We start from the raw sequence: 72,089 nt of genomic DNA, 5'->3' as shown, positions 1-72,089 counted from the left end.
TTGTCACTAGTTAATAACTGCCACTGTTTATTGTAATGAGACTACTTATAATGCCTATGATTACTAATGCTGTGACTAATTAACTGATTTTAATAATGACTTTGTAATGATCTGAATACTACTGAAGGAGAAACACTGTTTATTGTAATGAGACTACTTATAATGCCTGTGATTATTAATGCTATGACTGTAATTAACTGATTTTTAATAATGACTTCGTAATAATCTGAATAATACTGAATGATGATTCTATTCAATACTTGCTGGCCACTGAGTGCCAATAATTAATGTCACTTGAAGAATTGTTATTAATTATGCCATTAATTAGCCCTTTTTTTTCCCATGTTGAGTTTTCATGTTTTGGTTAATGGCCAATGAGTGCCAATAATTTGTATCACTCAATGTATTATGTTAATGCTAGGCCAATAATTGACTCTCCTTTTCAACTAAGACTTCTGATGAACATTATTCTGTCATACTAAATATACTTTGTAACTGGCCAAGGACCGCCACTGTTTATTGTAATACGATTACCCATGATGCCAGCTAGTGATTCTTAATAGATTGGAATGACACATAATTAATTAACTATGGTACTGTTTAATAATGCTTTGTAATTAGGAGAAGACTAATAATTCTTACTATTGGAATGACAAATGATTAATTAACGACAAATGATTAATTAACTGTAATTAGACAAATGATTAATTAACGACAAATGATTAATTAACTGTAATTAGGAAAAGGCTAATGATTATTATTGGAATGACAAATGATTAATTAACTGTAATTAGGAGAAGGTTAATGATTCTTAATTACACTCTGTAACTGAAAAGAATGCGATTATTTAATAATGCTTTGTAACCAGGAAAAGAAGGCTACTGATTCTATGTAAAACAATTAATGAACATTTTTCTGTAATACTACATACTTGGTACAGAAATGTTCAATAACTGGGCTATGAATGCCACAAACTAATTAAGTCTCTAATTGTCAATATTATGTGACTTGATGTCCTTCACCTCATAAGCTGACTACCCTGAATTATTGCAATGTCCATTTGTCCTGTTTATCCTAGTGATCATGGAGCACTATATTTGGTTTTGCACTAATTCTACGTTGGTGTGCCTTGTAAGAGCGTGGTGTTGACACGACATGCTGTCCACTACCGTGAGCGATGAAGACGTTATTATGGTCCCACTGTTTGGTGTACCTAATGTACTGCCAAAATGAAAACATGAAACATTACTACGACAGTTCAGTGTCTTGGCTACACTGATAAATTCTGATGGGAAAAGAGCTTCAAATTGTGTCACTTGGTGTTGTACTTCTGTGGAAAGATATGGACTTTCAGAACAGCTGTGTGCAATCTAAAGTGCTACAACCATGATGCAATCCTTCCCTTTCCTATCCTAATTCTTGTCACATAATGAAAATCATTTTTTGGTAACATCATTTATGTTCATAGGTTATACATTTTTCGATTTGTTGAATTCCAGTGCGAGTACACTTGTGGCACTGGTCGACATGATTTTTTTTTGCCATTATGTTTATTTGTTGTGAAAATGCTAAAGACATTTCTCCAGTGCGTGTGCACTTTGGACATGATTTTTTGTCATTATGTTTATTTATTGCGAAAATGCTAAAGACATTTTTTTGATTTGTTCTGAAGTACAGTATATGTACACTCTTATCTTTTATATTGTATATACATTTTTATTTTTATGATATGTTCTGAACTACAGTGCATGTGCACTTCTGTTAGGTGTTAATATGTTTTCTACTGAACTTCAGTGCCTGTACACTTATCTCATTTTTCAATATGTTTTCTACTATTCTGTATATTCAATACTTTAATGCGAATGCACTTATGCCATTTGTTACTAATTGTACATACATTTCATCATTTACTGATATGTTCTCAACTCCAGTGCATGTGCACTCATGTCACTTGTCAACATAATATTTTTTGCCAGTCTGTTTATTTGTTCTAAATATGCCAATGGATTTTTTCAGTGCCTGTGCACTTTGTTATCTGTCAAATAATTTGTATATACATTTTTCTGATTTGTTACTATGTTTTGTACTCACATTTTGTCTTTGTCTGATATATCTTGTACTTAGTGCGTGTGCACAACATTTACTTTATGTACTACATCTAATTATTCTGTAAATTGTAGAAGTTTATTAGTTAATTAAAAATTTTGCCGCGATTGGCAAGTCCAAATGACTCACCATCGCTGCCAAATTTTTGCCCCCCCAGTGGAGGGTTATGAAACACGTATGTAACATAGCAGCGATGGCGAGGCATTGTAGCATCTGTGACCAGAGAGTATGCGCTTGACCGCGCGAGTGTTGCGAGCAGTTCGCTAGTTGTCGCTATGCAGAGCAGTACTCTGTCAGTAGTGGTCGCGAGCAGTAGCTCTGTTCAGTGGCGTGCAGTACGCTAATAGTCGTCATGCAGAGCGGTCGGTCAGTAGTAGCAGCCCAGTGCGGTTGTGTGATGTAGGCGGTCGGCAACACTGGTCAAGATGGTGAATAAGGTATACTGTTAATTAATATAATCATTAGATAATGAAAAATTTTATTTATTGTAATTATTCTCCAACAAGTCCCCCAATAATAATTTTTATTTCAAAAGCATTTTTTCAAAAATTTAATTTTTTATTGAACTTAAGATCTCGTTGCACTTCCCATTTCATTCCACTTCTTTTGAAGAAAAATTTCACTAGAATCACAAAAAAAGAGAATATTATTATTTGCAATGCAGTTCCTCCAAGCGGTGCGCAACAACAAGAGCAGAAATGTGACATCTATTTATTCTGAGGTAAGACTTTAACTCTGATTGTTTTACACAGGGCCAAAGACCGATATTTCGGTTTAATTGAATTTTCTTGTCACTGAACGGACTTTAAATTTTGTGAAGAATTTATATTTGAGTCAGATTGCTAATTTTTGTTTAATTGTCGTTGTCAATACATTCCATTGTGGGAAAGTTACACTTAGCGCAATTTCCATTAGCATTCATAATTAAATATTGTCATGTTTCTTTCTTTCAAATTTTTGTGGGGAGGTTACACTCGGCTCCCATTTCTATATAATATTGACATTTCATTTCTTTTAAATTTCGGTGGGGAGGTTACACTTGGCGACACCCAGTCCAGGATCGTATTTCGTTGAGAGTCTTTTGAACAACAGTCAGATATCTGCTCTTATTTGCTTAGATGTAATTAGGATTTGGCGCTACGCTTTTACTAATCTTGTGACTTTCTTTCTACAGGTCAACGGCAATTTGTTGCTCTGTTGTATTTGTGTGTTGTTTTGCATTGTGCTTATTTGTTTTGTGAATAATTGTGACTACTGTTAAAATGCCGCGAAAGACTGTGAATAGTGTATCGCGAGGTATTACGAACGAAATTACCGGCTCAAACAACTTTACCGATAGGACATATGACACGCAGTGTAATGATGACAATCCTGCGTTCACTAACAATCAGTGCATTCCAACCACTAGTGATGACTTTTACCCTGATAGTGAACAAACGAACTCAATTGTCTCGTCTGTTAATTTGACGACAATTGATGACGCAGAACGCTCTATTGTAATGAGCGCTGCCGAGCTTAACACACCCGATTTGGAAAATTCAAGTAACGTACAGACAAATTTGTCTAGTGAAAATGAACAGTGTACTGAAAGTAGGACAGATTTATTTAATTCTGAAATAATGTGTGACAGTGTATATCCGACTGACAAACCTTTTTCTAAATCTCAGAATAACCAAATGGTTACAGTAAGCGAGAAAGTTCCAGATCCACCACTAAACAGCACAGAGAATATAAACGCTAATTTTGACTTGGTACGAATTATGACAAGTTTGATACAACAGCAAAGTGAGAAAATGGACAACAGTTTCAAACAACTTAATGAAAAACTTGATAAACAGCACAAACAACTTAGCGAAATGATTGATAAAAGTTTCAAACTCACAAACGAAAAACAAGACGACCTTAAAGAACAGAACAAACAAGCTAGCGAACAGATTACAGGTGTTACCATGCAATGCCAGGACATTAAAGAACAATTACGTGTGAATACTAAGACTTGTGCTAATAACAGTAATGAAAAAGTTGGCACTGTTGCACAAGAATTAAGTAGCACACGTGTAAGCACAACAGAATTACACAAAGATGACATTAATGCAGTCACTGAACGATGTTCAGCAAACGAAACACAGAAACACGAAATTAATGCAGTCACTGAACAACGCCCTAAAAACGCAGTACATATACGCGACGAGTTTAATTTAGAGCCACTGGAAGTTTCACACACTCTGAATACGGAAATTGTTAATAAAAGTGAACGACACAACAACCAAATTGACGGAAGTATTAAAGTAACAGAATTAACAATTATTCCAGTCACCAATACGTCACAGAACCCGCCACGTTGCGAGCATTTGTCAGACTTACGCAGTGTGTATAATGTGAACAATTTACAGAGACTACGCGAATTAAAATCTGAAAAGCTACGCAACTTAAAATCCGAAATGACACAGGCGTACAGATTCACACCCAAACCTGAACGTGTTATCAAACTGAGTGACGAGAACGTAGATTTCGAGCAATTTGCATTTGTAAGAAAATCTAAAGAACTTAATAATGACAGCGTACAGGTACACGCTTTGCACTGTATACGACAATTTATCTTTGTACATTTACCGCTATTACCTGTAATGCAGAAACTAGCTTTGAACCAGAGGCGACAATTTGTTATTGTATTTTCATCAGCATTGCCTGTAATGAGGAAACTTGAATTAGCACGGATACAACAATTTGCCTTTGAAATTTTACCGCTATTGCCTGCAACGCAAAAGCTAAAATTTATTTGCAGTGCGTAATAGACCTCAGGGGATTCATTACGCTTTAATGAATATGTGCCGTAGCGAGCATAGGGCCCCGAGCTGTAGTAGTGCTGTTTCATCTTTAGTTTTCTGCACTGCTGCCTTCTCTTCTACTATCTTTTATATCTATCAAAACTGCTCTTTAACTATTGCTCTACCTAGGATTAAGAAAAATAACTAAAGAAAACCCGATGTGACAAATTTTTACCGAATGTGACAATTTTCATTAGGCACTCCAGAATCACGAGAACTTAAATAACAGATAAAAGTCGTAATCATCAGTATGTGTAAAATTATCAGCAATAGGAACCATATTTTTGTAACAATAGATGTTTTTCACCACAACAGCATGAAAGTCAACCGCTTAGCATACCTAACCAACAATGCAGTCTACAAGGTCAACTAAACTTTAATGTTTCGCCGCGTGCACGTATAGTCCCAGCTCCAACAAATAGTAACGCATGGCAGCAAAGAAATAACTACGTACAGACAACACACTATTTCAACTCGCATAGCAATGCGCCGTATAGAAATTACTATCATGACAGACGTAAAAAAATGATGAGCACAATTTTCAGCGTACATTTAATAACAGTCGATCTTATGAGCAGCAACAACATCAGCAACAACAAATAATCATGAATGAAACAGACAATAGGTGTCATCTATAGCGTAACACGTCAGTAAGAAATAACAGAACAGTTCGTATAGTGGATATGCCACAACATTCTCCCGTAAATAATAACACGTACGATAAATTTTAACCAGATACAGCACAGATTGCATATTACAGTTACGCAAACATTACTTTTGACACGCAGAATTTTGTTCACGAGAATGTTATTTGAAACATGCTTTGTTGAATGCTCCACTGTTATCGCACCCAGATCTTACCAGAAATTTTTCCATTGCCACCGACAGTTCCAGCACCGCTTTGGGCGTACACATTTTCCAGGAAATTGAAGAAGATGGCTCTACAGTAATTAAAAACATCGCATTTGCAAGCCGCATTTTGTCACCTGCTGAGCGAAATTACTCCGTTACAGAATTGGAAACATTATGTGTTGTATGGGCTTTCACGAGATTTAGGCACTTTCTTTATGGCAGACATACCACCGTTTACACAGACCACAGAGCGATACAATTTTTACTTTCGGCTAAATTTACTTACGATAGATTAAGTAGATGGAAACTGTATTTACAGGAGTTTAATTTTACAATAGTTCACATTCCCGGCACGCAAAATGTTATAGCAGACGCACTATCGCGTTCTCTCAGCAACAATCAGCAAGACGTAGCAACCAACTTCTGCAAAACAAATTTCAGTGTCATGTACATTCAGCAAGTTGCATTTGAAAACTTTATTTCATCGTCATTACAGGACATAGCACAAGAACAAAATAAAGATAACGTGTGGAAAGAAATTAAACACCTTTGGCAAGATAGGAATAATGTTACGATTAGAAACCATTACACTGTGCGCAATGACATTCTGTTTCGCCGCTCTCATCCTGACAGCAACAATTGGTTATTATGCATACCTGACGAACTGGTTAACAAACTAATCTGGTACACTCATTTAAGCTACGCACATTACGGAGCACGAAAATGTTTTCTTATACTGAGACAAAACTGTTATTTTACTAACATGGAGAAACGTATACGACGAGTTTTAGCGTCTTGTAAAATTTGCCAGAAAGCTAAATCAGACACCACTTCACATATTCCTCCATTATATCCCATTATACCTGTTAAATTAAGACATATGGCCGCAGTAGACATTTTTGGTCCGATTCCGAGAAGTAACAGAGGTTTTTGCTACATCTTTGTCGCTGTTGAGCTCACTTCAAAATTTGTTACTTTCACTCCATTACGCAAAGCTACTGCTAAAACTGTTTCGAAAGCATTTGTAAAACATTTTCTATCTCATGTAGGGCATGTAATGAAAGTAATTTCTGACAATGGATCTCAATTTCGTAGTAGCGTATGGACACGCATGTTACGAGCCAGAAACATTTCTCCGATCTATATATCCAAGTACCACGCTTCTTCGAACCCTTGTGAAAGATTAATGAAAGAAATTGGTAAACTGTGCCGAATATACTGCCACAAAAGACATATTGATTGGGACACACACATATTCTCATTCCAAGATGTAATTAATTCCATTCCAAATGAATCCACTATGCTATCTCCGTCTGTTATACTGAAAAATGCTGAACCACCTAACAAAATTAAAGAATTAATAACATTTCCTACATCTCGTCGATTACGACACCACGAAATAATTGACATTGCGCTGAACAACATCAAACGTGCCGCAGAGCGCCGGAGAAGACAGCAAAAACAGGTTTGTACACGCCGTGACTTTCACGTTGGACAGAAGATACTAGTACGTACACACTATTTATCCAGTAAATTAAAAGGTAAGTGCAGTAAATTTGAACTTCTATACGCAGGTCCATATCGGATTCGCAGCATCCCTCACCCCAATGTTGTACACGTCGAAACTTTGAGAACCAGAAAATCGAAAGGCAATCACCATATCTCAAACATTAAACCGTTTATTGAATGAAGACACTTTATGATTCAACACACTATGATGCCATTTACTAATGCAATTATATTCACCTGACTAATTACTGATGATTATCGTATTTTTTTCTTGGCAAGTGCCCGGCAAGGTAAGGTTAGCAGGTCGCTCTTCTTGTCGTTACACATCAGACCGTGCATATTTTTTCAGACACACTTACGTATTTTATGACTAATTATGCAATGTTAGCTAATGACATGTTAATTTCATTACATTTTTTTTTCATTAAAGTCTTTAAGTCTCGCCTCGATTAACTACACTACATACAAGTTGAACACAACGAACGTCACATTTTGTTTTTTTATGTATGATTGTATTCCAGTTTTGTTTATATGCACTGTGAAATGGTTAAGATATACCACACACCAGTCGACTTTGACATTTTTTGCCTTATGACATCTCAACATCGTGACTGTTTTACATTTTTTTGCTGCTGCATTGTGATATTCTCTGTACATTTTTGCATCTGAACACTGTCAATGTCTTTAACACGTTACGTTTTCTGTCATGTTATGCTGTATGGTTAATTGTGTCACCATAAACCAGTCATTATTTAATGGGTATATGATTTAAATGTAAGACATTAATCTTTGTTCATCAATTTCAGAAAGAAATGATGCGTGTAAGAAATAAATTCAACAGAAATGGGAATTTCACCTACGAAATAAACGATAGAAGGTACAATAACTTTATGAGGAAGAGTAAATGGATCAGGATTAACAGGCATTAACAAGAACATACAATACTCATCATAGAATAGCAGTCTTAACTAATTTTTTCTTTCAGAATACAAGGTGATTGATGCAGGCTGTCAGAGAGAACTACACATCTTAGTTTTAGTGATGAAATATGCTAGAGATAAGGAATAGTTGTATAATGAGTAATGAAATGATTTTTTTCAGATGATAATGAATACTGATGAATAATGATGAAGGATATGGTATTATGAATAATGAAGTTTTTCTTTACAGGTGATGATAATAGTGAAGTTATGATGATATGGATAATGAAGTTGTCTTTACAGATGAGGATAATGTTGAAGTTATGTATTTATGCTACGTAGTTATTTAAGTATTTGTTGCAGTTTGCTTTGACAGCAGGTGTTACATTGCATAGTAGGATGACGGAAAGTTTTGGGAAGGACAGCTATGGAACACATTTTTATACACATTTCACTACCTGTTAATTCGAAGTTCACTACTTTTCAGCATAGTGTGCGTTTCTTCTTTCAGGTCAATAATCCATTTTGTATATTTTTCCAGGAGAAGCTTTTCATGATACTTACTAAACCTGTTACTTATTATACCTGTTCTAGTACTTGCGTTTTTTATTTTTTACCCATTTGTGTTTATCATTTATGAATGTGATCACATATACTGCCTTGTTGCATAACCTTGCTACAGCTGACTCATGACGAATGACATTACCTATCCTCATTTGCAGCAATAGGTCAAAAGCAAATTGTGCTATGCCTCAGCAATTAATTATCGATCTCAACGCAATGCATTGCTAACAAAAAAAATGTATTACCAGTCCCAAATAGTGATACCAGTTTGAGAAAATTCTGAATAATACTGATTAGCTCTGAATAGTATGTCGCTTGAGTAATGACTTCTTAATGATACAAAAAAAAAGTATATATTTAAAATAATGCTTTGTCACTAGTTAATAACTGCCACTGTTTATTGTAATGAGACTACTTATAATGCCTATGATTACTAATGCTGTGACTAATTAACTGATTTTAATAATGACTTTGTAATGATCTGAATACTACTGAAGGAGAAACACTGTTTATTGTAATGAGACTACTTATAATGCCTGTGATTATTAATGCTATGACTGTAATTAACTGATTTTTAATAATGACTTCGTAATAATCTGAATAATACTGAATGATGATTCTATTCAATACTTGCTGGCCACTGAGTGCCAATAATTAATGTCACTTGAAGAATTGTTATTAATTATGCCATTAATTAGCCCTTTTTTTTCCCATGTTGAGTTTTCATGTTTTGGTTAATGGCCAATGAGTGCCAATAATTTGTATCACTCAATGTATTATGTTAATGCTAGGCCAATAATTGACTCTCCTTTTCAACTAAGACTTCTGATGAACATTATTCTGTCATACTAAATATACTTTGTAACTGGCCAAGGACCGCCACTGTTTATTGTAATACGATTACCCATGATGCCAGCTAGTGATTCTTAATAGATTGGAATGACACATAATTAATTAACTATGGTACTGTTTAATAATGCTTTGTAATTAGGAGAAGACTAATAATTCTTACTATTGGAATGACAAATGATTAATTAACGACAAATGATTAATTAACTGTAATTAGACAAATGATTAATTAACGACAAATGATTAATTAACTGTAATTAGGAAAAGGCTAATGATTATTATTGGAATGACAAATGATTAATTAACTGTAATTAGGAGAAGGTTAATGATTCTTAATTACACTCTGTAACTGAAAAGAATGCGATTATTTAATAATGCTTTGTAACCAGGAAAAGAAGGCTACTGATTCTATGTAAAACAATTAATGAACATTTTTCTGTAATACTACATACTTGGTACAGAAATGTTCAATAACTGGGCTATGAATGCCACAAACTAATTAAGTCTCTAATTGTCAATATTATGTGACTTGATGTCCTTCACCTCATAAGCTGACTACCCTGAATTATTGCAATGTCCATTTGTCCTGTTTATCCTAGTGATCATGGAGCACTATATTTGGTTTTGCACTAATTCTACGTTGGTGTGCCTTGTAAGAGCGTGGTGTTGACACGACATGCTGTCCACTACCGTGAGCGATGAAGACGTTATTATGGTCCCACTGTTTGGTGTACCTAATGTACTGCCAAAATGAAAACATGAAACATTACTACGACAGTTCAGTGTCTTGGCTACACTGATAAATTCTGATGGGAAAAGAGCTTCAAATTGTGTCACTTGGTGTTGTACTTCTGTGGAAAGATATGGACTTTCAGAACAGCTGTGTGCAATCTAAAGTGCTACAACCATGATGCAATCCTTCCCTTTCCTATCCTAATTCTTGTCACATAATGAAAATCATTTTTTGGTAACATCATTTATGTTCATAGGTTATACATTTTTCGATTTGTTGAATTCCAGTGCGAGTACACTTGTGGCACTGGTCGACATGATTTTTTTTTGCCATTATGTTTATTTGTTGTGAAAATGCTAAAGACATTTCTCCAGTGCGTGTGCACTTTGGACATGATTTTTTGTCATTATGTTTATTTATTGCGAAAATGCTAAAGACATTTTTTTGATTTGTTCTGAAGTACAGTATATGTACACTCTTATCTTTTATATTGTATATACATTTTTATTTTTATGATATGTTCTGAACTACAGTGCATGTGCACTTCTGTTAGGTGTTAATATGTTTTCTACTGAACTTCAGTGCCTGTACACTTATCTCATTTTTCAATATGTTTTCTACTATTCTGTATATTCAATACTTTAATGCGAATGCACTTATGCCATTTGTTACTAATTGTACATACATTTCATCATTTACTGATATGTTCTCAACTCCAGTGCATGTGCACTCATGTCACTTGTCAACATAATATTTTTTGCCAGTCTGTTTATTTGTTCTAAATATGCCAATGGATTTTTTCAGTGCCTGTGCACTTTGTTATCTGTCAAATAATTTGTATATACATTTTTCTGATTTGTTACTATGTTTTGTACTCACATTTTGTCTTTGTCTGATATATCTTGTACTTAGTGCGTGTGCACAACATTTACTTTATGTACTACATCTAATTATTCTGTAAATTGTAGAAGTTTATTAGTTAATTAAAAATTTTGCCGCGATTGGCAAGTCCAAATGACTCACCATCGCTGCCAAATTTTTGCCCCCCCAGTGGAGGGTTATGAAACACGTATGTAACATAGCAGCGATGGCGAGGCATTGTAGCATCTGTGACCAGAGAGTATGCGCTTGACCGCGCGAGTGTTGCGAGCAGTTCGCTAGTTGTCGCTATGCAGAGCAGTACTCTGTCAGTAGTGGTCGCGAGCAGTAGCTCTGTTCAGTGGCGTGCAGTACGCTAATAGTCGTCATGCAGAGCGGTCGGTCAGTAGTAGCAGCCCAGTGCGGTTGTGTGATGTAGGCGGTCGGCAACACTGGTCAAGATGGTGAATAAGGTATACTGTTAATTAATATAATCATTAGATAATGAAAAATTTTATTTATTGTAATTATTCTCCAACAAGTCCCCCAATAATAATTTTTATTTCAAAAGCATTTTTTCAAAAATTTAATTTTTTATTGAACTAAAGATCTCGTTGCACTTCCCATTTCATTCCACTTCTTTTGAAGAAAAATTTCACTAGAATCACAAAAAAAGAGAATATTATTATTTTCAATGCAGTTCCTCCAAGCGGTGCGCAACAACAAGAGCAGAAATGTGACATCTATTTATTCTGAGGTAAGACTTTAACTCTGATTGTTTTACACAGGGCCAAAGACCGATATTTCGGTTTAATTGAATTTTCTTGTCACTGAACGGACTTTAAATTTTGTGAAGAATTTATATTTGAGTCAGATTGCTAATTTTTGTTTAATTGTCGTTGTCAATACATTCCATTGTGGGAAAGTTACACTTAGCGCAATTTCCATTAGCATTCATAATTAAATATTGTCATGTTTCTTTCTTTCAAATTTTTGTGGGGAGGTTACACTCGGCTCCCATTTCTATATAATATTGACATTTCATTTCTTTTAAATTTCGGTGGGGAGGTTACAATAGTAGTCTCCGATACATGGCTGGCTAAGACTTTTAACGCATTAGATAGACGCGCTGGTAAACCACCTAAAGCCGTCGGCACACGGACCGTGCTGTCGAACGTTAGCGTTGAGCATGCCAAGTTCAACGTGCTGCTGAACGCGCAGGAACGATGCGCCTTGTGCCTACGATACGTGGACCCCAACGTGGTAATACGTGACCGCAACGCCGCAGTCCAGCGGCAGTTGGGTGTTACTAGTTCGTAAATCACACTGTTTACTCAACAGGCTGTGTAAAATTCCCACGTTAGCTCTATTAAAACACACATTTCCTCCATTGTTCATATCCTTGTCACGTTGTTCTAAATGTAATATACACAAATAGAAACTTCAATATCGATGTACATGTTTTAAGACAAAAAGGAAAGTACCACGTCCAATCAATAAGGACACAGGCTTATAAAAGTTCCATTACAAACAGTGGGACACGAATTTGCAATAGTTCTCCACATAAGATAAACACTATTTTATTTTCCTCACGTTTTAGTGAAACCCTAAAGTCATTCTTACTTGATCACTGTTCCTACGCAGTAGTAGAAACTTTACAACATGTAAATCACGAAACTCAAAAGAAAAAGGAACAAAAATATCTTTATACAAGTAGCACAGTAGCAGTAGATTAAGCGAAACGAACAAACTCACTCCTCATAAAAAAGGTCAACTTATATTTACATAACATCAAATATTGTAGTATATACTTACATTAAACTAACAATAAAGCATCACAACCTATTATATACGCGAATATTATGAAAAAAATATTTAGACTTGGCGGAATGCGAACAATTACCAGGTCACGTGCTTGGTCTTGAATCATCAACGCTGCTCACTGCGCTAAAGTGACAACAGTTTGTTTTAGTGTCCTCGTATAACATGTTGTCGCTTGCTAAAAGCTTTAATCGTAGCTATGTCATTAACGGTAATTTCATTATAACAAATTGTACCGAGAACAATGTGTTTTTGTGGACCCTGAGTGCGTCGCTACCTTCAAATTGTATACTCTCATAATACGGAAGTTACAATAATTGTTTTGCCACGAATGCGATGTCTCTCATTATTTTATTGCAACGAATCACGCAGTAAACGACAGGTTTTCGAATGATTCGCAATTTGCTGGTGCTCATAAACGACATATATACGTGTAGGCTTGAACTGAATGCCAATATGGCGCCTCACAGCTCAATGCTGAAGGGAGATGGCGTGCATGCGACGTAGGTGACGTTGTGCCATCTGAATGGTCAGCGCTCAGACGCACGCTCAGGATATCTGACATGCTAGATACTGCTCTGCACGCTCGGAAAGATTCCCGAACGTGCTGTTCCACCGAGGCCTACGAGAAAGACAGGCAGCGGCGCGTACGTCACGAAGGTAGTCCTGCGCTCGCTCGCTTTGCTCAAATCAGCAGACAGACTACGTTTCTACACATGTTAACTCGTAACTAGGCGTGTCCGTTGTAACCTCCCCACAAAATTGTATAAATAATAATAATGAATATGATTCTAATTTTTGTGTAACCTCTGAACAAAATTGGTTCCCATTTATAACCTCCCTACAGAAATTCATTCACATTTAACCTCCACACAAAATTTGTTTCCCATTTAATGTATCCACAAAATTCTTTTCTCATTTAATGTAAGCTCGAAACAGAAGAATTCCTAAACCTCGTAATAAAAATAAATTCAGTAACCTGGTAAATTTTGGACGACATCAGTGCTGCGTCATGGCCCTGTAAGATCATTCTGAATAAAAAAGGAAAAATTCTTATCTCAATAAAATTGTCGAATTTTTCCGGCACAGCTCTGTGCAATGCTGGCCGATAGATTGGTCATTTATGAAAGGAAGCAACTGATTTTTCTTTTGCAACAATCGGAATGATCATGGATTGGAGAAATTACTAAATTCTTTAAATTGAAATGAATGCTTGCAAAAGAATTACTTTATATGACAAAGATTATTATTAGGACATTTTTAAAACATTTACATGGGAGTTCAGATAACATTACTAGATATGAGCGAGGCATACCTTATACAATAATACTCAGGCTCCGGCATCGCTGCACCGCGACCGGCCCAGCCAACACGATACACTATACCAGACCAGGGCAGACTCCAGACTAGTGCAGACTAGCAACAACTTACTGCTACAGCTACACAGTTCCTACTCAGTCAACACTGCTCTCTGGTCAGCGATTCTCTTATACCTTGCACATTGCAGGCAGCGCATGAGCAATACATCGAAATTACATCTGCTCGGACCTCTTACACCGTACAAACGAAAATTAAATCTTCTACTGGAATCCGCTATTATGGAATCTTACTGTTATTAGTCCTATAACGATGGGAAGTCCATGGGCCTACTTATAATTTGTTACGGCTGTACTGGCGTACAATAAAATAAAATCATGCTAAAATGATTATCAGTTGCATAAGGTACCACTTCCAGCATGTAATGAGTACTGTTAAGCAGAAGAGACTGAATGCTATAAACCATCCGTTATACCAATTATGTCGAGTAGTGATCTTAAATTAAATTTTGCTGTTGTACTGTTAATCAGTAAGACTTCATAATAGCAGATTGCAGTGGAAGATGCAGTTCTCGTTAGTACTTACACGCCCAGCTGCGAGTTAACAAGTTTAGAAATGCATTTTGTCTGCTGAGCTGAGCGAGCGAGCGAGGTCAGGACTACCTCCGTGACGTACGCGCCGCAGCCTGTCTTTCTCGTGGGCCTCGTATTCCACGCTGACATCAGAAACTCGGCACGTTCAACGCTCAACGTTCGGATGCACGGTCCGTGTGCCGACGGCTTAAGAGAGTGTGGGAAAAGTTGGGGACAGCTTTAGTTACTCTTAAAAGAAGCAAAAACTTATTTATGAGATACTTGTAGCATAAACTGTTTCATAGGGGTACAATTTATTCGTACCCCGGTTTATTTGCTGGGGACATATGAGAATGATAGTTTGCTTTCGGAATGCGTATCCCAATTTCAGTTCGAGTCCAGCACTGAGTCGTACCTGGACCCACACGGACTCCCCTGGGTGGGATTTATTTGCTTTCTCTCGGTCCCCCTGAATGTACCGCGGCCAGATGGTGGACGCTGCGGCTGGCCCGCCGTGTGGACGCGAGCCTTGTCGCCGCCGCCGCCGCCGCCGCCGCCGCCGCTCGTTGCCTTGAACGCCGGCCGGCTGCGGCCCTCGCTGGCCCGGCAGGTCGGCGCCAGCTGTTTCACGTGTGGCGCCGCGGAGGCGACTGGCGCCAGGCCGGATCGCCTTTCGCCGCATCCTCAGCCGAGCCTCCCACATCACACATTTAAGCAGCCGAGCTAACCGCTGACCGATCAGGGTCTCACACCCTCACCGACTTACAAGGCTGAACTAACGGCGGTTTTGGAAGTCATTAAACATCAAGCAAATACAATGATCAGCCAGAACATATGACCACCTATCTACAGGGTGGCGCACGAAATGTGTTATCAATTGTTTCTTTCACAATTTATGATGCACATTAGATATCCCGCTGGGATCTCTACAGCAGTACCAGCAGAGCTTGGGAAAACAAATGAGTTACGAAATGACGTGTAATTCACGATACTGCCGCTAGGAGACTAGTAAGCAGCAACGATCGGCAACTGTGTTACTTTTTCATGAAACGAAAAGCCTTGTTGTGACTCAGAGGCGTTTTCGACAACAGTTTAACACACGATGGGTCCCTTGCAAGAAGATCATCCACAGGTTGTATGATAAATTTGTACAGGAAGGAACAGTATTGGAAGAGAAGCGACCTCGGCCTAAGCCTGTTTGTTCGCCGGAGAATATTGAAGCGGTACGAGTTGCTGTACAGACAAGCCCCGGATAATAGTGTAGAAAGGCAGCAGTGCAACTGGGAATATCCACGCGCTCCGTTCAACGCATACTTAAAAGTGACCTCCATATGTACCCGCACAAGATGACATGTCCACAGAAGCTCACTGAAGAACACAAGCAGCAGAGACTACTGTTTGCGCAGTGGGCGGAGGATAGGCAAGATACTCTCAACAACGTTTGGTTTCCAGACGAGGCGCATTTTCATTTAGACGGTGTGGTTAACAAACAAAATGTACGCTTCTGGGCCACTGAAAACCCACAAGTGCTTCATGAACGACAACATTATGTTCCGAGGATTACAGCGTGGGCAGAAATTTCCAGTCACGGACTTAATGGATCCTTTTTCTTTGAAGAAACTGTGAACAGCGAGCGTTATTTGAGCATGCTTCGCAATAGCTTCATTCCACAGCTTCTTGCTACTGCCTTGCCCTTCAACACGCAATGGTTCATACAAGATGGAGCAAGGCCACAAATGCAAACACTGTGTCGGAGTTTTTACACGAGCATTTCGACATGCAGATCATTTCACTCAGGTTTGCAGGTCGCTTCAATGACGGACAAAATTGGCTCTCCAATAGTCCAGACCTCAATCCATATGACTTTTTTCTTTGAAGGTACCTAAAGGAAAAAATTTTCCCGAAACGTCTATGTGATTTAATAGAGCTCAGAAGACTTATTCTTCAAGCTTGCAGTGAAATTACGGAAGACATGTATCGTAGCGTAATCACTAACTTCAGTGTTCGTTTGGAGGAAGTTAGGAAACGAAATGGTGGACATACTGAGCACATGCCGAATTAGAACAAGTCTTCATTGACGGCTCTTCATTGTAGTATATGTTCCTTTCATATTGTATTGACAATAAAGTTTATATTCAAAAACAAAATGGTAACACATTTCGTGCGCCACCCTGCAATAGCCGGTATGTCCATCTGTGGCACGGATAACAGCGGTGACGCGTCCTGGCATGGAAGCAATGAGGCCCTGGTAGGTCTCTCGAGGGAGTTGGCACCATATCTGCATATACAAGTCACCTAACTTCTGTAAATTCTGGGGAGGGGGGTGATGAGCTCTGACGCCACTTTGTCACTTCCCAGATGTTTTCGATCGGGTTCAGATGTGGCGAGGCCAGCTCATCTGTTGGAACTCGGCACTGTCTTCCTTGAATCACTCCATCACTCTCCTGGCCTTGGGACATGGCGCGTTACCTTGATGAAAAATGCCACTGCCGTCGGGAAGGGATCTACGGAACTCCTTGGCCGTCATGGTGTCTTGCACGAGCTCCACTGGACCCATGGATTTCCACGTGAATGTTTCCCAAAAGACAATGGAGACGCCGCACCTCGTCTCCGTCATGCAGTACAGGTATCAAGGTGCTGCTCCCCTGGAAGAAGACGGATTCGCACCCTCCCATTGGCATGATGGAGGAGGTATCAAACCATGCAACGCTCTCCCACTGTGCCACGGTCCAGCACTGATGGTCGCGTATCCATTTTAGTCAGTATATTATGAAAACTGGGTGACGTGAAATACAGTTTCTGATTGAAATGTCCAGAAAAATAAAATACTATTATACTCAGAAGAAAAATATCTGAAATTACCAACAATGTAAATTAATTTGCTTGCTTAGCACACTACCTGATAATTTTGACTACGAACTGTTTCCTCACTGAATGTACGTGAGATCCGTCGCGAAATAAAAGTAACTTATCTCACACTCGACATGCTGTTTTGTGACTGGTCTACTGACGTTCTTGAAAACAAATAGAACTCAGGAGACGCAGCAGCTAAAGAATAAACTAACCACTAAAATGTTTGTTTTTTGCTTGTCAGAAACAATCTCTGGCTTCGTGTAGCGTGAGGTGCAATGCACACACGACATGTTAAAAACTTTATTAAGAATGATGAAGGATATTTCAGTTCAAAGAAAGACGTTCTTGAAAAATTAAGACCTGCCTGTTTTCGGAAAGGATTGTATAACATAAGAAGACCCTAACAATTACGAAATTTTCTCAATACAGAAATTACAGACGTTGCAACCAATTGCATTATTTGTAACATAATGAAAACAAAGAACTCAAATTAATACTAATCATTAATGTTATTAGTTTTCTGAGGGACAAAGATTTCCTTTAATTAATAGTTCTGACAAACGAACGTTTCATTTTTGTGCATGCGTTGGTTACCTTGACAATTTCCTCCAAAAAATCTTCGCTGTCAAGAGAATTAATAAGATACATTTAGAAACAGGCTTTCATTTCCGTAATAAAGTAGTCCGGATAATATCTCCCAGATTCACAAATATCAAACCGCCTTCTCAAAGTGCTCGTTACTGTGCCTAAATAAGAATGCCCCATCGCTAGACAACAGAGAGGCGAGTAAGCGAACCACAGATAAACTTAAACACAGAGTCAAGGATATTATTCAGTTCTCATGCGGCGCGCTCATTTCTCTTCGTCCCAGTACAGTGAACGTGAATTATTTACAACGGCAGGAAAAATACGAAAACTTTACAATAGTTCCAACACATCTCACACCACCTAACTTATTACTGCATTGTCAATCACTAACCCAAGCAGCACTATTGTCGGGGAATTTGGAACTGAGCGGAAACCTAATAACATGTGGTGTCCGATAAGGTTCCATCTTAGTGCCCTTACGTTTTCTTGTGTATATTAACGACATTTACTAGTAATATTACCAGTTCGTTTTGTGAGCAGATGATACAAATATTGCAATAAATAGCGCATCAAGCATAGTTTTAGAAAGCTCAGTCGATTAAATTTTCATAGACATTAGTAAATGGTTCACAGCCAATTTTTATCACTAAACTCTCAAAAGACATACCCTACGTGCAGTTCAAAATGTATAAGAGGTTCTCTTCCAGTACATCTCTAAAATATAAGGACATATAGATAGAAGAGGTTGACAGTAACAAATCTTGACATTACAACTTAAAATTCAATTGGGAGGAGCATCCAACAGAACTGCTGAAGCGCCTTAAATGTAATCGTCTAACAACAGTGACATATTCTGCGTTGACCGTAAACTAATGTTGTGGTCGTATATTGTTTATAGAATGGCGCGCCCTAATGCCAAAATGAATTTTATTTGCATCCACCTTTCCTTGCTTTGATTCGTTTTTCCTACCGATATACAAAGTCAGTCTACGCTGTCTAAAAACACAATACCCCATAAACCGCTTTAAAGTGGGTGTCAGAGTGTATTTTATATTTTACTATCTCTTGCTTTATTTAGAGGAATGCAAGTAGGTGAATGAAAGGTAACATCATATCCGAGTAGACCCTACTTTAGATCGCTTTTCTGTCATGATAATAATAATTCACTTACATTTATTATAAAGTGGAAAAACTTTTACATCTAAAGAGAATAACTGGTTGTTTCCCTGATCCAGCTTTCTCCAGTTTCTGTCTTACTGCACACTATTATGGTTTTCAAAATAACGTAAATTTTGTTGTTGTATCTATAATACTATATTACAGCCTTTTTATATCAATTATGAAATTTAGTAATTTTTATATAAGTTCTGGATGTGTTATGCTCTTCACTATGGTCTTAAATCACACACATAGAATGACTAAATAAATAAATATAAATTTTCTATCTCTCCATAAAGATGAGGACAGAGGAAAGAATCCTTATATTGTTCACTGCGATATGCCAGTTTCGTTTCTCTTAGTGGATTCTGTGGAAGCGATATGGGAGGTGTTAAAAATACTTGTTGATTTCCTCCTTGAATTTTTTTTCGAAACAAACATTCCCAAAATATTGGTCGCCTTACTTAACATTTCAGATGTACGGTATTTTCAGTATTTCTGTCGAACAAGCCTACAATGGTCACACATTAAGGAAATATCTGATTATGTTCACATTCCTCAATCCTACTGTGACTTCCTTACATCAACGTGGACGAATATTGGCACCCTTCCATGAAAAATGCTGCCCAAGGCCATGTCCAACGATGGTAGAATTCCTTCTTTAATGACCCAGATGTCGACAGAGCAAACTGCAGCTGACATTCAGCTTAAAACAAACCGATAAACCAGAAAAAAGTGATAATTCTTGCTGTCGTTCCTTGCATCTGCTCTATTTCCGCTGCTGGTATCTCTAACATGGTTTCACAAACGTGAGCAGTATTCCGATACGACGTGCATAACTATTTTATAACCGAAATATCCAGTCGGCAACTACTTTATTTATGAATTTAATGACGTACTGTGCTCATTCCACTTAATATCCTGCACACTGTTCCTCACAGCTATCCGCTTTACATAAAAGACGCTAAATGAGATTATTAATCGTTTTAACAAATCATGTTGTAACTATACTGCACTTACAATTACGTGACGGAACAAATCTTTTTTTTTTGTTTTGTTTTACATTAGTAACTAGCGGTTTGTCACTGAATCTAACTGGAGGTAATCGAGATCTGAATGAATATTGTAAGAAATTTTATCATATAAAATTTGCTCATGTACAATCGTGACTAAAAAAAATTTCGACGACAAGGAGCTACGATATTCCTCAACGAGCTGTTTGAAGGCCGCCGTGGCTCTCAAGAACGTCCGCTCGATTTAACATAAGTAGATTTCTGTTTGTGAGAAAAATATAAGCCTGTTTATGGCACCGATCCACCAACCCCAGATGACTTCAAACAGCGCTTCGAGGAATTCTCTCGCTCCGTGACACCAACTACTTCACATCTCGGTACAAGTTGTGTAGAACACGCGTGCAGTTGTGCATTCAGGAAAATGGGCATTCGTTTGAACAACTCATTTAAATGAACATTTCGCCTCAGAACACTCACCTGAACGCAGCTGAATGTGTATAGCATGTTGCATTCACTCTTAAAACTTTGAAAGTTTCTAGCACCCATTCTAAAATTGATAGAAATTTTATTTAAACTGATTTGTACACAGTTGGTTTAAATACATATGAGAGAAAAGTAATATCACAATTTAAAAAAAATTATAATGCTACGAATTAACTAAATAAACTATTTAAAGAAAATCACTCCAGGTGGTGTTGAAAAGTTTATTGAGCAAGCTATTGGTTTCAGCCTGTACATTAATCTGACTATTGTCAAGTGGTTCTGAAAACTGCCCTAAATATGAGAGATACATGAATATTGTATATAATAGAAGATAAAAACAAAGCTTGCACTTGTACAGTCTAGGTATAGACAGTGTATAAAACGTACATTGTACTGCAGAGGAGCAACCTCAAAGGATAACAAAAGTACAAGTAACGTAGATTTAAAAGTTATGTGCTGAATAACACTTGAGAAAAACGGGGGTACGAAACTGTACAATTCTGTACATTAAAATTATGACATGCTTAAGAGGATTTATGTCCTAACAAATTCTAAGCCTCCAAATTACGAGGGTCATTCAATAATTAGAGAGGTCAATTGGTCTGGAGAAAAAAAGCGCTTATTTTTATGAAACAATACTTTTCTACTTTTCAACATAATCCCCTTGAACATTTATGCACTTGTTCCAACGGGCTACAAGATTTTTTATTCCGGCTGCAAAGAGCTTTTTACCTTGCTGTTTGAACCTATTGCCCACAAACTTTTTCACGTCCTCGTTGTCCTGGAACCTCTTCCCACGCAATGCCTCCTTCAGTGCACCAAACAAATGGATATCACTAGCTGCCAAATTAGGACTGTAAGGGGGATGAGGCAGTACTTCCCAGCCCATTTTGTCGATGGATTCACGGGTTAGTTGAGCAATATGAGGACGTGCGTTGTCTTGCTGGAGAATCACACCTCTCCTCTGAGATCCGCGACGACTCTCTCTCATGGCTGACTTTACCTTGTTTAAAAAGCAAATCCGAGTAGTATTGGCTGTTCATTATACGCTGCTCTTCGAGATAATCACAAAAAACTGGACCTTCAGTATCCCACAACACCATCAATATGTCTTTTCTTGTGACTGCTTGGGTTTTGAGTTTTTTCTTGACAGGTGAGCTGGTGTGCTTCCACTCCATGCTTTGTCTTTTAGATTCTGGCTCATAATAGTGAACCCAAGTTTCATCACAAGTAAGAAATTTTGTTGTGGAAGTGCTCACCTTCTCTTTCATAACGTTCCTTAACCTTGTTTCCTTGTGTAGCCGCGTCAACTCCTTTAGGAACTATCTTGCATGTTTTGCGGTACTTCAGCTTGTTACAGATAATGTTATGAACTGTACCAGTACTAACCTGAACCTTATGAACTATCATTTACACAGTCAGAAGGCGGTCAGCACGAATAATGTCATCATTTAGACTTTCAAGTGAGGGAACTGAAACTGCAACTGGTCGGTCGGAACGGTATTCGCCAGTCACTGAGTCGCGACCATTTTCGAACTGCTCTACTCGTAAAAATTTGCACGATTCGTACAATCTTCACCATAGACTTAAGACATTCTACAGTATATATACACTGGTTTCTCGCTTTCAGAAAAAAAAAATACAGAACGTTGTTCAACTAATGTGGACGTTTCAAGAGGACTCGACATCTTGAAATGTATTTTTGAAGTTATAAACATCAGCTGATCAGGAGGAGGAGGAGATTAGTGTTTAACGTCCCGTCGACAACGAGGTCATTAGAGACGGAGCGCAAGCTCGGGTTAGGGAAGGATGGGGAAGGAAATCGGCCGTGCCCTTTCAAAGGAACCATCCCGGCATTTGCCTGAAGCGATTTAGGGAAATCACGGAAAACCTAAATCAGGATGGCCGGAGACGGGATTGAACCGTCGTCCTCCCGAATGCGAGTCCAGTGTGCTAACCACTGCGCCACCTCGCTCGGTTGCTGATCAGGGTTCATCCCAGTGATGCCAAATTAAAGCCATAAAAGTACAAAACTTGCACTGCTAACAGTCTTTTTCCCAGACCAATTTGTCTCTTTAATTATTGAATGACTACAAAGATTATGCGAAAGAACTTAATCTCCTTGTAGCAGCAGTTTATCGTAGTTCGCTGGAGCAAAGAAGGGTACCTAGCGACTGGAAAAAAAGCACAGGCCATTCCCGTTTTCAAGAAGGGTCGTAGGACAGATGGTCATAATTATAAAGCTATATTGTTGACGTCGATCTATTGTAAAATTATAGAACATATTTTATACTCAAGCCGGCCGAAGTGGCCGCGCGGTTCTGGCGCTGCAGTCTGGAACCGCTTGACCGCTACGGTCGCAGGTTCGAATCCTGCCTCGGGCATGGATGTGTGTGATGTCCTTAGGTTAGTTAGGTTTAAGTAGTTCTAAGTTCTAGGGGACTAATGACCTCAGCAGTTGAGTCCCATAGTGCTCAGAGCCATTTGAACCATGTTATACTCAAGAATTGCCTCTATAAAAAAATCAACATGGATACCATAAACAGAGATCTTGCGAAACTCATCTCGCTCTGTTCCTCCACGAGATCCATAAAACTGTACATATCGGCGCTCATGCCATGATCCTGGACTTCAGGACCATTTAGTGGAAAAATACGATCTTACCGAGTATCGGACCGGATTTGTTACTGGCTTCAAGACTGCCTTGCAGACGGGACTCAACACTTCGCTCTTAACGTAACAAAATCGACAGATGTAAAGGTAATATCTAGAGTAACCGAAGGAAGTTTGGTGGGACAGTTATTGTTTACAATGCATATAAATGGTATAGTATAAATCGTCGGAAGCTCCTGAAGACTGTTTACAGATGATACGGTTGTCTATAAGAAAGCAGTAACGCCAGAAGACAGTATCGACTTCCAGAATGTCCTACAGAGTACTGATGAATGGTGCAGGCTCTGACTGTTGACTCTGAACGCAAATAAACGCAGCGTACTGCACATACATAGGAAAAGATATCCACTACTGCACAGCCACTGTTGATGACAAACTGCTAGAAGCAGTATGTGCCGTAAAATATCTAGGAGTAGCTATCTAAAGCGACCACATAACACAAATAGCAGGAAAACCAGATGCCAGACTGAGATTCATAGGAAAAATCGAAAGGAAATATAACTCTTTCACGAAGGAAGTGGCTTACAATTCCATTGTTCGGCCGATTCTTGAATATTCTTCATCTGTCTGGAATCCTTACCAGGTAGGACTAATCGAAGAGGCAGAGAAGATCCAGCGGAGAGCGCCGCGTTTCGTCACGGCATCGTTTACCCGGCACGTGAGGATTAACAAAGAAACTAAACAAACTCGAATGGCAGAGTTACAATAGAGGCGATGAGCATCACGGAGAGCTTTACTATTGAAATTTCGAGATAGTGCTTCGTGGGAAGAGTAGGGCGACATATTACTTCCTCACACGTATATCTCGCGAAATGACTTACCGACAATCATTTTTTGCTACGCGCCGCTTCCCAATGGAAGAGGAAGAGGGGATCAGTTAGCGTTACCAGATATACCTTGCATCACACGCTCTTACATGGTTCGAGGAGTATGGAGTGTATGTAGACCTAAAGGGTTAAAATAATTTTTACATTTAATAAAAGCGTAAAAAAGTTGCACTGGATAGTACATTCAAGTTGAATGCAAAATTACGTCCTCTAAGCGTGAAAAAGATGAACCACAGGTAACTGTAGAGTCCGTCAGCGTTCCTCGCGCGGAGTACTTACTGAGTATGTCTAGGAACGTCTTGTTACAGTTACTAAATTGTGGCTTAACATGAGAGAAAATTCTCAATTAAGGAGTGGCACAAGTCAGAGAAACTGCCGTTTCTAACGCCTCGAATCTACAGTGACAGGATCGTTTATTCAGTAAAGCCAGTACAGTTAGCAGATGTATGATCGATGGCAGCGAAGCCAACAAACACAATGCCGAACAAATATGTGGCACAGTATGGGATGTGCAGCTCTCGGCTTCGCTGTCGTAGGCTGCATGTAAGAAATCTTTTTTAAGTTTCGGCTTTAACCGTGAGGCGATCGTTGGGCGGTGACGTTGAGGCCGGTAAGAGCAGGCCAGGGTTGCAGGGTGCAGGGTGGCGCTCTATTCCTGCCATCGCCTTCCCCGCAGTCTGAAGGGGCTGTTAGCGAGAGACCCTTCTCCCCTTGGGCTAAACTTAGTCCACAAAGTAAGAAACCAGGCACGGAGATGGAAGCGAGGAGTTGGCCACTCGCCGAGAAGTCTGTCTAACTTTACGACCTGTTGCCGCAACGTTACACTTGCTTCAGAGAAATTATCTCTTCACTGCCAGACGCGCTAACAATCCGAAGGCAGAAAAAAGGGACGGTATGGATTATTAAATAAAATTCCAATACACATTTCAAATACCCTAAAGACAGATCCTATTGCATTTTAAAGTTGGTATTCTTCCGACTATTTCGATGTTGTGCTTCATCTTCCTGTTTTGTGCTAATTTTTCATCTCTACGTAACAGTCACATGCAACATTCTGCATCATGTATTATAACTGAGGCGTGGCGAGCTGGAGCCAGTCTTATTTTGTTCATGTATCAATGAGATCGACTGTGGTTGAGGTACGCTAAATTTGCTCTTCGCGTGTCTTATCTTGCGGCTTCGCAGGCGAAGCGAGTTGGTTGTTAGCCTTCGACGGGGGAGACGAGTGCCAGTGGCTGCTGAAAGAGTGTGATGACCGTTACACGTTGTGGTGTGAAATTGGTCGGGCGTTGTGTCGACATGGGCAGCTTGGAGATGCAAGTTCTGTGACTTCGCTGGGAACAAAATCCGAAGGGAAGAGGTGAACTGTGGAACCCGCTCCCTCGTATTGTGTACCTCATATGGAGTAAGTCGTCGTAATTGCTTGTTCACCGACGCACTCAGAGATTTCAAACTTTATTATTATTATTATGGGAGACTTCCTTGGCCTAGTTAAATGGTGGCCGTTATTTGAAAATTTTCTCAGAAGATTTTTGTGTCTCTTGCAATCAAATGATTTTATGTTGCTGTTTTTAAAGCCTGTCCTCTATTACTACAGTTGTCCAGGTGTGAGTCAAAGGTTCTGCCCAGTGTTTCTATGTTTCAGAGTTATTGGAATGTCTTTGTGATTCGGGCAGAAACTTTTAATTGTGCCAGCGCCTTGGCGCGAGGAGTGAAATGTCATCCGAGGTCTAGGCCTGGCAGTGTTTAAGAACCTGGCCGCTACCGAAGTTGGTCACGTTTCCCCTTCCAAAGTTTAGTATTTATCTTCCTTCCGTCAAGGCGGGTTAAGCTGGTACATACATACTTTGTATGTAACCTGTTTCTTAAATATTACGGACTGGCAACCGGCTAACCTTAAACTGCATAGCATCTCCTGAGTTCCTTGTGCAGCTTTTTCTAGTAATTTTTACTAACACGTCTGATTAAGTAAACATTTATTTTTTTAAGATCAGTGTCTCTCTTGTAGCTTTTTAATTAAGTGATTCTATCATGTTATGTAATGCATCTTAGTTTGGCACTAGTGCTCAACTGTTATTAAGTCACCCTTCACCTGTAATTGTTTCATTATATCTATTTTGAGGGAAGTCCTATATGGGAGTTTGAAGTTCTCAGGTTTGTCAGTAACCCCCTTTTCTTAATTTTGAATTGTTTTTTAGAGTACTGAGTACGTTGGGTTTCTAATTGTATTTGCAAAGTTTTATCTAGTGGCTCGTCCACAATTTGTAATTCTCAAATTATTTTTTTAAGGCGTAATGCCAATAAAGTGTCTTAGTTATAAAGTGTGACTACCTGTCGTGATTCCATCCCGCTTCCTCTTTTATGGTATTTAAGATACGCTGTGCAAGTGTGGTACGACTAAGGAATCACGTATCAAGAATACTGAATTATTGATCTGCCTCTCCTATTTTTCCCTCCTATTGCCCCTCCCACCGCCAAGTTAAATATTCATGGAAGCCGTAGCAAATGACGCACAAACTTGTACCGTCTGATTAGGTTCATCCACAGACTTCTTTCCTCACCTTTCCTTTTTCATTATTTCTCCAACTCGTACTTAACACATTCACTTAGTTTTCAAATCGTTCAATAGTATAACACCTCTAATGCTTCTAATTTCTTTTTCACTGAATTTCAGGTGGTCTAAGTACCACTTCCCTACAATTCTGCATGCCAGACGTACTCTTTCAGAAGCTACTGACACAAAGGCACATCAATTTCTGATACCAGTAGAGTTCTTTTATTAGTCATTATTTAAAGCTCTGGCAGCCGTCATGTTAACAGATAAAATTTATAGTATTTCGGGTGTGACTATAACGGAAACTACTGTTTTTTAATATAAAAGCCCAAACATGTTTCATTATATTTTTGCCATCCTCAGTGTGTACTTTTAATCAATTTTGTAAAACGTAAACGTATTTTAACTAATAATAATTCTAATGTAATTAGGCCTAAAAACACTGTTTGTCTGTCCTTATTACCTACATTTTTCTATATTGCGGGTTTCGTAGGATCCCATTTTCATTACTGTAGCTATATTGGCAGCTATTCATCTGCCATTAAATTATGTTACTGTGAGTTTGGATGAAGAATTGACAAATCACTTCACCGATAAGCGAAATTTTGTTGCATGAAAAAAATTTGCTGCTACAGTTTGCGGTTACTTGCAGTTAGTTTAGAAACATCCATTGTCATCTGCCTTTCTTCTGTTGTGAAAATGCACACACAAACACAATACATGTTTTTGTGGAATTTCACTCGCAAGTTACGCTTTCTCACTTCGCAAAACACAGTGTTTATACTGCTGCTGAGTGTCCAGTCACTGTGGATGTTCACTTGTTTTCATATCAGTTTGGTGCCAAGTGAGAAACTTGGCTTTCTCTCTCTCTCTCTCTCTCTCTCTCTCTTTCTTCAAGTGGTCCAAATGGCTCTGAGCACTATGGGACTTAAATCTGAGGTCGTAAGTACCCTAGACTTAGAACTACGTAAACCTAACTAACCTAAGGACATCACACACATCCATGCCCGAGGCAGGATTCGAACCTGCGACCGTAGCAGCCGCGTGGCTCCTGACTGAAGCGCCTAGAACCGCTCAGCTACAGCGGTCGGCTTCTGGAACAATAATTGTCACACGGTAGTCTGATCACCGTTTCTGAACGTGACTGGCGTCTAAAACATTCATGGACCCCCTAACGGGGAAACGTAATGGAATTGTTTTTTAGTCTCCTTAAACACTAAAATTTTGTATTCGTTGTTTTTTTATCACCTGTGCATCATACTGGTGATTCGCAACTGAAATGGATATTACTGGAACAGTGGATATAGTTTCATGAATGAAATATGTAATTTGTTGTTCGTTTGTGCAGCAAAGTGGTGGCCCACCGTGAACTCCGGGTATAAGTGGAAAACTAGCTGTTATATGTTGTTGTATCTACACAAATTTAAATGAAATATTAGTACTGACTTATAAACAGCAGTCTAGGCTATAGGTGATAAACGATAAGGTGATAAGGACAGTGCTGTTCATTTTCAGCTCTACACGAGACTTTTGCGGTGAAGAAATTAATTGCCTATGAAGTTCCTATGAGTATCAATAAAAGTTTCAGTACAGCACTGCAGCTGTTGACAAAAAATTCTGTGGAGTTTATCTTATTAAATGGAGCTGCCGACACTGGGATTTAACTAATGATGGTTCGAACCTCCAGTTCTTGAGCGTTCCATCAATAAAATGATTGTGGCTCAGGTGAAACGTTCATCAAACGGGGGCCTAATACCCAACATCCCCGATGATGCACAACGGATAAGTGTTTAAAACTCTTTCTGTGGCCCAGTGTGTTTATCTGACTATGTACTGTACGAAACTCATCCTGCTGTAAATGTTTCAAGTCAAAGAGCAAACATATTTTACATGGAGTAAATATTTCTGTCCACCACGTAACATTCATTGCACTGCATATTGGTAAATTAATCATAACATTTCAACGTCACCACTCAAAATTCCCAGTAAAATGAAAGCCCTCTCTTTGAACAAACTTGTAGCGTATTCTGAAAATTGAGTGGGTCCCCATGAAAAAACGAGTGATTATAGGGCAATGCAACTTTGTGGAAATATTTGTAAGGTCATGCGGAAGAGAAGTAATGAATTCGCTATTGAAAGACAAAGATTTTAATTTCCACCTAAGAGGGTAACATTTGTTAATTGCGTACCATGTTTACGTTCCAGGTCACAAGTATTCCTCAATGTGACGACCATCTGCATCCACAACAAGCTGGAAATTTGTATGGACACCACTTCACAATTGTTCGCAACACTCTTCGACCGGTGGACCATGCAGTGTTCAGCTATCGTGACAGAGGTCGCGCACTGCTTGAATATCGCACGTTTTGTGTTGCATTTTCAGCCATTGCAAAACAAACTTCTTCAAAAATTTGTAGCGCAATTGACCGTCATCCTCTCCCAGGAGCAATTCCAAAATTGCCAGCCAATTCTAACTTCCGAATCATCTTCTTCAACCACAGTGCGCAATTAGGACCCCTGCGGGTTCCTTCAGTGCGTCAATACTTGCGAAGAACAGCACTACTGTTTCTGTTATTTGGATGAAGTAGCTTTACGAGCAAAGCCCGGCTCATATTGCCCAGACTCACGTTGGCTGTCAACAACCGTAATGCACACTCATACTTGTGCTTCAGTCCTAGGCCGCCGTATCAGTACAGACGCCTAACGGCAACTCATGACGCTAACACCATTAACAACGCAAAATGCGCAGCGCTCAGTCTGAACATCATTCCTATAAAACTGGGTACCCATATGGTACACAAACTGCGCAAGAGAATTAAAGGATCACTTTTTCTAAACCACATTGCGGCGCTGAAGTTGGAAATTTCGCTCAAAGCTACATTCCCCTGTAATGGTGTAAAAGTGCGGCGCCCTGCGACGTCATCCTTGGGGGCGGTTACGCTTCAGACAGCAAAGTGTCGACACATGTGAAAAAAAGGCCACAGCTCAGATTTTCACCTCTGTTGTAAGGTGGATTACTGATGCCACATTGGCCGACCGGTGTGGCCGAGTGGTTCTAGGTGCTTCAGTCTGGAACCACGTGACCGCTACGGTCACAGTTTCGAATCCTGCCGCGGACATGGATGTGTGTGCTGTCCTTAGGTTAGTTAGGTTTAAGTGGTTCTAAGTTCTAGGGGACTGGTGACCTCAGATGTTAAGTCCCATAGTGCTCAGAGCCATTTGAACCATTTGATATCACATTGGCAACAAATTTCACCATAATTCTCCAAAACGCCGCCGTGGACGTGTCACATGATGAGAAGGTTGCCACATCCCCTCTTACCCACCTTTCACCCCATCCTTTGACGTCTCTGTAATGGAGGTCAGAACCGCGACACCCAGCCTTGAAATCTTATAGTTGGCCGAGGAAAACATTTCAGACACACCACTGCGGAAAATCGACACTTAAAGGCCTCAGGGCATAAATGAAACCACCCCTTTCCCCGAGACGTTGATTCCCACGCCTTCTGGGGGTCGAAAACGACAGATCACAGTGCGATCATCACCGTTGAACGTTTGAGTATTATGGCCAAAGTACTTCAACTATCACGGGATTCTGACCATCTAACGTGCCAGTTGGACAGAATTTGGCACGATGTACCTCAGGAGGACAATCCACAACTCTGTAAATCAACACCAAGCCGAATAACTACTTGCATAAGCGCCAGAGGTGGACCAATGCGTTAAGGACTTGCTCAATTTGTGAAGCTCTTACTCTTAAATAAATCATCCAATTTTACTGAAACTGTAATCACTTGTTTTTCTTCACTTGTACGTCAGACCTACCGATTTCTGTCCCATTCGGATAATTCCTTCGTGGTGCGCCGTGGTTTTTCGGTTTACGATCTATTTTGAACAAAGTTAAATGATGAGTCGTGCTTCGGTAGCTCAGTTGGTAGAGCACTTGCCCGCGAAAGGCAAAGGTCCCGAGTTCGAGTCTCGGTCGGGCACACAGTTTTAATCTGTCAGGAAGTTTCATATCAGCGCACACTCCGCTGCAGAGTGAAAAAATCTCATTCTGGAAACATCCCCCAGGCTGTGGCTAAGCCATGTCTCCGCTATATCCTTTCTTTCAGGAGTGCTAGTTCTGCAAGGTTCGCAGGAGAGCTTCTGTAAAGTTTGGAAGGTAGGAGACGAGGTACTGGCAGAAGTAAAGCTGTGAGTACCGGGCGTGAGTCGTGCTTCGTTAGCTCAGTTGGTAGAGCACTTGCCCGCGAAAGGCAAAGGTCCCGAGTTCGAGTCTCGGTCGGGCACACAGTTTTAATCTGTCAGGAAGTTTCATATCAGCGCACACTCCGCTGCAGAGTGAAAAAATCTCATTCTGGAAACATCCCCCAGGCTGTGGCTAAGCCATGTCTCCGCTATATCCTTTCTTTCAGGAGTGCTAGTTCTGCAAGGTTCGCAGGAGAGCTTCTGTAAAGTTTGGAAGATAGGAGACGAGATACTGGCAGAAGTAAAGCTGTGAGTACCGGGCGTGAGTCGTGCTTCGGTAGCTCAGTTGGTAGAGCACTTGCCCGCGAAAGGCAAAGGTCCCGAGTTCGAGTCTCGGTCGGGCACACAGTTTTAATCTGTCAGGAAGTTTCATATCTGCGCACACTCCGCTGCAGAGTGAAAAAATCTCATTCTGGAAACATCCCCCAGGCTGTGGCTAAGCCATGTCTCCGCTATATCCTTTCTTTCAGGAGTGCTAGTTCTGCAAGGTTCGCAGGAGAGCTTCTGTAAAGTTTGGAAGGTAGGAGACGAGATACTGGCAGAAGTAAAGCTGTGAGTACCGGGCGTGAGTCGTGCTTCGTTAGCTCAGTTGGTAGAGCACTTGCCCGCGAAAGGCAAAGGTCCCGAGTTCGAGTCTCGGTCGGGCACACAGTTTTAATCTGTCAGGAAGTTTCATATCAGCGCACACTCCGCTGCAGAGTGAAAAAATCTCATTCTGGAAACATCCCCCAGGCTGTGGCTAAGCCATGTCTCCGCTATATCCTTTCTTTCAGGAGTGCTAGTTCTGCAAGGTTCGCAGGAGAGCTTCTGTAAAGTTTGGAAGGTAGGAGACGAGATACTGGCAGAAGTAAAGCTGTGAGTACCGGGCGTGAGTCGTGCTTCGTTAGCTCAGTTGGTAGAGCACTTGCCCGCGAAAGGCAAAGGTCCCGAGTTCGAGTCTCGGTCGGGCACACAGTTTTAATCTGTCAGGAAGTTTCATATCAGCGCACACTCCGCTGCAGAGTGAAAAAATCTCATTCTGGAAACATCCCCCAGGCTGTGGCTAAGCCATGTCTCCGCTATATCCTTTCTTTCAGGAGTGCTAGTTCTGCAAGGTTCGCAGGAGAGCTTCTGTAAAGTTTGGAAGGTAGGAGACGAGATACTGGCAGAAGTAAAGCTGTGAGTACCGGGCGTGAGTCGTGCTTCGTTAGCTCAGTTCGTAGAGCACTTGCCCGCGAAAGGCAAAGGTCCCGAGTTCGAGTCTCGGTCGGGCACACAGTTTTAATCTGTCAGGAAGTTTCATATCAGCGCACACTCCGCTGCAGAGTGAAAAAATCTCATTCTGGAAACATCCCCCAGGCTGTGGCTAAGCCATGTCTCCGCTATATCCTTTCTTTCAGGAGTGCTAGTTCTGCAAGGTTCGCAGGAGAGCTTCTGTAAAGTTTGGAAGGTAGGAGACGAGGTACTGGCAGAAGTAAAGCTGTGAGTACCGGGCGTGAGTCGTGCTTCGTTAGCTCAGTTGGTAGAGCACTTGCCCGCGAAAGGCAAAGGTCCCGAGTTCGAGTCTCGGTCGGGCACACAGTTTTAATCTGTCAGGAAGTTTCATATCAGCGCACACTCCGCTGCAGAGTGAAAAAATCTCATTCTGGAAACATCCCCCAGGCTGTGGCTAAGCCATGTCTCCGCTATATCCTTTCTTTCAGGAGTGCTAGTTCTGCAAGGTTCGCAGGAGAGCTTCTGTAAAGTTTGGAAGATAGGAGACGAGATACTGGCAGAAGTAAAGCTGTGAGTACCGGGCGTGAGTCGTGCTTCGGTAGCTCAGTTGGTAGAGCACTTGCCCGCGAAAGGCAAAGGTCCCGAGTTCGAGTCTCGGTCGGGCACACAGTTTTAATCTGTCAGGAAGTTTCATATCTGCGCACACTCCGCTGCAGAGTGAAAAAATCTCATTCTGGAAACATCCCCCAGGCTGTGGCTAAGCCATGTCTCCGCTATATCCTTTCTTTCAGGAGTGCTAGTTCTGCAAGGTTCGCAGGAGAGCTTCTGTAAAGTTTGGAAGGTAGGAGACGAGATACTGGCAGAAGTAAAGCTGTGAGTACCGGGCGTGAGTCGTGCTTCGTTAGCTCAGTTGGTAGAGCACTTGCCCGCGAAAGGCAAAGGTCCCGAGTTCGAGTCTCGGTCGGGCACACAGTTTTAATCTGTCAGGAAGTTTCATATCAGCGCACACTCCGCTGCAGAGTGAAAAAATCTCATTCTGGAAACATCCCCCAGGCTGTGGCTAAGCCATGTCTCCGCTATATCCTTTCTTTCAGGAGTGCTAGTTCTGCAAGGTTCGCAGGAGAGCTTCTGTAAAGTTTGGAAGGTAGGAGACGAGATACTGGCAGAAGTAAAGCTGTGAGTACCGGGCGTGAGTCGTGCTTCGGTAGCTCAGTTGGTAGAGCACTTGCCCGCGAAAGGCAAAGGTCCCGAGTTCGAGTCTCGGTCGGGCACACAGTTTTAATCTGTCAGGAAGTTTCATATCAGCGCACACTCCGCTGCAGAGTGAAAAAATCTCATTCTGGAAACATCCCCCAGGCTGTGGCTAAGCCATGTCTCCGCTATATCCTTTCTTTCAGGAGTGCTAGTTCTGCATGGTTCGCAGGAGAGCTTCTGTAAAGTTTGGAAGGTAGGAGACGAGGTACTGGCACAAGTAAAGCTGTGAGTACCGGGCGTGAGTCGTGCTTCGTTAGCTCAGTTGGTAGAGCACTTGGCCGCGAAAGGCAAAGGTCCCGAGTTCGAGTCTCGGTCGGGCACACAGTTTTAATCTGTCAGGAAGTTTCATATCAGCGCACACTCCGCTGCAGAGTGAAAAAATCTCATTCTGGAAACATCCCCCAGGCTGTGGCTAAGCCATGTCTCCGCTATATCCTTTCTTTCAGGAGTGCTAGTTCTGCAAGGTTCGCAGGAGAGCTTCTGTAAAGTTTGGAAGGTAGGAGACGAGATACTGGCAGAAGTAAAGCTGTGAGTACTGGGCGTGAGTCGTGCTTCGGTAGCTGAGATGGTAGCGCACTTGCCCGCGAAAGGCATTTGTCCCGAGTTCGAGTCTCGGTTGGGCACACAGTTTTAATCTGCCAGGAAGTTTCAAAGTTAAATGATGATTATAGAAAAAACTAAACTTGCTCTAGGACCAGAGGCAATTCCTTGAAGAATTATACGATCTTGTTTTATTCGACATAAATCTTCCTGAATGAACCATATAGCGTGCATTTCCTATGAGGACGGCTGCCTGCGTTTAAGAAGAAAGCTGAGGTCGTAATTATCTGAAGAGGGCAGGACAAGGAGCCAATGATACCTCCAGTCCTACAGGCCTAGTTGCCTCAGTACGTTCTGGGTAATATGTTCAAGAAATCATTATACAAAAGACTGCCAGACCATAGAATACTGCGCAGTATGAGCCCTCACCATTACGTATTTAGCCGCGCGGGATTAGCCGAGCGGTCTGATGGCGCTGCAGTCATGTACTGTGCGGTTGGTGCCGGCGGAGGTTCGAGTCCTCCCTCGGGCATGGGTGTGTGTGTTTGTACTTAGGATAATTTAGGTTAAGTAGTGTGTAAGCTTAGGGACTGATGACCTTAGCCGTTAAGTCTCATAAGACTTCACACACATTTGAACATTACGTTTATAGCCGGCCGCTGTGGTCGAGCGGTTCAGATGTAAAGTCCCCTAGTGCTTACAGCCATTTGAACCATTATGTATTTAGGGGAGATGTAATAAATAACCTGATGTCGCCTGCGACGGCACCCATCTCACAATGGTGAGAATTATTATTGGCGATTTCTACAGGCTTTCGTGGTCTTCGTTCTTTAGTCGCCTGTGAGTGTTAAAGTGGATAGAAGAGTAATATTTAAGAGAATATTGCGAGGATAGACAAAAATTCTTAATGTCCGCAGACCTTAACAGAAGATAGGTCTTCACGAAAGGCTATCCCCGGTGGTCAATATATGGTCCAAAGTTTTGGGTTGTAGCCCTGGATAAGATACTACATACGTTACATGAGAATGGAAGCATAAGTGAGCTGGAAATATTGGCAGATTACATTATATTAATTGTGCGTGAAGACTCGAGAAGAAGTGTGGTAAGATAGGTGTAATGTTGTGACTCATGGAATCCGAGGGCGATGTCAACGCATTAAACTCAGACCTGTGCCTCAGTGGGAAACTTACTCTTTGCTGAAAGGTAACCTGCCTAGCAATCCAAAAATAACATTACGTGACACAACGACTATACAAAACGGAGTGCCGATGTATCTAGGTTTATATCTAAATGAACGCCTTGCGTACACACATCGTATTGAGGAGGCAGGCAGAAAAGAAAAAGTAATGCACGAGGTGTCACAAAACAAAATCTACTTTCCTTGAAGGCAGAGTATACCAACATTATTCATGATACCAGCTGTGGAAAACGGTTAGAATTTGAGAGGAAGTAGGCTATAGCTTGTAAAGCCCATTAAAACACACACATGATGCTATTGAGGTTAAGAGCCGCCTATTCTAAAACACAGACCGATGCATTGCTTGATCATTCCGCAATACGCGAGTTTGAAGCTGGAAATCAGGGAAAGAGGAGCCCTGTATTCGCTGAAGAATTGCGATTAAACGGAAGTACAGTGCGTACCTGGAAATGAGTTCAAGACAAAGAAAGAAAAGCAAAACGTTATGTTAAAATTACGAATCGATCCCTGACACCAAATCAGATTAAGACTGACAAGTTAGACTCCTTAATCTGTTAGGTAGTCTGATTATTAACAGACGGGTCATGGCCTATATGCAGCGTACCCGTATGAAATCAAAATCACGCTTGTAGCGGTTGTGCCAATATGGGTACTACCTTGCACACGGTGTGGCTGGCTATGTGCACTCTACGCAAAAACGTGTCACCCATTTGACACGCGTAGTTGTTGCATCCCAAACCACCACTGAGGAGCGAACCAACCTGCAGCCAATTGGACGATACTGCAGCCGCAGTTGTTTATTTGTTCCGCATATACACTACCCCACACTGCACTCCGACCAAGCCGCACCATTTCGCTCAAACTATCTAGTCTCTAGGTTGGGGCGGATCTAAAATCCTTTCGGACAGAAAATTAAACGTATAAAAAGAGAGTGACTCGTTGTCTGAACTGTCTACACATAACCAGACGCACTAGGCCTTCACGTATACGTTTGGGACATATTGTCCAGAAATAAAGTAGGAACAGCTCTAGTCCTTCAGATTCGACTGAGGTTTTCCGTAAAGTTTCCCTAGCTGCAAGTCAAATTGAGGAATTGTTGTTGAAGACCTCATCTGTTCCACTGCAAGATTGCCTGGTAAATGGTGGAACAGAGCCACCACACAATACTGGGCCGGGCTAAGACTGGCAGTCTGTCCTTAGGGGTAGGGTACGAAAAGTATTAAAAAATAAAGATTCCCTTAAGTTCCACAACCAGAAGGTTCGGACACCGGTCAGCTCACACGACACTATAATATTTTTCGTCGAATATCGGAGTAGATGTTCAAATGCGTGTGAAATCTTATGGGACTTAACTGCTAAGGTCATCAGTCCCTAAGCTTACACACTACTTAACCTAAATTATCCTAAGGACAAACAGACACACCCATGCACGAGGGAGGACTCGAACCTCCGCCGGGACCAGCCGCACAGTCTATGACTGCACGCCTGAGACCGCTCGGCTAATCCCGCGCGGCTCGGAGTAGATGATCTTGCAAACAATTCCAGCAGGCCCACCCATAGTACATCGTTCCGGTTTCACATACAACCTGAGATTTTTCATTGTGACATGAGTTGGACTTCACAAGGAAGTTATGGGCAACATGTTACCAGACTTATGCCAAACCTTAAAAATTGGAATAGCACGCAGAACGAAAAGTGGGAAAAAACGACAAGGATATAATGCTCAGTCGACGTCGAAGTCATCAGTAACAGAACAAGCTCTGTCTCGACAAGAATGGCCATGGTGTGGGGAATGGGCAGAAAGCTTAAATTTGCACAGCAGAATCTTAACATCTGCACCACGTCTCTCCGTTAAAAAAGACGACTGGCTCACTTGCCAAAACGTACTGCAGAGAAATGGAAGCGTTTGTCTAGCGAGGCAGGAAATACTTCACTTGCGTACAAAGATTCAGAGAAACGCTGTTGACAGTAATGTGCTGAAATAAAGCCAAAGGCGTCTCCTATAAGAAAACAGAGGTGAGCAGACGTAAAGAATAACGTAACCGAGAATTTTAACCCACCAAGATAGAAGTGCAAATTAAAATTCTTTTATGTATACCTGAGAAGTAAGTCATCATTGTAGCAGACAAAGGGTATAGGATTACTTCTTAATTTCGTACCTGTATTTGCGTTTAAACGAATGAGTCTCTATTTAAATGGATTAATTATAGTGTATAAGTGTAATCACCAAAGAAAAATGCAAGACAAGTACCTTCAAAGAAAGTTTTTTGAGCGTGATGACAGTTATTTGTGTTGAGATAAATTATCCGACAAAGAAAGGAACGAAAAAAGCACAAACGTCCAAAGAATGTTAGGTACATGCAGTGCCTGACAAAGGCTTTACACTCAGACGAGTGCCAAGCTTTGCATTTCTTGAAACGTAAAAAAATGTTTTAGCGTCAGACTATGTTGTTAATGAGCCTCAATTGAAGTCGACTATATTACATAAATTTCTTGAGGTAACTGTGTAGGAACGTGAAGGTCCCACACGTTAGGTAATACTTCACATAAATTGTTGGTTCTTATTCGTTGGTAGGATACTACATAGCGTAAGTTTCTGTAAGAAGTAGGTAGTTTAAAAATAGCTTTACTGTTCCGTTACAGATCTTTTGGAGGATATCCAAAGCAGGTTACAGTAACAGAGGAGATCCAGCACATACACTGTGGGGTAGAGGGAAACATTAGTCTGTTCTTTGGAAAAGTGTCAAAAGACGGGGTGTAGGTGATAGGATTGCAGTTATGTGGGAAAAGTATGGATGGGAACCTTCACTTGGTATGGAAAGGAGTGGTAAAGTTATAGGACATAACATGGACAGATCTCAAGAATGATACCATGGTTTGAGAGGGAAGGCTGTTGAACTCACCCCAGCATAGGATACTGTAGAGATGTAAATCAGGAAGAACTGGTGGCAGAGGCTTAGTAGTAGGACAGGGTTCTCAAGCATGGGAGATAGAATGTTTTGGGATTCGATTTTTTTGTAAACATAGTATTCGTCAGGGTATTACGTGTGTGAGAAGTGGAACTTTATCAGTTGGTACAAAATACGAGTGAGAAAGTATAAAATGTTAAGAAAAGAGAAGCATAGTTCATGACGTACAGTGATTTACAGATAAAGGTATGTCTAGGACCACAGGTTTTCTTTTTTTCTTTATTGAATTTCGTTCTCCCCGATGGGGGCGGGCTGGCAGCAGTTCAATACGCTGTTCATTAGTCTACAGAATTGAGAACTGCAGGCTAGAATGTGAGGGTCAATCCAATGCGCATTTTTCTCGGTGTGAGAGTAAAACGTTTTGCGGTGTCGAATGTGCTTAATTTTATATTGGGAGTGAGTTTTTCTCTATTCTGTTGAAAATTATTAGTGAGACCCACGACGAAGGAATAAAAAAGAGAGCCAGTCCGTAACAACCGCATAAAAGCAACGCGGGAGCTGTTAAGAGTGAGCTAAAGGCACGTCAGCCGCTAGTTCGGGCTTCTGCCGCCAGGTGTCTCTTGACGCCGGCGCCGCGTCAGCCCATGCCGGCCGCTATTGGCGCACGAGCGCTCCGCAGAACACACAGGTCAGCAGCTGCGGCCGCCGCGAACCAAAATAAACGGCGCACGTGGGGGGACCACTTGCCGGCTGGCACCCTCTTCCTCCTCTCCTCTCAAGAGGGACGCCCAGGAAGGAGCGCTGCGGGCCCTCAGGGTGCCGAAATAACCTGTCCAGCGCGGAGCTGTGTTTACAATCGCCCCCTTCAGCATCGGGTGGGGCTGCAGCTTCGCTAACGTGACGTCATGTTGTGCAACTGGTTTGTGCAAAAATACGGCTTCCAGTCTAACGACCTACGCATAATACTAATCAAGACGAACTGCAGCTGCGATGTCCTCAGGTGATGTCATGTGACTTGTGCCTCCAAAATAAAACTTTCATCCATTATTAATGTAGAACACTGCCACTGTGGCCCCCGTAAATAACTGCAACCTGTCGCCTTTTGTGATGCTTAAATTTTTTATTTACCGTGACCGGTTTCGAATCATTAGGCGATTCGCCATGAGATGGTACACATTTTCAATGAATTTCTGGAGCACTGTAAGGTTTGTGTAGCTGTGACAAGATAGGTGAACGAAATAAGTTAGCAATGAACGTGGCGAGAATTATTTGCACCATAAGATCGACTTAAAGGCATTGCTTATACTTCTTAGCGTCCATGTATTTATTCCTGGTGCACACATTACTTTGGAAAACACGAACTTATGTTTTTCCACTTAGGTTTAAATGTACACCTCTACACAAGCTCTGATGCGCCTCGGCAGCTGCGTGGTCACCGCGGTTGACCATACCGGCACCGTAGCTCAGCGCGTTCGGTCAGAGGGTTAGCTGCCTTCTGTAATAAAAAAACTGAGTTAATCGATCATCAACAAACTTGAACGGATGTCTTACGACGTCCGCCCCGAGCTAATGGAACGAACTTAAGCGAACAAAATGAGATTTAAAAAAAAAAAAAAAAAACGCTAACTTAAGGGCCCAAGATCGATTTCTGCCAGGGTCGGAGATTTTCTCCCCCTGGATACTGGATGTTGCGTTGTCCTTAAAATCTTATCTTCATAACTGACATTTCACTACTGGCTGGATGGCCAGGTCCCGGAAGTCAATAATTAAAAAACACACACACACCCAAACTATGTGACAGCCAGCAACGCTCATGTGCTGTACAGAATGCAAACAGAACAAAGAGCTCGTACAAAGAATTTGCGCTGGAGCAGAAATTTTCTTTGGTTAACACTCGCCTTATCGAAATAGCATACAAATTGGTTTATGTTTCATGCAATTCATTATTTTAAAAGTAATACGCGCTGTTTACAAAGCCTGTCAAACTACGCTGATCAGGACTTTGGTGATTGCATATTTAGGTTTTTTTCCACAGTTTTGAAGGTGTTTTTACAGAAACAAAGGTCAGTAGAGTAATAAACCGAATAAGTCATCGTTACATTATTTCTCTGTAATGAGCCGCCAGAGACTACGACTTCCTCATTATTCCTAAAATATTCCTGAACAATTTCTGTAATTTCAGGTCACCTTCCTATGAAAGTTAGGTAACTGGTTTCGAGTTTGCCGGGATCTATTCCTTCTGAAACTGTAATCATTTGTTTCTCTGAACGTGTACATCGCAGCTACCGATTTCCGCTCCATGCGGATAATACCTGCGTAGTGCATCCTTTTTTTCGCAGCTGTTGTGATTATTTGTACCTTAGTGTATCCATTTCAGTTTGTTAGTTTCTTTTTCCCCTCTGTGTCTTACACTCGTCACACAAGCACATCAAATACCTCAACTTTTGTGCCCGGTCGTAATTGCTCCACTAAATGGTCGACGCCTGTCAGTTCAAACTAACCCTCCACACTTCCAACATGACCTACCGCCCAGGGGAAAATAAGCATTAATGGTTTGCTCTTGCCACGTTTACTTGTAGGTACTAGCCAGCTGAAAAACATACTACTCCCAACAGCTATAATTAAAAAAGTCTGCAAATAAATACAGATGGAATGTTGTTCAATACACTGTCCTCAGTCAACAACAAAACGTCCTGTCTATACGTCGCGGCATGGGAAGTAGTCAAGAATGAGCCGTACAAGTGTTTCCTAAACAATCCATTTTATAGATAAGTTGCCGTGCCCCAGTCTCCTGCCGGCCGTTGTGGCCGAGCGGTTCTAGGCGCTTCAGTCCGGAACCGCGCTGCTGCTACGGTCGCAGGTTCGAATCATGCCTCGGGCATGGATGTGTGTGATGTCCTTAGGTTAGGTAGGTTTAAGTAGTTTCTAAGTCTAGGGGACTGATGACCCCAGATGTTAAGTCCCATAGTGCTTAGAGCCATTTTTTGAACCCAGACTCCTACCGATGAGACCTATGAGTTATAGCCTGATACATTCCTTACTATCACTCATCATTTCCTGCCCACCTATATGTGATAGGTCTGTCCGGTATTGTTGTTGCCAGTTTCCAAAAAAAAATGTTTGTGAGATCGTATTGGACTTAACTGCTAAGGTCATCAGTCCCTAAGCTTACAAACTATTTAACCTAAATTATCCTAAGGACAAACACACACACCCATGCCCGAGGGAGGACTCGAACCTCCGCCGGGACCAGCCGCACAGTCCAATTTCCAGCTGCAGGGGTAAAGGGACTATGATTGGCTTGAAGAAGATGGACCAGAGTATACTTAGTGCTCTTAAATGCGACTGGTCTCACGTTAAGGGGGAGGGGGAGGAGTAATTTCTCCATAACGGCTGGTGTTTTCTCACACCCACTGCTCAGAAACTTCTGAAAGCCGTACCAGGTTGCAGAACCTCACAGAGATGCTCTGTCAGCGGGAGCACGAAATGGCCAGTGAGAACCACTACATTCTGCTCCAGATTCGGATTGGCTAGTAGGCCAGAATGCAGAATAATTCCGTAGGATGATTAGGAGAGCATAAGGGAGCAATGGACAGGAATGGGGGAAAGAAATACAGTAGAAGAAGAATGGGTAGCTCTGAGGAATGAAGTAGTGAAGGCAGCAGAGGATCAAGTAGGTAAAAAGACGAGGGCTAGTAGAAATCCTTGCGTAACAGAAGAAATATTGAATTTAATTGATGAAAGGAGAAAATATAAAAATGCAGTAAATGAAGCAGGCAAAAAGGAATACAAACGTCTCAAAAATGAGATCGTCAGGAAGTGCAAAATGGTTAAGCAGGCATGGCTAGAGGATAAATGTAAGGATGTAGAGGCTTATCTCACTAGGAGTAAGATAGATACTGCCAACAGGAAAATTAAAGAGACCTTTGGAGAAAAGAGAGCCACTTGTATGAATATCAAGTGCTCAGATGGAAACCCAGTTCTAAGCAAAGAAGGGAAAGCAGAAAGATGGAAGGAGTATATAGAAGGTCTATACAAGGGCGATGTACTTGAGGACAATATTATGGAAATGGAAGAGGATGTAAATGAAGATGAAATGGGAGATACGATACTGCGTCAAGAGTTTGACAGAGCACTGAAAGACCTGAGTCGAAATAAGGCCCCGGGAGTAGACAACATTCCATTAGAACTACTGACGGCCTTGGGAGAGCCAGTGCTGACAAAACTCTACCATCTGTTGAGCAAGATGTATGAGACAGGCGAAATACCCTCAGACTTCAAGAAGAATATAATAATTCCAATCTCAAAGAAAGCAGGTGTTGACGGATGTGAAAATTACCGAACTGTCAGTTTAATGAGTCACAGCTGCAAAATACTAACGCGAATTCTTTAAAGACGAATGGAAAAATTGGTAGAAGCCGACCTCGGGGAAGATCAGTTTGGATTCCGTAGAAATGTTGAAACACGGGAGGCAATACTGACCCTACGACTTATCTGATAAAATAGATTAAGGAAAAGCAAACCTACATTTCTAAGATTTGTAGACTTAGAGAAAACTTTTGACAATGTTGACTGGAATACTCTCTTTAAAATTCTAAAGGTGGCAGGGTAAAATACAGGGAGCGAAAGGCTATTTATAATTTGTACAGAAACCAGAGAGTTGAGGGGCATGAAAGGGAAGCAGTGGTTGGGAAGGGAGTGAGACAGGGTTGTAGCCTCTCCCCGATGTTATTCAATCTGTATATTGAGCAAGCAGTAAAGGAATCAAAAGAAAAATTCGGAGTAGGTATTAAAATCCATGGAGAAGAAATAAAAACTTTGAGGTTCGCCGATGGCATTGTAATTCTGTCAGAGACAGCAAAGGACTTGGAAGAGCAGTTGAACGGAATGGACAGTGTCTTGAAAGGATGATATAAGATGAACATCAACCAAAAAAACGAGGATTATGGAATTAAGTCGGGTGATGCTGAGGGAATTAGATTAGGAAATGAGACACTTAAAGTAGTAAAGGAGTTTTGCTATTTGGGGAGCAAAATAACTGATGATGGTAGAAGTAGAGAGGATATAAAATGTAGACCGTCAATGGCAAGGAAAGCGTTTCTGAAGAAGAGAAATTTGTTAACATCGAGTATAGATTTAATTGTCATGAAGTCGTTTCTGAAAGTATTTGTATGGAGTGTAGCCATGTATGGAAGTGAAACATGGACAATAAATAGTATAGTCAAGAACAGAATAGAAGCTTTCGAAATGTGGTGCTACAGAAGAATGTTGAAGATTAGGTGGGTAGGTCACTTAACTAATGAGGAAGTATTGAATAGGATTGGGGAGAAGAGAAGTTTGTGGCACAACTTGACGAGAAGAAGGGATCGGTTGGTAGGACATGTCCTGAGGCATCAAGGGATCACCAATTTAGCATTGGAGGGCAGCGTGGGGGGTAAGAATCGTAGAGGGAGACCAAGAGATGAATACACTAAGCAGATTCAGAAGGATGTAGGTTGCAGTAGGTACTGGGAGATGAAGGAGCTTGCACAGGATAGAGTAGCATGGAGAGCTGCATCAAACCAGTCTCAGGACTGAAGACCACAACAACAACAACATGATTAGGAGCTCAGCGAAATCGAGCAGTCGGTCTGCACCCCCTTGTAGGGTGAGGTGGTAATCAGCGCCGCAGTTTACGGTTTAACGTGACTCGGGAGTCTGGCGTTAGTGATCCTTCGTGATAAAGGACGTTACTTTTCCGGTACGGAAACCTTACAGAGCATTCGCAAGTGCGTTCTTGCGGGCGCGCGTCGAATTCTGCTTAGGTGGTTTTCTGTTTTTCTCGACAGTTGTTGCGGATTAGTGACCGTGGTCTCAGAGTAGAAGGTGGAACAACTAGCATGCTGGAAGTGGTGTTGGATAAAAGTAACGGACTCAAAAAAAAAAAAAAAAATGGTTCAAATGGCTCTGATCACTATGGGACTTAACATCTGAGGTCATCAGTCCCCTAGAACTTAGAACTACCTAAACCTAACTAACCTAAGGACATCACGCACAACCATGCCCGAGGCAGGAGTCGAACCTGCGACCGTAGCAGTCGCGCAGTTCCAGACTGAAGCGCCTAGAACCGCTCGGCCACTCTGGCTGGCGAAACGGACTCGGGTAGGGTTGTATTCCCGGTGGATTTCAGACTGGTGTTTTTATATGAATCTTTCTCTGTCGACTCTGAACAACATTCCTGCTTTATTGTTAAGGAATTCTCGGTGAGAGTTGCTAGTGGCCAGCTAGGGATGTGAACGAACAGTTAGAGGTGCATGTATTCCACTCCAGTGGTGGGACCTTGGAATCATTCTGGAAGCAATACATTGGCACGGGGATTTGACTGTTAACACTGGAGTAGTGAATCCACGCGGTCGAACAACTTACCTCCACATGTCGTCACTGCGAAATTTTTATGTGACATGACTGACGTATTAAGCATGTAGTCTAGAGTACCACCTTTTTTATCTTTTCTAATGTGTATTGCTTTTCATTCAGCTACAATAATTGATAATTGATTCCATGCACCGCCAAGACTACTGTCACTATCTCGCCTGAAGTTTTCGTTGCACATTTCCACCACGACTACCTCTCCCTTGACAGACTCTCAGTAGTTTTAATGTATGAGATTACTTTTTCGTTACATCAAAGACAATTTTTTGTTACATTCATCCTCTTGTGCTCAGCAACTGTTAATTTTTCTAAACCACGATTTTTTTCTGACGTTGCTGCGCAGCACGACATTAGATAATTGCGGGTTGATTGACCGACATAGTTGCCTCCGCTCTTACAAGAGAATGTAAATTCCAGGGTCCCAGAGGTCAATTCACGTTGGACACGAATGGGAAAATGAATCGCCCTTGGTCCTATCGATTGACCTTCCCCATCAGTTTCCTGAAACGATTGAGAGTAGCCTTCAAAAACTAAAACAGTGATGAAAGTATGAGAATCTGGGCCACACCTTCTGGCAAGTCCAAGGGTATAACCATTGTTGTTGCTCGCCGAGTAGATACGTGAAGATTATGTCGATGCTTCTGAGAATAGCAAAATAACTTTTTTGATAAAGTGGTACACTCAGTCGATCTGGCGTCCGTGCTAACTGATAATCCTACGAAATTGCATTTCCTACGTGTCCACGTGGGTAGCTTTCATCAAGTCTCACGTCCAACTTCATTGAGTACATGTCTTATTAGTGCTCGGTAACGTTAGTGCAGTCGTCCAAAATTGCCGTTTTTTACCAGTAACGCCCTCAGATCCGGAACGCATTTCTATTGTGGGACTGCGCGCCAGTGTTAGCAGTCTTCCCGAAGCGTATCCACATGGATCAGAAGCCCTTTTTTTGTAAGGTGACCAGTATCTCCGCAGCGGAATGCGAATATCGAGCTGACGTTAACAAGCTATTTAACGAGGACATTAGCTAAACTGTGAGCGCACGCCGCCCTCAATAGCAGATCGGACGCCGATTGTGAAGTAAAGCACCTTGCGGACAGAGCGGAACCGGTTTGGTTGCGAGATTCCTCGCCAGGGCGCGCCAGTGTCCGCTGCCGTGGCCGCGCGTGCGCGCAGAGTCCGACGGACAAAAGACTGCCGGCGCTCAGATGTTCGCCTGAGCAGTCAATTAAACCGTTACACGGCGGCTCTGTTTTCTGGTGTGAAACAAATAATTACCGTGTACAAGTTAAGGTAAAATTGCAGATTGTTGAAGAGTAGTATGCAGGCTATTGTCGTTTCTACGCGGTTTCATTTCCACAATGCAATCAACTTGTAAATAATTATTATTTTTTTCTCTGAGTTACGAACAAACCCCGTGTGTAGCGTACTCGCTACATAGAGCTGCTATGTTTAAAATTTTTTTTCCACGCAATACAATGGAATTACAACAATCATTTCGAAGACAGCAACTCAGGTCGCATAGAGATGCAGTTTCCGATAGAGAAACGAACCAGATCCCAATCCAATGCGCGTTCTGTGTACGAGGGCAGAAATCGCACCATGGGAGAGGAAGAAAGAGGGTTTGTCCGCTTTTGGCTATTCTCCTTCAGAAATCACACTTATTTTCAGTTTGTCGATCGCTCTTTTTATTATTTCCAGATTACGGGATTCAGGCGGTGTCGCCTATCTGCAGACCATTCTCGTAGTTGCCGGGTGACCATTCTTAATGGAAATGTTACCAGTTTCGCTGTCACTTATATCGTTTAAGTGAAACTGATCATGTTTCTTTTAAGACCGGTCTGTCTATAACAATGTGAATGATATGAAGATAGGCGACACTACCCGAAATATTGACAAAACAGCGACCGCCAAACTGAAAATAAATGATTTTCTAGAATTAAGGAGCTTGGATCACTCGATACTGACAACAAAATCCAGTTTTGAGATTCTGACTTGAGTTTTCCGTACATTCCTAAAACCACTTCAGGTCAATACTGGAGTCGTTTCTGATGAACAAGGCAAGAATAGATCGTCAGCCTGTCCTACAAACGATGACTTCTGAAGAGCCATTTCGACAACGCACAGCTGTTTCCTTTACTTGCACATACACTTACTTATCATATCAGTTTGCAGACCGACAACATGATCTCAATGATCGAGTTTCATGTTTCGAAAGCTTTACTGTTGCATCCATGTCACGATCACTGTTCAGCTATCGAATTACTCGATGAACGACAGCAAAAAAACTGTATTAGAAAAGAAAAACAACTCAAAAGTTATTACAATTTCGGGGAAAAGACGGAGTCTGCTGGATTCTCATCCTGAATGTAAGGAGTATGAACTAACAACTATCAATCCCTGAATGCGCTGTTTTTCGGTTACAGTTTCGATGTTTAGGCGATGCTATCATGGACAACAAGTGGCCCAGACATTTTTTTGTTCGTTTTTACTTGAATCCACTATAACAAAATGCTGTTGCAATTGTTCTAGGCGGAACTCTGTGTGTCATAATGATCTCTGGCGATCATAGCTTAGTCGATATTTGATCCAGCTTTTTTTTCTATTTATTCTTTACCTGGACCTCCCCACTCGTTGAACTGTGATGAAAAGATACCGGATCTAATTCTACTGTGCACAAATTTTGCACTGCATGCGTCTGTTGGCGTAATCGATCACTCTGATTCTGGATCGTTCTGAGTAGTCACACGACCACAACAAAAACATCAGCTAGAAACTGTAATATGGCTAGCTGTTAAATCGCACTAAACTCCACTGAACACAGAGAATTTTACCACGAAAGGTTTTGATAGTGACTCACGACCTCTAATCTGTAGAAGTTGTAGTACCAAGGATCCGTGCAAGCTCCATCAGTTCAAGGTCGTTACTTAAAGATGGAGGATACTCGTGCTATGGCTGAAATAAACACTCAAACCAGAACTCGTGTGCAAATAAAAATAAATTCCTGTCAACACTGTGACGAATGGGCTACTTTTTTTAAATCGTACTGTGATGTAAAAAGCGACTAGTTTACTTCTTTCGCTGCGTTTAATAATCGACGAGATTGTAAATGTACAGTTTTAGGGCAGAAATAAAAATAATCTGCTTCTTAAGTGCTGCCTGCAAACCAAATGGATAGGCAGCTGCTCTGAAAACCTTTAGATAGATATTTTCAGTCAAATCCGACAAGTTATTAGACGTTTCTGGAGCTACTTTCTTTAGTTTATGTTGGATGGGAGTCTAATATAGCACTGTCATCAGTTTAATAGATGTATACAAAATCCATTGTAACTTGACAATAGAAAGTGGGGTAAGTGAACACCAACAAACATGTGAAATTAGCAAAGTAATGTAAAAATTGAAACGTTAATGAAGAGGGCGATTCGATGAGTTTTGAGCATGCATGAAACCTCTGTTGCAGAGGGAAATTCAGTATATCTCTACCAGCAAAGCTGTTTGCCGCGAAGCTTCACCAATAATGCATCGCACGCTATTCAGTGGAACAATCACATCTGGACTATCTCTTCAGGCGACGTAACCATCTCACACCAAGTTTCGGAAATGTTTACGTGTCACACAGCCAGTATTGGTACAATGCTCAATTCCCTGCATTACGCACTCATTGAATATCTTATTATTGAGTAACACATAATGTAATTTAGACACCTCAACCACCAGTTTCGAAAAGTTGATATTAAAGGCATGCGACTGTTTTGGAAGCAATGGTGTCTCATTTACGTGTCCACTACGCACTGCTTGGCGCAAGATACTCGTACCAATATTAACGAGCTTCGGCCCTACGATTGATTCCATTCGCACTTCGAGCGTGGAAAAATTAGTATACGCATCCGTATAGGAGCTTACCTCCAATGTCGAATTCTCATGACACGTGAGGTACAAGATTGTGCTAGCAGAAGAGCACAGTCTTACTCGATATAATGATTTTCTAAATTTCTCTAGCAGGAGTTCTCGAAAACAATGTCACCTTTCTACCAAAGATTACCATTTAAGTCCCCCGCGAACCTACGTTACACTTTCATATGGGCTCTACAGACCTATAACTATCCTCGCAGCGCGCCTCTGAATTCGTTCGATATCTGATCGTACCAAACTGATAAAGCCTCCAAACTCTGCGGCAACACTAACACAATGCATTTCACAGACTTGTTCCAACAATTACATCTTCCGAACTACTGATTTTGCGTGCTCGCTCCGTTTCATAATGATTTTTACGTATCTAACGCTTTGAGTACCAGTGCTTTCTGCCTATTACTTTAAAGTACTGATGGCTTTAGCATTAATCACAGATGCTGTTGCGAGACAGAAACACTCTGGCACAATGATGTACTTGCATGAATGTAGTAAATAGTAGTAGTCACTTACAGAGCCCAAACCAATAGCCGGCACTGAGATATGCTACGTGGTTGTTGGAGATCGTTACATACGGTTTTTTTGTAGTTATATTACGGATATCATTCACAGTGAAAGTAAGTATATCTAAAGTTTTTGATGCGTAAATCTGAGTTTGTACTTCGCATTTTATGAGTGCTTTCAAAATGAAGACACTGGGAAAGTATGTAATTTAATTTATTAAATTTTAGGCCAAATTTTGCTTTTTATTTAGGCCTATAATTTGTTTTAGGCATTATAAGTTCATGTAAGCTTCAAGATGTGGGACTGTGTCTACGAAAAATGCGAATTTGCTTTACAATGTACAACACGAAATGATGGGAGTTTGTAAACTGTATGTTCTAGCGGTTCCAGTGCGAAATCACTCCTCAAAACAATTAACTGTTTACCTTTCTGCCAGTTTATTCTTGTATTTGTTGCTTACTGTTGTAGTAAAGGTTAATTTTCTGCAAAATTTTAAAATTATGTCTTTCAAAGTGAAACAACCTCCTTGAAGCCATTGGGGGTTCACTTTGTGCATTTTTCTTCTTGTATTCGTTGCTTACTTTCATGAAGAATTTTAAAATTTTGTTTTGATGTTGTTGTGATTCAGGTGGTAAGTGATGTGACGTGCTTCATTTATTCGTCACTAATCTTGTAATCGGCACTATTAGGTTCTTTTTCTTTGTTTTATGCATTTATCCACATGCAAAAATAGCTGCCATTCATTTAGAGTAAGTCTCTCTGCATTTGCTTACGCTCGTCTAACAAATATGTGAAGGGGTAAAGTTTATCGTAGCACTTTTTTTTAAATTTTGCGAGGAGGTAAGCTTGAGTGTCGTTGTGGAAAAATCATTACGAGAAAACATCAGCTGAGGAATTATATGAGTTATGGCTATGTGTGTGTGTGTGTGTGTGTGTGTGTGTGTGTGTGTGTGTGTGTGTGTGTGCATAAAGGAAAATATTGACAACTCCGATGAAATCCGAAATCTATAACGACGAAGACCCAGCCTCGTGAAATTTAATGACCTTCGGTAGAGAACCAGGACAATGACCTCCTAGGAGAGAGGCGTGCTTTCAGCTGCTACCTACGTGATTTATCCCGTGAGACAGTACTTACATCTCCCAGAAGCGCGGTGCTTTGCACTAATATTCACCAGGAAATGTGAATGCTAATGTGTTTACATGAGATATACAGATTAGGCTGAATCGGATACGATTTTGTTTGTTGTTGTTTCGAAACATTAATTTCGTTTAATACTGTTTTTGTTCGTCTAGTAGACTATTGTTCCACAATAGAACACTAGCTGTGGTAGAAGACTAATCCAATAGTGATTCAGTATCAGGTAAGTAAAATTAATTAAAATGTCTTCAGTATCTTCGCAGGTGAAGAACTATTTAAGAGAATAATAGGTAACGTTCTTGAATATTTTTAATTTTTCTCTAATTCTCACAAAATTACTTTCTGAATGTTTTAGTTGCAAATTCTGAATATGCAGCTCATTTATCATTTTGATCTCACACAAACATACAGGCTTAGGAACAGGATTTATATTCCAGGTAGTATGTAGAACTGAATAGTGTGTCTTCCCATGAAATTTTGTTTAGCTCTTCTCCGACAAGAATTTAATAACGTGTAGTTAGATGGAATTTACAACATAAAAAGCAGACCATATTAACTTTTACTAAGGCCAGTCCTAATTTCTCCTGTTATCATGTTTGGTATTTGTTGATTCCTGTGTTCTGTGGTTACGCAAATTGTTCAGTCCATCAAAGAAATGTTCTTGACATATACCAGCACCTATTGCGTTTTTGCTGCACTAGCATAAATCAAATTTTCTGGTGACTTCACACCATTAATGAGTGGTAGATTTAGGACACCTTTCATTTTCTTCTAAATGTGACTTCTTGCAACGTCCTTTTCATATGGCCCTCAAACTAATACTAGTGAGAAGATATAAGTTTGGGAGTAATTTTTTTTTTCCTATACCATTTTTGCAAAGAGTCCAGACATTTGACAAGAATGTAATGAGGAAACTGCTTAATGTTAAGAAGACTGGCGTTTCTTAAATTCCACATAATTATCACAATGTATGGTCATTATCACCGTTCTTATATATTGATTACATACTATAGAAATTGTAATTTTTACTACCTGGCATGAGAAATAAATGCATACATAACAATTTAAGTGTCCGCACAGAAAGGCCAGTTTAAATAAAAGATTTTGCAATTTGATCTTTCTTTCACTTTGTAACCAGTATTCCTTGTGATCATTAGAATATGATTTATTATGGCTTGATAATTTCGCATCTGTGTGTTTGATCTGTAAAATGCTAAATGCGGCTTTAAATACATAAAATCTTCTGCTTGATATATTATACCACGATACTTATCATTACTGGAAGGCTTTTCCCTGTGCTTTAGTTTTAGCAGTCCCTAGCCGTTACATCACACTGAAGCAAACCTCACGGCGAAGGCAGCCTACAGAAACTATGACCTTACTTTTCAAGACGAAAGAGAATGAAATGAGTCCACTAACATGAAACTGTGTTCATTCAGCGCTCACCGGCACACGATTAACGCATGCAGTTATTCTTTACAGTGTAGAGGAATCACTGCTAAGTCAGAAGATATAAATATTTCAAAATTGTCGAAAATGTGTTGCAGTTTACCAATACACAAAGTGACTAATTTAGCTTGTCTAAGATACTCCATGGTCGCGTTTGAGAGGAACCATTATTTTACTGCGCGCATGAAGCGAAAGCCGAGTGGGAAACGACCCGAAGAGGAGAGTGTTACTAAAGTGTGAAACACAGCGATGGAGCAATGGCGGGCGTTACATTACAGTTTTTATAGCAGCTCCGCGAAAATTAAAAACGTGACCGGTCCAACACGACGGCTGTTAATTGAACCAACGGAGGGATTAGCCAATGGTCTGCATTTAATTATTGCAATAAAAGTATACGGCTGTTCGGCGTGCTGGGACACCTGTCGGAGCGCTGAAGTCGCCCCCGGAGTATAAATCGAATGCAATTAGCGCACGCTGGCATCGTTGCATCTGGTACGTCTACGAGTCTGTCAGAGATGATGGCACTCCTTTCTAATGACCAAGTCTTTGTTCTTCTTGAGGGCTGGCTAAATCGGGGAAAGTGGAAAGAGGAACGGAAAATTGTATGGTACAAGTAAGTAAACGTTAATAAATGTTTAAAAACATATTTATTACAATCGTATAAAATATCTGTTTTATAATATAAATCTGTATGAATGATACAAAATAGATGCCAATGGCACTCCACAAAAAGGGCTATTCAACTTTTCATAACACTTTATAAAAGACACAGCTCTCCTTTTTTAATTACTACGAAAGTTCCTTTCGCCCTTCATGACTAGCTTTATAATGGCATGCTCCACCGCGAATAATGCGGCGGGCATAACCTCGTCAATAATAACATTACTTTTAAATACAAAAGACAGATTAAAACACCAAGAACGAGAAATGGCGTCAGAAAGGTATAATACAAAAGGACTATATACATAGGGACGTGCAAGTTGGCAGTTTTGTGCTAGTGAAGGAAGAGTACGAAGAAAAGATCACCAAAAATATATATATATGTATAAAAATTATAATTCCTTACAAAATAATGACTTACAACAATTGCAATGGCATCATCGTACGTGGAAAATAAAAGAACGCCGGACAGAATGGTTGTGCAATTAAAAGTAATAGATTTAGCGGAAAGAAGTTGCAGGCGTCATCAGTTAGGCCGCTTAATCGTTTGTACTCTGTCTCGGTCGACAAAAAAAAAAAAGCACCAATCCGTTTGTCAAAATAAGAAATAGAGAATTACAAAAGATCAGTCTTTTTGGAATAAGTTTACTTCCTTTTTTTTTTAGATTTTTTCGTTAGTAAACAAAGGGAGGATACTGCGCGAAAGCCAGCACGGGTGCGCACACGACAGGAAGAACGATTATTAGTGGCGCGTGGGCGGGGTGTGCTCTAGTCCGCAGCGGGCGTTTCGCTCTGCTGAGACAATGCGTCATCAGCAGCAACGTCTGGGAGTAACCCACGCGTCGCGCCTGGCTGGCTGGCAGTCTATCGGTGGGGCAGTAGGAATAGGCGAGGCAACAGGGCGTGCGGTACCAGTAGTGGTGACGAAGAGGGAGAAGAGCACGTGCACTGGCAGATCCCTCAGTCACGCGTTCGACGCTACACACAAGCCACGTGCAAACGACAGAGAAAGAGGAATAAAAAAATAAATACATCGTGGAATGTCGACTGTGGAAGAGATACAATAAGCTACTGTTTTTCTCCCGAAGACAAAGAGCTCGGTGGGCGGTGGGAAACTGTAGTTTATAAAAAAAATTGTCGATTATAAAATAGATCACCAAATCTCGGTGAAGGCAGTATAAGTATAAAAGTTCAGAGTTTCCTCTCTGATATGTATACTCTTAAAGGCACTTCGTACGTGATATAAGCTCCGGTGGAAGACCTTGGAGTTACAGAAATTGAGATTCCTGGAAACGATAAAATGGCGCCGCAACGCCAGATATGTATAACAAATGTAGGCCAGGCAAGGCAAGGCACCAGTTACGTAAATCGACACACTCGCCACGGAGTTTTCGTTAAAGGTCATCTTAATAATACGATCGTTTAGAACGAGTTATGCGCCTGGGCGGTCGGTTTTCTGTGGACAGAAAGTGACTGACTACCGCCGAGGCATCCGGACACGTTCTAAGCGCATACAGGCAGTTTTTCACATGTTTGCACAGTTTAAACGACATACGCTGTCAAGAAATGGGCATACATGGAGTGACAGGTGCATTTATCACGCTACATTAACCATCTTTATGTGGCAGAACGCCGGCGCTGCGGCTCAGAACACTGAAACACGGTCCGTAATTCAACCACTCTGCTCCCTGGAGCTCGTAAAGTAGATCACCATCGTCCACTTGCTTCGTGTGCGCCAAGTCCTTCAGAATTTAATAGGCAGGGAATGTTGCCGTGTAGGTGCATGGAGTTGGTGAAACTTTGGCTCTTTCTGGGACTCCAGCAACAAATTTTCCTCTGGCTGAAGCAGGTGTCCAGGATTGGTAAACAAATGGGAAATGGGCTCAACAAATGGGAAATGGGCTCAACAAATGGGAAATGGGCTCAACAAATGGGAAATGGGCTCAACAAATGGGAAATGGGCTCAACAAATGGGAAATGGGCTCAACAAATGGGAAATGGGCTCAACAAATGGGAAATGGGCTACAGCTGAACGAAATGCAGTGGAGTGATGAGCGCATCAGACAACAGTAATGGAAATCGGTGGTTTACACATTTTATCTTAATGTTTATCAGATAGACGATCTTCGCAGAATTTCAGGACTTGGCGACAAAGTTTTTAAGAGATGGGGGATGCAACATTTGTTGGTATCCATGTAACTAGTGGAGCATTGCCCTGTGATGATGGTTCTGATGGCTGGAGATGGTGTACCAGTTCTCCCACCTGTAACTGGTGCGGAAGCGGTCGGCCGTGGAGCGTCTGTTCACCTCGGGGCTCGCAAACCACTGGAGGCGAAACAGCGGACAGGAACACGCGCGTTCGCGTCCGACGAGTGCAGAGTGCGTCTGTCGGCTAGTGGTAGCCGGCGGCGACGGCTGTGGCGCTGTTGACGCGCTCGTCGAGGTGCATCGCGGGGGCGGGCGGGGGCGGAGACTGGCTCGCGGGCGACGTGGGGCCGGCGCCGCCGCCCACGCCGGGCCCGGCGCCGGGGCAGCCGCTGTCGGCGTGCTTGGACAGCAGCGACATGCGCGAGAACGTCTTGCCGCAGAGCGCGCACGAGTACTTCTTGACGTCGGAGTGCGTCTGCAGGTGCGCGCGCAGGTTGGAGCGGTCGGCGAAGGCGCGCGAGCAGTGCTGGCACGAGAAGGGCTTCTCGCCGGTGTGCGTGCGGATGTGGCCCTGCAGCAGCCACGGCCGCGAGAACGCCTTGCCGCACATGCTGCACTTGCACGGCAGCGTGTGCGTGCGGATGTGCATCTTGAGCGCGCCCAGCGACACGTACACCTGCGCACAACGGAAGACACCGCGTTAGGAACCACGAGCATTCGAGCAAATGTCTAACTACACACTCTAGCTTATTTATGCATCTTTCTAATCGTTCAGACTGTAAAAATGTCCATTCTAGAGCCATACTGTGACTGTTCCCTTATGGGATATGAATAATTGGGGAAAAGACAGACTGCTAATTACTGTAAAGAAGACACCTTCCCAGGCACAATTAAGAGGAACTAACACAAAAGTTTTCGGCCACTGCCTTCGTCAGTAAAAGAAACACCACTCATTCACACAAGCAAGCACATCTCATGCACACATGGCTGCCAACACCAGCAGCTCGGACCAGAACGCCATTCTTATGTGTAAGTATCTTAACAGGGCCTGCCTGCCTGCAACTTAACGTGTCGCCTTTACGGTAAAGACCAACCTGTATTTTCCTACATTGCTGATATTCCAGCCTAGAGTTTCCATTGATTTTTCTCTTAAAGGAGAATGATGTGTATTCTTTTACTAATTCTCTTCTACTCAGCTACCTTCATCTTCAAGTGAAGAAGAATTACAGGAGCTGCTGGATGGAATGAACAGTGAAGAAGCATTGATGGAAATAAAAGCAAGGTTCAAGAATGGGGTTAAAATTCAGGGTGAAAGGATAACAACGTTCCAATTCGCTGACGGCATTGCAATCCTCGGTGAAAGTAAGAAGAATTACAGGAGCTGTTGGATGGAATGAACAGCCTAATGAGTACAGGATATGGATTGAGAGTAAATCGAAGATAAACGAAACTAATGAGAAGTAGTAGATATGAGAACAGCGAGAAGCGTAACACCGAAATTGGGCATCACTAGGTAGGCGAAGTAAAGGAATTCTCCTGTCTAGGCAGCAAAATAACCCATGACGCACGGGGCAAGGAGGACATAAAAAGCAGACTAGCACTGGCGAAAAGGGCATTCCTGGCCAAGTGTACTAGAATCAAACATAGGCCTTAATTTGAGGAAGACATTTATGAGAATATATGTTTAGATCAGGGCACTGTATGGTAGTGAAACAGGGACTATGGGAGACCTGGAACAGAAGAAAAAGGGCATTCCTGGCCAAGAGAAGTCTACTAGTATCACATATAGGCCTTAATTTGAGGAAGAAATTTCTGATAATAGATGTTCAGAGCACGACACTGTATGGTAGTGAAACATGGAATATGGGAAACCTAGGACAGAAGAGAAACGAGTCATTTGAGACGTCGTGCTACAGAAGAAATTAGAAAATCAGGTGGACTGATAACGTCAGGAATGAGGAGATCTCCCGAAGAATAGCGTGTTACACTTCACGTTTCAAAACGTACAATTCAATTACAACACTGTGCGACATGATTATTGTGTAGAGTAAGACATTACATCTGCAACGTAAGAGGCGAACTGATTTTGTATTGCGTCTGGATCTCGCGGCATATGCATGTTCAAATGGCTCTGAGCACTATGGGACTCAACTGCTGTGGTCATAAGTCCCCTAGAACTAAGAACTACTAGGGAAGGGATATATGAAAAACACTGGCAAGAAGAAAGGTCATGATAGGGCATGTGTTAAAGGCATCAGGGAATAACTGCCATGGAACTGTAAAGAGTCGTAGAGAGTAAAAACTGTAGAGGAAGACAGAGACATCCAGCAATTAACTGATGACGTAGGTTGCAATTGCTGCTCTGAGATGGAAAAGTTGGCACAGGTTAAGAATTCGTGGCGGTCCGCATGAAGCGAATCGTAAGACTGATGACAAAAGAAAGTGGAGTGTGACACAGTGTTGGCTATCAACAGCCGTATACAGTTAAGAATGAACTCGCAAATTGCGATTATGGTTCTGCATCAGCTGTGGAATATTTTTAAAAAAATTTTTGTGACTGATCGAAATTTGTTGACACCTTGCTGACATTTCATTTATGCGACACGACGAGTGTAAGTAACTCATCACGCTGTCCTATCAATACCTGCACCATTTTCCATAGGAGTCCATCGTATGTGGGGCGGAATAAAAAATGCCATCATCAGCAACTGCTTTTATTCCGGTATCATTGTTAATGATGGTTCTCCAGTAAAACTTGGTTCGTCACACACACCCCTTATTATGCCCTATTACCACTGTGTAAACAATAGCTATCTGCCATCGAAACAAAATTATATTTCATAGAATGTTCGAGGAAAAAAGCCATTTACGGCGGAGAAGAAAAGACGTCCCTCGAGCTCACTTACAGCGACGATATAGCCTATTCGTGCTCCCATGTTTGTGCCTTAACTTCTATCTCTTGAAACATGTTGCATAAACAAAATTTAAGCAAGGTGACATCTACTTTGACTGGCAACGGTTATTAAAAAATGCGCTGCTCACTTAATTATAGCACATCGACAGCAACTTGGGACTGGTACTTGGGACGCGTGTGTAATCCAACTGGTTCCTCTGTAGCACATCTGTCTCAGCAGGAACGGTGAATATTGAGAGATATAATAGGAACGATCATTCGAAGCAAAAACGTATAGCGAACATGGGTTCTGCAGTGAGAACTTGTTCAGTAGAAGAGACGTGTTTCAAAGCAGCGAAGATGAATAATTGGTCATAGCTGTTAAGTTATGCATTTTAGAGCTCCTGTTTACTGGCCTTTTTTTTTGTCGTTTTGGTCCGTACTGCCGTCTCTCAAAATATGGAGAGCAAACGGCTTGCAGTTGGACAGATCTGTTTAGCACTATCGAAGTGCTCATAGTTCTTCAGGCATGCATTTCATTACTGGACTTTTTTCTTGCTTCGAATGATAGTTCCTGAGACATCGATGAATGTTGACCATAGTCAGGTCACAATCAGCAAGCTACGCTGCCTCAATGCGCAAGTAAGTTGGCCGTTTCTTCTTGACAAAGCAACCCCAGGAATACGAAGATCTTATCTGACAACGTAGATACCGAGAAGGTTCCGGATCAGTGACTCACGATATTAATGAATGCAGACAGACATTAAAACAGTACGAACATTTTTTTCAGGCAACAGTTAACATAATGTAAATAATTGGAAAATGCATGACGCAATTGTCTTGTAACGCTTAAGTATTACTACCATTTTCAGTCATTGACATCCTCACTGTAGAAAAATTACAATCACATGTAATAAACGAAGATTTGATCATAGTCAAAAAGTGTAAAATAGTGAACCTAAGTTCCCACTACTACAGCAGCACAACTCCATCAATAACAAGCAAGGGTGCACTGCATGCCGATTATCAAGTCAAGTTGCTTTAGCAGTAGAAAGTTGTGCTATTATTTTAGAAATTTTGACTTTGTTCAACTTATTCTTCGTGTATTAAGACAAGTATCACGTGTGATCCAGGACAGAAAGAAGGTCAGCATTGGTCGTAATGCCATCTGTCTTCTTTGTGGCAATGCACATCTTGAGTTCAACAGAAAGGGCAGCTATCGTCAGTACTTTAAACTTAGTCATGTAAACTGGACGTAATTATAGTGACACATTCCATTTAACTCAGGCATGTATGAGTTAGATCGGAATGTGTCGTTAATTATATTCAGTATACACGACTACGTATAATGCGCTGATGAAGCTGCACTGTCGGATGAAATCTAGATCTGCAATGCAATAAAGAAGACAGATGACATTAAGACCGATACTGACCTTTCTGTCCTGGATTACATCACGGCCGTGAGGTACAATAGTTTCCATTGATCAAATATGGTAGGCCATGTGGTGTTGTGACTGTAATGTTTTAACGTGAGGATGGCCAATAACCGAAAGCGGTCGTAATTAATATTACAAGGCAGCATTGTATCACAACATTTTTGCAGGCGACTAAAACAGTGGATAGGATGGGAAAGAAACTGACCTTTTCGCAGAACTTGCAGCTGAAGGACTTCTTGACAGCCTGCGCGCCGGAGGCGGCGCTGCAGTGGAACTGGCGGTGCTTGGCGAGCCCAGAGTAGGTGGAGTAGGCCTTGCCGCAGTCGGGGCACTCGTAGCGGCCGCCGACGCCCGCCGCCTCCTTGGGGGCGCGGCTCTTCTTGCTGCCGCTGCCCGCCCCCGAGCTGCCGCCCCCGCTGGAGCTGCTGGCGCTGCTCACGCTGCCCGGCGAGCTGAGGTCCTCGGGCGACGGCGGCTGCTGGAAACTGCTGGAGGACGAGGTGGGCGACAGGCCGGCGGGGCCCGCGTACGGCAGGAACAGCTTGGGAGGCGGCGCCACCACCGCCACCGGCGAAAACACGTGCGGCGCGGGGCCTGGGGGCGGCGCCGGGGGCGACACGGGCGCGAACGGCAGCGGGGCGTACGGCTGCGAGTGGTGGTGCTGGGCGTGGTGGTGCGAGTGGTGGTGGTGATGGTGGTGCGCCGCGGGGTGGAAGAGCGCGTGGTCGGCGGGGTGCGGCGGGTACCAGCCCACGTAGGGCGGTGGCGCCTGCTGGTAGTGGTGCCACGGCTGCAGGTAGTCGGCGTGAGACGGCGTCGCCGCGGTGTTGAGGCTCAGCGGCTCCAGGGGGCCGCCCTTGCTCGCCAGGAAATGGTGGCCGGCCACCGGCGTCGGCTGGTGCACGGCGGAGCTGCACGGCGGCGTCGGCGGCGGCGTCGACGCCTTGGAGGCGGCCGCGGCGGCGGCGGAGGCGGCCGAGATGAGCGCCACGGCGGCGGGCGGCGTCAGCGGCTTGGGGCAGTGCACCGTGTGCGTGGGCGGCGGGGGCGGCGGCTGGGGCTGCGGCTGGGGCGGACCCGTCGAAGACGCAGCCGCGGAGCTGACGCTCAGGTCCTGTGGCTTCGTGCTGAGGTTCTCGGGCTCCGAGTTGTCCTCATCTGCGAAACGGAAACAAACACGTATTGTAATACACAAACATAGACGGCCCGAAGTGGTCACTTCAAAAATGTCTAGCCGAGTCGGCTCTTGACCTCATAGTTGCAGTGGGCCGAGCACGGCAACTTCGAGCGCCTACTGCACCCTACCACGTTGCGCAATTTTGTAAACGTCACTGTAGCAACGCCTCAGTGTTGCCGGAGCGCTAGCGACAGCTATTATTGCTTTCACCTGCAGCCGTTTGCCCTTCGTCGATGAGAGCTGGCAACAACTTAGGTCGACTCGACTGCAGTTAGTCCATAGTGTAGGGAGTTATATAAATTTGATCGAGCGGTGACATCCCTTATACTTTCTAAACTGTAAAGCCAAACAATCGACATACAAGCGTTCCTGTAAAAACAAAACACTTCGGTGGTATCAGATCTTAAACATTTTCCTTTCGAAAACGAATTCCTCAATAAAATTCAGTGATATAAGCTTCGTGAAAGTTTCTTCACATTTTTACAACTTTTGAAGTTGGGAGATTTCATCCTTGCAACTGATTAGAAACGAGTAATTCTGTGACGACGAACGTATACAGGGTGTTCCAGAAATGTTGCGACAAATTTCGAGGAGCTGTAGAGGGCGCCTTGAGGATAAGAATCAGTGTCTGGATCCGTCATCCAAAGGCGCTAAGTAGCTCCGAAATTACAGGCATCGGCACTGCCGCTAGGCCACCGCTTCGGCAGCAAATGTGACTTCCTACAATGACGGGCCGGAGGCGGTACGTCTCGCAATGCTGTTAGTTATTCAGTGGCCGCGACTGATGGCCACGATCGCCAATGGAGAAGATGAAGCTAGCTGCTGCGTGGGCAGGCCTCTTCTCCTGCGAATGCAATGCTCTGTTGGCTTGGTGGAAGGCGGCTTCGGACATGTGTTTCCATCTGCAGTCTATTTTTCTCCTGTTTTTCCAAAAACACTGGACACTTTAGAGGATTTCAGGATAGAAACAAACTGGAAGTAGAAACCCATGTCTGAAACCGACATCCATCGAGGCAACAGAGCATCGCCTTCATAGGAGGCAAAGCCTTGGTACGCAGCAATTAGGTCCATCTTCTCTACTGACGATCGTGGCTATCGGTCGCGACCACTGAATAACAAACGACATTGCGAGACGTTCCGTGTACAATGCGTCAGCGCACAAAGTCATGTTTGCTGCCGAAGGGATGACATGGTAGGTGCCGACGACTGTAACTTTTGTCATTCCATGAAGTTTTGCCTCCTCGACTTGTTCCTCTAGGCACCCCAACAATCTGCCGCAACACTTCTGGGGCACGCTGCATACTTATGCCCAACATCGAGTTCAATGCAGATAGAATATTAGCTCCGTTGGACAGGACAGATAAGCGAAAGCACAAAAAGTATAAAATACAATGCGGGAAAATGTGTTAGGGAACGGACAATACGCACAATTCATAATCTTGTACTCTCTCACATTGACACTTAAAAACCTTCACGGCAGCCCCAAGGAACTAAACATCGCGCTGGAAGGTTTCTGTCGCCTAAAATGAATAACTCCTGACTGAAATACTCTGTATTCCCTGCAAAGAACTGCTGATTTGACCTTGTGAAGCAGAAAATGAATTTGAAAGGAGGACTTTAGCCAAGTCTTTATCGTCTATTGGAACGGCACAAGTGAAGATAAGCAGGACTACCTGAGGTACTAATTCAACAGACCTAGAGGTGCTTGCGTTCATGTCTTCGCCTGGGCTTATAAAACAGGGATTTCACGAACCTCGTCTCAAACACTCGTCCCAATGCCAGCGCACTTCCATCGAAAAAGGAAAAACCTCTGCCCTGCTGCACTATATTTGAACACAGATTGTGGTCTGATTCTCATGTTTTCGAAATCGAACCGAAGTAGAAACCACGAAACTTAAAACTGTACGCCTGCCTGCCTTTCGCAATAGATTCTGCACGTAGTTACGGAGCACAAGATGGTCTTTCCTTCTAGAATAACAATTTTTTTGTTGAAAAGAGAGGCACTTAGACTACGCTTTCATCTGTCGTCTGTGAACTCCCCAGTATAACAATAAGGCGTCTTCAGACTTACACAACTGCAGTTGTTCAACTCTTTGTCTGTGGAATGTATTAAAATTAAGTACCACTTCTCAGTCAAACACCACCCCCCCACTGCTTGAGTGGTGACGCAACGGAACCCAAGCCCTGGGTCGGAAGCGCGAGCAGGTACAAAGGCACTTAGCGAAACGGCCGGTGAAAGCCGCCGGATTTTTTCCCCCTTTTACTCCGCCGCTGACACGCGGGACGGCCGGGCGTAATGTAGTCGTTTGCGCAAACGCAATCAGGCGGTGATCTCGGCCGACTACTCCAAATATGATTTGCCGCCGAGGCGCTGGCTCGGAAAAGAGAAAACCCCTGTTTGCCTCTTGACGCCTCGTAGACTACGCCGCAGATGGGGCGCCGGGCGCGGGCGGAAACTTTCCAGAGAACAAGTTCCCGCCGGGAGACACTACAATATGTTCAGCTTCTCGAGGCGCCGTCACTGGCTACTGCGACGCGGAAACCGTGTGGAAAGGCGTGAAAGAGTTTTGACTCCTCCGGTATTGTGAAAGAGAAACAGCTGGCGCCATTTAAAGCTTTCATCGCGTGTGTGCTGACCGGCTACAACGATGTCTGCGGAAAGGTCACACCGGATCAGCTTTCGACCAGACAATGACACTTAATCAGCGTAATCATTAGGTCGATATGACCAGGAAGACTTCTTAAATACAGACACTGAATATCAGACAAGATATTGAACATGCTGCACAGTGCACCTCTTTCAACACAGGACCTATTGCAAACGTTTTCAAAAAATTGTTAACTGCTTCACTGTAACAGTGAAGCTTCTATTTTCGCGTCGAGCTATTTATGATCCGTTGTCGACCAAAAATCGCACGTCGCTCTATGTAGAGTTGATAAACCAGTATTTCGTTAGTAGACAAAAGTCACACACTTTCGTGCATTACACCGCAGAAGATGGCGAATGAAAATTAAAGCTTTTTTTACTTTATTTTTTTTTTTTAATTTCCGCCATTTGACTGTCAATCGTTCATTTATTTTACACAGTCATGACTTCGGCTTTGTAGTCATTCTGAAACGCATGTTGAAACGTGTCTCCGGCATGTCAGACGCGTTTTAACCTTTCAACATGCACTTGATACTTACTATAAAGCCGAAATCATGACTGTGTAACATAAACGATCAACTGACAATCAAATGGTGGTAATTTATTTCAAAAAACCCTATATGACTGTGGTCCTCAACGAAGGAAAGATCACGAAAATTAAATTCTTGACCACTTATTTATGAATGCTGAGTACAATCACGGAATCTATTCTCCATACACCCACTTATTCTTGAACACTGTCTACTGTTGCCAACAAAGAGTTATACTTCAGGCCACGCGTTTCAGTTCAGTGATAAAATTACACATAGGTTGGAAGAAACTGCCACGCAGGCAATAACATTTCGACCCACAGACGTCCCGAACTCCTTAGAACTATGCCGTAGACATATTGTTTTTTCTTTTTACTATGAAAGGTCGTGAATAGTTACGTTATTTCACGAACAAGAAACGGAATGTAGTGATACACGGGCATACACTTTACACAGCCTTCAAGGCGTTTTAGTCAGGACAGCTGATGTTAAATACACGGAACTGTGCAAATGGAGGAAGCCTGATGTGTGAAGCTCGTATAATTGTGTGCTCCGACTTTTGGGAACAACTGAAAAGTCATTGTTTTGAGTTATCAATATCCGTGAGGCAATTAACAATAGAAAGTTTCTCAACAGCTTTCTCCTAAATAGTATGAGATTTTACGCTGTGTTAGATTATTAACCATGCTTTTGCCACCGTAGAAATAACAGTCCAGTGCGACAAGTCGGCGATGGTGCGAACAGTGTTAGAGGAGATAACGCTTGTGAGTCGAGAGAGATTAGAACAGCGTCCGTTTAAAATGTTCAGCCGTTCAGGTTGGCAACAGAGCAAACATACCGTAATTGTTTGCACGACCGTACTATTGTTATCCCTTAGCAGCATCACTGATCTCGCGAAACTACCCTGAATTAATGAGTGCGCGTTGTATTTCTTTTCATCTTCACGACAGTCAGTTTTGCTCCGATAATTGTTAGTAGCAGCGCACATTGCCATAGTACTGACACACGAAAGAAATATATGTGTTTCACAATCATAGAGGTTATATTGTTCTCGCAAATGTTGCGCTGCCAACATGTCCGCATGGAACAAACGTAAACCATCAAAGTGGCAGAGCGTAATCGGAGGAGTGACATTATTGCAGAATTTAAAAATAAAAGCATTTCACGCGCAGCGATGACTCATTTTTGAGCTTAACCGTGCAGCGTCAGGTAACATCACAAACGTACAAATCAATAACTCCAATACACATTCCTGTTACAGTTGTTTCGAGGCAAAAAGTGTCATAGCTGGCAAAGAAAACAGCAACGCTTATGCCGTGTCATGGTGAAATCCGAATGTACGAAAAGCGAAACAGAATGAAACTTCGATAAATAAAAAAATGTGAGTCAAGAATACGAAAATCAGTTCTGTGAAAGATAGGAAAAACTGAAAGGCAACAACACACTTCTAGAGGCTAAGCACTAATCGGCTAAAAAGGCAAAGCTGGAAATGCTCAGTCCAGACAGCATATCGCACACAGTCAAGAATAGCGAAACAGCATCTTTAATTTATGTCACTGAAAAATACGTGTAAAGTGCTTGAACGAAAAATGTGATGGAATTCACTGCCAACAAGACTTCCCTGAAATGTAAAGAAATCTTATAAGTTTTATAGAATTAACTCTTTGCGTCAAGTTTCCCGAAGGAATGCATTTATGAGTTAAGTCTACGTCTCTGTTCTTACCGGGGTGCGATATGTACTTCAGAATCTAGTACGGTTGTTGAAAACGACTGAAATTTTTTCCCCGCGTCGTAGAAACTACAGCGCACTTAAGTGAAGGAGGAAATGACGCGATCTGTAAACTACGTTAGATGGTCTCAACGCTCAATATAATGAAACAACGTAACGAAAGAAATGAGCAGCGAAATAGTGTAGGTTGGTTCAAATGGCTCTGAGCACTATGGGACTTTTGAGGTCATCAGTCCCCTAGAACTTAGAACTACTTAAACGTAACTAACCTAAGGACATCACACATCCATGCCCGAGGCAGGATTCGAACCTGCGACCGTAGCGGTCGCGCGGAATATTGTACGAAATTAAGAAATACGCGAAAAGGCAAAGGAATTGCTACGAGTTAATGCGAAACAGTTCCGATTTTTGTTATAGAATAGCTAACTCAAGGTTTCAAATATTTTTAAAAGTAACTTGCCCTTTACCACATTACTCAAAATATTATCGTTGAACTACTCCCAGTAACTGGGCCTTTTTTTCATAAGGTCCTCGCGAGATAACTGAGGGCCCCCGTCGGTTATACCGACGAATCTCAACTCCCCAGAAAGATGGAGCCTCCACCGTAATTGTTGGCTGATAGGGAAAGGAGTGGGAGCCATCGAGTTGGGGGACTTATCCCTCGACGCACGGGGGCGGTATGCGACTCGTACAGAGCCGACGGGCGGAGAAGTGTTGCTAAGGCCGTAATGACGCCCGGCGACTGGGGTCAGGCGCCGGCGACGTGTGCGGTCTCTGGGGGCGTCGATCGCGTCCCGGGCGCGGCGTTTTCACGCATCTTAGCGCGCCGACGCCGACGGGCCGCGGAGAGGTCAGTTGGCCACGTGCGCCCGCCAGCCTGCCTATTACGACCACCGAAGTTAATGTCTTCTTCAGAGCCCAACACGAAATTACACGGCGCACGCGCAATCTCCGGCGCAGCCAGCAACCCGATTGATTGTCCGGAAAGCGAAATTATCTCCACGCTCGCTTCTCTTAACTGTCGTACGAACGAATACTCTAAAGGATGATGGCTTAATGCATGCCTTACCCACAGCGAGCAGTTTAGCTTACTGCTTAATTGAGACCCTCGCCGCCTGCCACAAATAGAGTAGAACGCCCTGTGGACTTGCACTGTACGTTCGAACACAGTAAGTGCAGTACTTATTAAAAACGCCCTCTCCCGGAGTTTGTGTATCGAAGCTAAACTGCTTCAAAGGCTTAGGTCCAATTACTGTTGCAAGCATGAGATACAATTTTACCTCGATTGTTCGTGGAAAACATCCATTCATAGAAAGAATAGGAAAAAGCTACTGAGTTTAATTTCCACAGAGCAATGTAGCGTTCCAATTAGACACACGCACTCCTTATATGTTACTGAATTACAGGAGTCGAATGTTAAATTGTTCGAACTATGTCCTCACCAAGCAATTCCACAACTGCTGTAGTATTCCCTCTGTGGACGACACTATTCATGTCTCACTTAGCCCTGAACTTTCTGTCGACGTTACATTAGTAATAAAGAAAAAGCAAAATTGTACTAGAAATTTTACAATTGACGGCATGAATGTCGTGATTAAGGCTATATAATAACAAGCCAACTACCGTATTCCCGATACCACATTATCTTAGGTCAGAAAAGAACGCGCTGCAGGAACCAAACTTTTACAGCCAACGAACAGAGCAGGAATATCATGTTATTTGCAAAAAGTACAAAGACGACAGATCACGAAACCTTGACAGTTTAATATCCAAATGTCAACAGAAAAATCCGCTGTCATCTAACATCTCGAGAGTAGAGATGCCAAATGGCACTTTGAACGCCATCTGAAGCTTACAGAAATGGCAAGGCAGGCAGGATTAAAGAACGGGCTACTTTATGCTACTGATAAAAACATTCGATACGATTTTGCAGTGCTGTATTGTTCAGAAGTACGACGCAAGGCATGCATGCCCGAAGGAACAAGTACTGCGGTGACTAAAGCCAAAAATGGTTCAAATGGCTCTGAGCACTATGGGACTTAACATCTGAGGTCATGAGTCCCCTAGAACTTAGAACTACTTAAACCTAACTAACCTAAGGACAGCACACATATCCATGCCCGAGGCAGGATTCGAACCTGCGACCGTAGCGGTCGCGCGGTTCCAGACGGAAGCGCCTTTAACCGCGTGGCCACACTGGCCGGCTGACTAAAGCCGATAAGACAGACGTTATATGTATTCGCCGTTGATGGACACCATCAGCTGAAAACTGCTACGACGAGTTCCGGCCTGGCACACATTTTCATTGCCGTCATTCCTTTATACATATAATGGTTGTCCATATTTGCAACGGCGAATACACTTAACGTGTAAAAGAAATGTTTTCCGCGATTTGTCACGAGAAGCACTGCGTGATCGAAAATAAGGTAGCGGGTAGGCCTACGTACGCTTTATATTCTTAAGATACACCACAACTGATCGTCTGGGCTATGTCCTTAGTAAACTATAGCGACAGGGAAAGAAATGAATGAAATAAACATAGAGTAAATCTGGTAACGGGGAAACAGCTGTTAATACTGTCAGAAGCATACCGTAGCAACATCCAGGAATGAGAGGACTTGGACAGTTACATCGTAGTAAGAGCTCAGCGATTCAACAATGATACATCTCTGCGGCTCCAAGGCCAAAGAACTTTCGTGTATCAGAATCGCAGAAGGCTTTGAGGAAAACATGTCCGGCAGCTCCCGACCTAGGCCAACAGTCACTTGTTGCGATCATCAGCACGCTACGCTAGAACACGTAACGAAGTGAGTGGCGAAATGCAAAAAGTTACAAATCTGAAACCTATTAGACACGGAAAGGGGCCACGCGAAAGAGAACACTAATGCTGCAAAAGATATTGACGGCAGAACACAGCTGAGGGCAAGAATTACGTGCAGCGGTCGTGTGCGAACTAATCCGGAGTTGCACGCTGCGAGCGCGGATGGTCTGGCGAGGCTATTTTTACGCCGTATCCGGGAGCAGAGCAGTGATCGAGGTCACGACAACAATTCCGCCGCCGGCCGCTGCTGGCAACAGTAGCCGCCCGCGCCAGGCTGCAGGTGCCGCAGCCGCGGCGTGATTCAACGGTGAAAGTGCGCACGCGTGCGGCGTCGGCCGCTGCACATCTGTGCCCATATGCGACGCCCCTCACAGGCCGCTAATCGCGAGCTCACGAGAGTCCACACCACCCGCGCGGCGAGAATACGTCAATTGAACTTTGCCGATTTCAGCGTAGCTGCCAACGCAGTCTCAATATGGATTATCGTGACTGAGCTCGAGCACCAGATGTTCCACGCGCAGCAAACGAGAACGGGAGAGGGAAGTGTAAGTAGATACGAATTATCAACGACAATCAAGACTGTACTTCCTAAAAAATGAACTGTGAACTCTTGAGAGTGCTGTGGTACAGGATCAGGAATTATTTGCGGATGTTAATCCTTTTGATAACTGTGCCAAAGTGCCAGGAGATGATGCCGTAAAAAGCTTCGAAATCAACTAGAAGTAAGGTAAGCAACAAACGCGGCCGAGTGTAAAATTTGTAGGTGAACGACTTTTCTGCTTCATAACGTAATCGTTCTCAGCTGAAGTCTCCAGGCGAACAAGAAGCAGACGATATGATATCGCGAAAAGCGAGCAATAAGAAATAATACGAGCTACGGTCAGTAATGTGAGATATAACTTTTATAATACACTGTTGTCTATGAAGTAACCTAATAGGCCAAAATTTACGGGAATTTCAAATTGTATATGTAGAGAACTTCATAATTTTCACTAGGGAAGACAGCACTGTGCTCTTACTTGTAGAAACAGGGATCGATAGATCAAATAATTACTATTTTTTTGCTGTTTTGACGCTCATAGAAATTCTACTGTCACTTAGCCCGGACAGAGAAATTATACGACGTTACTGTGCGCGTTTGCTCGTAATACACCCACAGTAGTAAGAGGCTGTCGCAAATACGTCATGCGACACAGTCCACAGTGGAGAAGTAAAGCGAGATGACGCAGAAGCGAATATAGGCAAGACAAGAGAGATCCGATGAGAAGAGCAACTGCGCCAGCGAAGGCAACGCACCTTTTTCCTCCTTGATCATGAAGTCGTGCACGGGCCTCTTCTTCAGCGGGCAGTGGCTGTAGTTCTTCTTCTTGATGAGGAAGGACCGCGGCATCGTGGCACACGATACGGAGCGGTCCAGCCGGGTCACGTCCATAAGCACCAGGGCGCACTGCACACGTAAATCACACTCGCCGCTGTCACGTACTATGCTGCGTAACACACTCGCGCGCGCGGTCGGTGGGATACTGACAAGAACTGGTGTCTCCCTCCTCAACACGTCCTACCGACTCGCCGGTCGCTCCTCGAATGACTAAAGCTCCGCGAGGCGCTCAGTCCAAATACTCCGGCCGCTAGCTGCCAGCACGTGCAGGGTTGCGGCAGCCAACAGGCGTGCGTGACGTCACGGCCGGCCGGCCAACGACTGCCCGTCGCGCGCGCAGCGGCCAATCGCCGGCGCCGGGGGCGTGGCCCGCAGGTGGTCCTCCGGGCGGCGCGTGGGGGTACCGGAAACGGCTGACGGCGCGCGTGTCGGCTCGGCCTGCGTGCTATATGGTGCAACGGTCGGCAGCTGGCCCCCACAGCAGCCCGGCTGGGGCGGGGGGGGGGGGGGGGGGGGACGGCGGACCGCAAGGGGCCTTAGGGAGGAGAAGTGGCCGCCCCGACAACACATCCCGTTACCTGCATTAATGGACTGTGAATTTTCGGACCGCGGACCATAATCTTGTGATCGTGACCGCTGTTAATAACTTCGTTGACCATTTTACTGCCTTTTTCAGAAGTCGGACACACTCTGCTGTTGTAGCGCTATGTTTTTTTACCTCGTAAACAGTGATTGGGTGTTAACGGGCGTTTTTACTGTCAGCTCGCCGGAAGTTCCGCTTGCCTCCTGATCTACCGCGCCGACGTCTTTTTCGGAGAAACAAACGTTACCGCACGTGTTATGTCAGCGCTAAGTGTTTTACAAGATAACTTCCTTCTAGACTTATCTTTCTGAAATACATAGTTGCTAGTCGTCATGTAACGACACACGCTCCGTACTGATTTTAATACTTCAGGTAATTACCTTCCTGAGCAGCCAGCACAGATATCAGCATTCTCATGCTGTACAATTATAGTTTCTCTGAGATCACCTTCCCCGTAGTGTAATAAGTGGTGTTGTTTCAAAAAGATTCTTAAGATTTCACAGACTATGTCTTTTACACGAGTGAAAATAGAGACTTGTAAACTTTAAGTCACTCATACGATACCATTTTTTTTATTATTTTCAGAACAATCATCGGTTTTTACAATGCTAAATCTTCTATGTGCACGCACATAGAACGTTGAGATATTTTTAACAACTGCGTACAGAATCAGAATTTTTATTCGCCTTTCACAAATGTGCAATGTGCTCTCCATCGCAGGCATTTCAAGCATCCACGCCGTAGTCGACTTAGTACCATACGTTTGCGTGCACGTCTGCTCAAATAGTTCAAATGGCTCTAAGCCCTATGGATCTTAACATCTGAGGACATCAGTCCCCTCGACTTAGAACTACTTAAACCTAACTAACCTAAGGATATCACACCATCCATGCCCGAGGCAGGATTCGAACCTGCGACCGTAGCAGCAGGGCTGCACGTCTCCATTCAGTGCCGTTGCTACGCAGCGTCGTAGTTCACCCAGAGTTGTTGGAAACGCAGGCATGTTGACTAAGTGTTTCAAATCCCAACCTCCTCCTTCCCCGAAAAAGGAAAAAGACATGCATATGCCGCGAGATCCTGACGCAATGCAAAATCAGTTCGCCTCTTACGTTGCAGATGTAATGTCTTACTCTACACAATAATCATGTCACACAGTGTTGTAATTGAATTGTACGTTTTGAAACGTGGAGTGTAACACGCTATTGTTGCTACGTTATCGCATCAGGAAGCGACGAACGTCGGGTAACGAATGACCGTGCGAGCGCGGAGCTCCGCGAGGGAGACATCTACCTACAAAACATAAACTGGTAACTTACAACTGGCTCCGAGGTAAGCTTTTAGTTTCGACACCGAAGTCAAAATTCACACGAATAATGCAGAAAAATAGTGTTGTGAAATACGATGACCTTTTTACAAAATACCCTCTACAGCAGCATTCCGATCGCAAGCATATGCGAACACAAGGGCTGATATGCCTCCCATTATCAGCCCTTAACCATTACTAAAAGTGAACGTCACAGTAAATTCCGAAACTGATTAGGTTAAGCGCACATAAGAACTGATTCCTTATTCTGCGGCCGGCCGGAGTGACCGTGCGGTTCTGGGCGCTACAGTCTGGAACCGAGCGACCGCTACGGTCGCAGGTTCCAATCCTGCCTCGGGCATGGATGTATGTGATGTCCTTAGGTTAGTTAGGTTTAATTACGTCTAAGTTCTAGGCGACTGATGACCTCAGAAGTTAAGTCGCATAGTGCTCAGAGCCATTTTTGAACCTTATTCTGCAACTTGTGTTTTGTGTTCAAGTGCTACCAAAGAAGTCTCTTTCCTTGAGATGGGTAGTGTACGTGTTTCTTTGGTTTACAGTACAGATGATTGCCATTATTGTTTGAGAACTTTGACGAGCACATGAGGTGTAATGCTTAGCGTCATCGACCTGCGAGATAGGAAGCCAAGCTAGATCTGCGTTGAACAATGGTGACGTATTAACGACCGTTTGCCTGGACTGCCTGAAACTGGTTTTTAGACATTTTTCCATACTTTGCTATGCTAATACCGATTACCACCTCTGACTCAGAAACTCGGTACACAAACAAATAAGAAAACTCTCTTTCGTTAATTTCGTGCTTCGTCGTTTCTCAGGTTTGATACTGCTGTTTATCATCCTTCAAGCTTCGAAGGTGTGTAGAACTAGAGCCGCAGAGGCAGAGTAATTAATGATGCAAGTTGCGTTGGAAATTTTAATAATAGTGCAACGT

The 72,089-nt window shown here is 42.5% G+C and overlaps 1 protein-coding gene across 1 annotated transcript; it reads right to left on the bottom strand.

The window, feature by feature from the left end:
* Window positions 1–15,316: 15,316 nt before the first annotated feature.
* LOC124799069 (protein escargot-like) lies at window positions 15,317–69,440 on the bottom strand. The gene is made up of 5 exons (XM_047262608.1): window positions 69,170–69,440; window positions 60,021–60,127; window positions 59,175–59,864; window positions 55,005–55,316; window positions 15,317–15,550 (listed from the first exon to the last, which is right to left on the bottom strand). The coding sequence occupies exons 1-5, from the start codon at window positions 69,303–69,305 to the stop codon at window positions 15,317–15,319; spliced, it is 1,479 nt and encodes a 492-aa protein (XP_047118564.1). The 5' UTR covers window positions 69,306–69,440.
* Between the last annotated feature and the right edge of the window lie 2,649 nt (window positions 69,441–72,089).

The sequence above is a fragment of the Schistocerca piceifrons genome, chromosome 5, assembly GCF_021461385.2.
Source record: "Schistocerca piceifrons isolate TAMUIC-IGC-003096 chromosome 5, iqSchPice1.1, whole genome shotgun sequence".
In the NCBI taxonomy this organism is placed as follows: Eukaryota; Metazoa; Arthropoda; class Insecta; order Orthoptera; family Acrididae; genus Schistocerca; species Schistocerca piceifrons.
This window is presented reverse-complemented; position numbering and strand designations above follow the sequence as displayed.

Coding starts and splice junctions, on each gene's coding strand:
- LOC124799069 (XM_047262608.1), bottom strand. CDS start 69,305: ATGGACGTGACCCGGCTGGACCGCTCCGTATCGTGTGCCACGATGCCG. Junction 60,128..69,169: donor CATGATCAAGGAGGAAAAAG/GTGCGTTGCCTT, acceptor TCCGTTTCGCAG/ATGAGGACAACTCGGAGCCC. Junction 59,865..60,020: donor CCCAGCCGCAGCCCCAGCCG/CCGCCCCCGCCG, acceptor GCCGTGCACCAG/CCGACGCCGGTGGCCGGCCA.